The sequence below is a fragment of the Onychostruthus taczanowskii genome, unplaced genomic scaffold (assembly GCF_017590055.1).
Source record: "Onychostruthus taczanowskii isolate IOZ18803 unplaced genomic scaffold, ASM1759005v1 scaffold4, whole genome shotgun sequence".
NCBI classification, from domain to species: Eukaryota; Metazoa; Chordata; class Aves; order Passeriformes; family Passeridae; genus Onychostruthus; species Onychostruthus taczanowskii.
Window position 1 is genome coordinate 7925552 of NW_024501459.1, and position 60948 is coordinate 7986499.

General features: G+C 43.8%; 1 protein-coding gene and 12 non-coding genes across 13 annotated transcripts; 3 read left to right on the forward strand and 10 right to left on the reverse strand.

Annotated features, from left to right (window-relative positions):
• Positions 1–6922: 6922 nt before the first annotated feature.
• Positions 6923–42800, forward strand: DNAJC5B (DnaJ heat shock protein family (Hsp40) member C5 beta). Its single transcript, XM_041412906.1, has 4 exons — positions 6923–7029; positions 32468–32681; positions 36969–37143; positions 42706–42800. The coding sequence occupies exons 1-4, from the start codon at positions 6923–6925 to the stop codon at positions 42798–42800; spliced, it is 591 nt and encodes a 196-aa protein (XP_041268840.1).
• Positions 10226–10313, reverse strand: TRNAY-GUA. The gene is given in 2 exon segments: positions 10226–10261; positions 10277–10313. It is a non-coding gene; the product is annotated as a tRNA-Tyr (tRNA).
• Positions 13612–13699, reverse strand: TRNAY-GUA. The gene is given in 2 exon segments: positions 13612–13647; positions 13663–13699. It is a non-coding gene; the product is annotated as a tRNA-Tyr (tRNA).
• TRNAY-GUA lies at positions 20470–20557 on the reverse strand. Its single transcript is given in 2 exon segments — positions 20470–20505; positions 20521–20557. It is a non-coding gene; the product is annotated as a tRNA-Tyr (tRNA).
• On the reverse strand, positions 23749–23821 carry TRNAA-AGC. The gene has a single exon. It is a non-coding gene; the product is annotated as a tRNA-Ala (tRNA).
• On the reverse strand, positions 24141–24228 carry TRNAY-GUA. Its single transcript is given in 2 exon segments — positions 24141–24176; positions 24192–24228. It is a non-coding gene; the product is annotated as a tRNA-Tyr (tRNA).
• Positions 27508–27580, reverse strand: TRNAA-AGC. The gene has a single exon. It is a non-coding gene; the product is annotated as a tRNA-Ala (tRNA).
• Positions 27912–27999, reverse strand: TRNAY-GUA. Its single transcript is given in 2 exon segments — positions 27912–27946; positions 27962–27999. It is a non-coding gene; the product is annotated as a tRNA-Tyr (tRNA).
• TRNAY-GUA lies at positions 29079–29166 on the reverse strand. The gene is given in 2 exon segments: positions 29079–29114; positions 29130–29166. It is a non-coding gene; the product is annotated as a tRNA-Tyr (tRNA).
• Positions 42801–47682: 4882 nt separating the features above from the next.
• On the reverse strand, positions 47683–47773 carry TRNAY-GUA. The gene is given in 2 exon segments: positions 47683–47718; positions 47737–47773. It is a non-coding gene; the product is annotated as a tRNA-Tyr (tRNA).
• Positions 47774–48018: 245 nt separating this feature from the next.
• TRNAR-ACG lies at positions 48019–48091 on the forward strand. The gene has a single exon. It is a non-coding gene; the product is annotated as a tRNA-Arg (tRNA).
• A 1783-nt stretch (positions 48092–49874) lies between these two features.
• TRNAY-GUA lies at positions 49875–49966 on the forward strand. The gene is given in 2 exon segments: positions 49875–49912; positions 49931–49966. It is a non-coding gene; the product is annotated as a tRNA-Tyr (tRNA).
• Positions 49967–53460: 3494 nt separating this feature from the next.
• Positions 53461–53533, reverse strand: TRNAR-ACG. The gene has a single exon. It is a non-coding gene; the product is annotated as a tRNA-Arg (tRNA).
• Between the last annotated feature and the right edge of the window lie 7415 nt (positions 53534–60948).

The following is a 60948-nucleotide window of genomic DNA, read 5'->3' on the forward strand; positions in this document are numbered from 1 at the left end:
CCCAGAGAGTGAAAAACTCTGTACCCCTGTATGCACCCTTTCTGAATTAAAATATTATCAGCCTACCATACTTCACTTATATTCTCATGCTCTACTTGTGTTGGGTCTTCTTTTTCCAGACTGCCATTCATTCACCAGTGAAAAGTCATCAGCTAGCAAGAGTTCTTGTTCCAGTATCCTCACCTGCCTTCTTTCTCTTGGCATGTCTGGTCAGTCACCAATATAAATTCCAGCATCCTTGTGGACCACCTCTTTGTTGAACAAGGCACAGGAATTAGTGATAATAGTAATCACAGCAGAGAGATTTTGGGGAAAGCAAACAGGGACACCCAGAGCCTGTTGCCCAGAACCATGTGCAGATGGCTTTTGAGTATCTCCAAGGATTCAGACTCCCAGTTCTCTGGGCAGCTTGTGGCAGTGCTCAGTCATCCTCACAGTGAACTGTGTCCTGATGTTCAGAGGGAGCTTCCTGTGTTTGGGAATGGAGTCTGGGCCCATTGCCTCTGGTTGTGGTACTGGGCACCACTGAAAAGAGCCTGGCTCTGTCCTCATTGCACTGTGCCTTCAGACATTTGCACACATGGATGAGTTCCCCTCACAGAGTCTTCTCCATCCTGGACAGTCCCAGCTCTCTCAGCCTTTTCTCACACGACGATGCTCCAGTCTCTTCATCATCCTTGTGGCCCTGTTTTGGACTCTATTCAGTATGTCCATGTCTCTTTTGTACTTGGAGGCCCTTATCTGGACACAGCACTCCAGATGTGACCTTACCAGTGCTGAGTAGATGGTAAGGATTATCTCCCTTAACCTGCTGGCTTTGCTGAAGCATGTCAGCAAGACAGTTTATTTCAATCACCGAGTTCTTCAAAGTAAAATCTGAGATTTTCTTTCCCTGCCAACACTGGAAGAAAGAGTTAAAGCTGTAGGTTCTCCATAAAGGTCAGGAGTGCTTTATCTGATCACTTGTATCTCCTACATGCTTTGATGTTGTCAGTATTAACCCTATCAGATTCAACAAACCATGAATATAATTCAGCTTTTTAAAATTGTCTTTCCTTGCCTTGTAAGTTAAAATTCATACCGCTGTTAAGCAATGACGCCAGTACCTTCATGCATGTATATCTCAGCTCCAGGCTTTAAGTTCTTGAACTCGCTATGAGCCTGGAAAAGGAGGGAGTGGTAGGAGGAAGGACTGGAGTGACTCAGAGTCCTTCAGTCCTTAGCTCTGGTTATGTGTAACTGGAGGCTTCTGAAGCAACCCCAGACCTCCTGTTCTGTCTGGGCCATGTTTCAAGTTTTTTATGTCTGATATTCAAGTTTGAATTTCCAGGCATGTTCTGATTTGCCTGTTTTGAAAATACATGCAATGTATACATGAAATGTAAAGTATAAATCAGATTTTTTAGATAGAAGAGCCTTTGAGACTAGAAATGTGTTTTAGTTTTGCATTGCCTGCCACAGTGGTCTTGTGGTGCACTACCAGGTGTTACAATACAAAAACCATAAAAATTAATGAGAAGAGTGAACCGGTAATAAATTATCTGGTGGTTATTCTTCTAAACTGCATAGCTGATCTGACAAAAAGATTCATGACAATTCAGCAAATTTTGAATCTTTTAAAGATTCTTTAGACTGTGTTAAGGACACAGAACACCAAAAGGGACAAAACTCCGTAGATTTACTGGGATTGTGTTCGTTTCCTTCAAAGAAATAAGGAGCGCTTGCAGGAAAAGCAAGGCAGGTTGCAGAGCGGTGCCAGCTCTGCACGCCAGAGGGAACTGTATCCACACGGAACTGCAAATCCCGCTGCGTGCCGGGAATGCCGAGCAGGGATCTCCTACTTGGAATAGGATGAATATAAATACAAGGGATTTGGATAACCTGGAAGTGATTTTATTTTCTGCCTGTTTTTATTTTTTTCCCTAAATTTCTTCTTACCGTTATAAAGAGTACATTTTATTTTGGTTTGTATTTCAAGAATGATAAAGTCATTTCGAAGATAGCGATCAAGCATGCTGATTGAATAATCTGGTTTATTGTGTTCATGCAATGTAATAGAATTAAATATACCTACTCTGTTGTTATTGTCCTGGGAAAGATACTTTGACTATGCTATTTTGACTTCTCATAACTATGAAAAACACTCACATTTTAGATTGAAATGTCCTTTGCTTTGTCCCATACAAAGATGAAATTTGAGGAAAAGATTGAAATTAACAATATACCTGAGAACTAGAGAAATGTTAAAATCATATGCTTCACACTAAAAAGCATCCATTTTTTTTTTATCAGCTATCCTATTGTTTTGGTTTTATATGGTCATAATTATGTAATAATAAATATACTGTATATATATGTGATCATAACATACTTTATTATGTATTTAGCCATAACTGTATCATATATGTGATATATATATATATTATATATATTCTCATAAATATACTTTATAGATATATACTTCATATGATCTTAACTATATAACCCACAAGTCCTGCTCTCCTGCCTCTGCTCATGAATGGTGGGAGATAGATGTGAATGAAGGAGCAAATTCGTGCCTGGAAACAGGGTGGCAAGGGGAAGGTGTTTTAATTTTTGTCTTGGTTTCTTACCATCCAAATCTCTTTTAATTATTTATAAATTAAATTCATTTTCCCAAGTTACGTCTGTTTTGTCCATGACAGTAATGGGTAAGGGATCACCCTATCTTTATCTTGATCTTTGAGCTTTTCACTTTATCCTCTCTTCCCGTTCTGTTGAAGGGGGAATGGTGGATGGTGTGAGGTGGGTAGAGGTCCGGCAGCCAGCCAAAGTCAGCATAGTACAAAGGATATGGTTTGGAATCAGGCGATCTAGGAAATTTTTGGGTGCAAAGGATGAGCTATTTGTTTCCAAGGATGATATACCAAGAAAAACTGAGGTTTTTAAGTCTCTAGCATTTATAGTCTTCTCTGTTTCAAATGGAAAGGAATGACTCTCTAGGTTTTCTTGTGTAAGAGGAGAAACCCCATCAGAATAAAAGACAGGGTCCTACATCCTCTGTTTTGATATAAAAATTTACAAGAACTCAGGACTAAGTCCTAAAGGGACTTCTTCAATTAATGCTGTTTTGGAAGAAATTATATAGTAAACCTAAGTCATGGCTGGTCTTAAAGAAGTGAAATTTAGAGCAAGAGACTGTTTTATATTTAAAACAATTTAATATATTTTCATGGAAAAAAACAAAAACAAATTCAATACCTTATCAGGAGTAAAGCACAGAAGAAGAACTAACTCAACTCACAGTTGTCCCAAATTTTTTTGGTGTCATTAACTCTTGGATATATCAGCTTTTAGACTCATGAATGTTTTATTTGCTCTTTCATAGATCTTCCCGAGAGATAACCAATTGGATACTGGACAACAAAAGACGTAATCAGACTCCGCTGACCTGTTTAACCCTGATTGTGAAGGATGGAAAGCAGCAGCTGCTTTCTGTGAACAGCACTTCTGTGGCACTTGCTTCTTTCCTTTGGGATGATATTGGCATAAGGACATCAAGGTATTGAACTCATAATGTTGTGAGTTTATACATGCCAGACTGTGTGCCACCACTTTCTGCAGCAGGTATGTTCTTTGAATAACTTTGCCTTATTTTTCAGCACGAATCCAAATGAACTGTGGGTATTGTAAGAAAAAAAGGCATATTATTACAACCTCTGTCTAAAATGCTTAATGCTGGGTAGTGTAAAATCAGACAGAGGGAGCTGAAGTTAACTGGGGTCCCATCTTCTTAGGAGATGTGAAATTGTTACCAGAATTTGGACTGTGTTTTAATAGTTTTATTGTCATTCAAGGAAGAAAACAACATATTCTTGACTTTGTTCTACTGGAACAAAAATAAGTAGCTCAAAAATAGGATTCTAATGCAATTTCAGCCATGAGGAATGTATCTAGTACTAAAATTGTGACTGTTACAACTTTTTTAATAAGGAGAGTTTAACTTTTTCTGGAAAAGTATTGTCTCATTGCAATTCTAGTATTTTTATAGGACTACTTTAAATAAGTAAGAAATAATTTTGAATAGCTAAAGTTAAAGCTTCAAGTTGATTAATCACTAGAAGACTGAATAGGCTATTGAGTCTAAATTTCCATAGATTACTAGGTTATTAAAATTATTTTATGAGAAAGTAGAAATTACATGACCTTGCAGTTCTTCAAAATTAAATCCACCATAACTTTAATTTTGGCTTAGGTTCAGGGCTGCCAGGTAGCTGATCGCATTGTGTCACAGATTTTTAACTAATGCTGTATATCTGTGACTTCACGTGATTACTGCCATTACCTTGTGTATTAACAGGCTTCATGTGCTTTGCATGATTCCAGTGCCAGGATAGATCCCAGGATTGTGCTAAATATGCTCTAGGCATGCCATCATGAACAAAAGACATGGTAACTACTGCAGGTGGTAAAGTAATATCTAGATACTCACATGCAATTTCATTTTCTAATTGTTAACTTAAAACCAAAAGTTCAGTACATTTAATTGAGGGATTGTTTACCACACTTAAAAGTAGAGAGGTATTTTTTTCAGCAGGTCAAAGGACCCTTAATTGTGAGTTGGTTGGTCAGAAAAAACCCATCAAAGTAAATACTATGTGCCAGAATGACTACGTGGATTATGTTTCTCTGTGTACTTACATGATATTTGATTTTCTTTTTCATATTGAATAATACCAAAGAACTTAAAAGTGTTACATGATTGGTTCTGAACCAAAATGTGGCTTAGTAAATAATATATGAATAATGTCATGCTAGTGTTTCTAGCTCAGCAATGAGAAGGGTGTAATAAAAGAGGGGGTAGTCTTACCTAACAAAGCTGGTTTACAGAAATTTTTCTTATGACTGGGGTTACAGCTCACTTTTAGGCTTTTTCTGTGATCACTTTTCAACATTTGGAGAGGGGTCCAACATTCAAAGAAAGAAAGTTGTGGTGAGAGTTTTGCTGTGGCAAGTCTGCCATCAATGAGCTGTAGCTTTCTCTAATGAATCATAGGTATCTATACCTTGTGGTTTAAATTATGGTTTATGTAGAATCCTGGAATGGTTTGAGTTGGAAGGGACCTTAAAGGTCATCTAGTTCCAGCCCCCTACTCTGAGCAGGGACACCTTCCACTAGATCAGGTTGCTCAGAGCCTCATCCAGCCTGGCCTTGAAAACTTCCAGGGATGGGACAGCCTGTTCCAGTGATTCACCATGCTCACAGTAAGAATTTATTCCTAATATCTAATCTAAATTTAGCCTCTTTCAGCTTAAAGCCATTCCCACTTGTCCTATTACTGCATGTACTTGTAAAAGGTGCGTCTCCGGGTCTCTTAGAGGCCCTAGCTAAATATTGGAAAGCTGCTAGAAGGAGTTTCTGCTCTTTGAGTTTCTTTGTGTCATTGCCTAACATTAGCTAGGTCTAGTTTAAAAATGTTTCATTCTTCAAATTCAAAAGGATGAACCGCACACTGTAAACAGATAGTCAAACCACTCAGTGAAGAATCACTGGTTTGTCTCCTTCTCTTCTGTGATAAAGGAAGGAAAAAATGTTAGATCTGAAGTGGACTAAATAAGTATCTCAAATAAGATAGGACCCTGACAGATGTCAGTATTTCCCATGAATAATTTTTTGATAAAGTTACTTTTATCATACCAGGGTCAATTCTTGGTATCTACTTTCATCTTGTAGGTCCAGATTCACTCCACTGGTTCTTAGGGTCATGGCTGGGAGTCACAGAATCAATCAGGTTGGAAAATATCATCAAGTCCAATCTATGACTAAACACCACCATGTCAACTAAACCATGGCACAAAGTGCCACATCCAGTCTTTCCTTAAACACCTCCAGGGACAGTGGCTCCAGCATCTCCCTGGCAGCCCATTCCAATATCTAATCACTCTTTCTGTGAATAAACTCTTCTTATGTCTGACTTAGACCTCCCCTAGTGTACCTTAAGACTGTGTCCTCTTTTCCTGTTGCTGTTTGCCTGGGAGAAGAAACCAACCCCCACCTGGCTACAATCTTCTTTCACTCACGGAGTTGTAGGGAGTGGTAAGGTCACCCTTGAGCCTCCTTTTCTCCAGGCCAAACACCCTCAGCTGCCTCAGCTGCTCCTCATCAGACTTGCGCTCCAGACCCTTCACCAGCTCCATTGCTCTTTTCTGAACTTGCTTCAGCACCTCAGTGTTCTCCCTAAATTGAGGGGCCTGGAACTGGACACAATACTCAAGTCATCCTGAGCACACTATGGAGATAATAGGAAGAAAGTGCTTGGCCAGTTGTTCTCGGAGTCCGTATGTCTGTTGACAAAATAAGGAGTCTAGTTTGATTCAGAGTCAAATCTAATCACAATTTAAGCACCTAAGATTGATTAGGCTGACCTGAACCCTTGTGTTGAGCAGGCAAAAATTCTCCACTTCATTAAGTAACACTCAGAGGTACAAAGCTCTTACCCCTCTGTAAGAAGTCAATGGCCTCAACAAATACTAGAATAATTCTCCTAAGACTTAGTAAAGAAAAATGTAAAGAAACACAAATAAAACTAGACGGAAATATAATGTTTGGGTATTAATGCTATAGCAAATTTATCTATTCATTTCAGTGACAGCAACATTAAGTCTTTAATATGAACAGTTCTACCCAACACAAAAGCTTCTGTTCTTTGGTTTTTGCTTTTCCATTTTCTTTTTTTTTTTCCTAATTGTAAAATATATTGAAGGACAGAGGATAATATAGAGGAGATTTTATTCTAGATTCACTTTCATGTATTTTTAACCTTTTGCTGCCTGATAAAAATATATTAAAATGAGCAATAAGAAATACTATCTATATATACTTGCAGTCCCTGGTATTTTAAATTATGTTCTACATTAGCAGCTTTGGTAATGCACTGCAATAATGGCTGAACAAAGGCAACGTGCTTTGTCAACATCAGGTGAAGCATTATATGAAATCCTGGCACTAGAGAAGGGAGCAACACATGATGAGATTAAGAAGTCCTACAGGTATGTAAAATGTGCTTTGCAACAGTCTAAAAATGCTTATTTGTCTGGCATGATTATGATGGTAAAACCTTTTGAGTTACCTGCACAGTAGACATTCATTGTCACAATCCTTTCTTCTTTTTAAATTTGTGAGCCTGAAAAGGATCAGAGATGATGCAATGCGAATCTACTGATTTCATCCCACAAGAAGTCTGTGAATAATGTGAAATATTTTAATCTAAGTGAATGAGAGGCCAGACTGTTGGGATAAACTAACCTGGGCTATTTGATTACTGCACCCAGTTCTTGTGTTAGTATTTTTCCTGAAGTTTGTTGAAAAATAAAGCTAATGCAAGTGATGTAATGACAATTTGAGAGCTAGAGACATAAGGAGTTCAATCAGTTTATATTGTCAGAAAAGAAAAAGAGGATTATTTAGAAGAAAAGAAAAAGATAGATTATTTGATTAGAGTGTATAATGTCTTTGAAGGGTAAGAGGATTATTTAGAAGAAAAGATAGATTTAGAAGAAAAGAAAAAGATAGATTATTTGATTAGAGTGTATAATGTCTTTGAAGGGGAAATTGCTAGATGTGAGATAGTTGTTCACTTTATGAAGGCAGGCATAATCAAAAGCAGAGCTTGGGTTGCTTGAAAATTATTTGAACTGAAAAAGATGTACATGGTTTTAACTGTGAGTATAACCAACTACTGAAAAATACTGGCACAGGAATGGTAGTTTCTCTACTGAAGAAGAGAGAACATTAAGAATAGTTTGAGTCAAACACAAGTTATCAGAATGGTGGCAAATACTTTATTGTTGAAATGTAACAAGACCTAGAAGTAAGACCAGAATATTTTATGGGTAATTTTGTCCTTAAATTTGCTCAGCTGTTGTTGAAAGAGAAAAAAAATTCAGTGTCATGTGTGAAGTAGATGTCTTGACACTGAAATATGTCAGACAAGTACTTGCAGGTTTAATAAATATTATAAAACTTTTATTACAGCATAATTCTGGGTATTGTTGGTTGCACTGTATTACCAGGCAAACTTAACACAGCTTACTTTTCCTATCAAATGTAAGAATATATATGAACTCAAAAAGGTTTACGAAACAGATCTACTTGCATCATTTAGCTTGAATTTTGGCAAGATTCTGTCCTCCGTGTTTTTGAACAAATTGCATTTCTCCTGCTTTCTGTTCCTAAAGACACATACTCAATGAAGGCAAAAGTAGTGAATGTCCAAACTCTTCACACAATGGAAGGAGAACTGTTAAGATCCCATGGTTCTTCTGTCTTGCATAATTATACCACTGGGAGAAAAGCATACTATGGTATCAAATTCACTTATGACTTGCACCTTCTGTGTCCCTGTAGTACAGCCTGGCTATAGAAATCATATTCTGTCTCAAACTTCATGTTTTCTCGTTGCTTTTACATTTAATTTTCTGGAAATCCCCAAAGGAGAAAGTTGTCATGGAAGAATGTAGAATGCAATTAACTTTATTTAATGCTGAGCATGAATATGGATGATTTACACAGTCATCTATGGCAAAACTGACAGTGGTGCTTCCTCCATCTTTATTAGTAATTAAAGAAAAAAAGGCTGCTAATGACTGAAGTGGAAATGTCAGAGGGATTCACTTTTAATAGAGTAGCTGTAAATATTTGCAAGATAAAATGATGAGTCAGTCTCATAGATTTGCTTTAATTATAATTTAATTTATGTTAATCCAAAAATCTGCTGCTGAAATGGTATTCTCTAGTACAAGGTATAAAACCAGCCATACCTGATTCTGAGTTTCCAGCCATTATTAATTAAGTCACTGTTAATTATACCACCACAGCCCAGGGCAAAATTTGCTTTTTAATAAACATGACAGACATGACTCTGTGATTTTATTTGGAGTTTGGCACAATCTAATTTATCAGGGAGTAAAGCTAATGGGCTTTTAATCAACAGAATTTCAAAGGAGATCTGTTTATCTTCAGTATAATCCAAAAATAATTGTAGAACCATTTTTTTTTGGCATAAAAAATGAAACTGTACTTTGACTTACGCTTTCTTGTCTGACAGTGAAGTAATATGCATAGAGATAGATAATGGAGTTCTTCAGAAGTTTCAAAAGATCCTGTTTGATAGACCACTTACACTAAAATTATAGAATAATGTTTGGAAGGGACCTTAAAGATTGTCTAGTTCCAATCCTCTGCCCAGGGTTGCTCAGGCTAGACCAAGTTCCTCAAAGCCTCATCCAATCTGGCGTTGAGCACTTCCAGGGATAAGTCATCCACAGCTTCTCTGAGTAACCAATTCCAATGCATCACCAAGCTAACAGTGAAGAATTTCTTTGTAATATCTAATCTAAACTTTGCCTCTTGACCTATCACTACACCCCCATGTCAAAAGCCCTGCTCCACCTTTCTTGTAGACCCTGCCTAAGTACTGAGAAGCTCCAATTATGTCACACTAAAGATTTCTCTTTTCCAGTCTGCATAGTCCAAATTCTTCTGGCCTTTGCTCCTAGGAAAGCAGTACCATCCTTCTAATCATCATGGTGTGCCTCCTCTGGAGTTGCTCCAAAAAGTCAACACCTCTGTGATGCTATATTGGTGATTAAGAAATTTATTAGAAAATGCGTACAGCACTTTTAATGCCATTTAATGAATACAAAGCAAGAAGGGTTAATGGCTTAATCATGCCTATGCCAATGGCCTGTTCTACTCCTGATACAGCCTCTGGGTCCACCATAGGCTCCTCACAGCCACAAGAGGACACAGCACCTATGGTCCAGGAAAGGGAATGAAAAGTACTGGAGAATGCAGGCATCGATCCTGCTACCTCTCACATGCTAAGCGAGCGCTCTACCACTTGAGCTAATTCCCCACCCTGCAGCCTCTGACCCAGGTCCTCTCCCCTCCCAGGCACCCAGCCCTGACCCAGGGAGCCCTACACCCAAAGCCTGGGCCTTCCATTCATATCGTGCTCATACCACCAACCCACCCACTCACACTCCTGCTGGAAGTGACTGCGGACAGCACCCATGGTCAGAATCACCATCCCCTGCCCAAGGGTTCACCAAAAACTGCCGGGGCAGTATCTCCAAACTCAGACAAGAGCTCATGGCTGGGCACTCATTCTGGGGAGTCCCCTGGGCAGGACCACAAGGCAGTGCCAGTGCCAGTTCTGGATGAGTGCCAGAGGCAAAAGGTGACTCCTTCGAGCCGGAGTTGAACCAGCGACCTAAGGATGGCCGTGCAAGGAGCCTACAGTCCTCCGCTCTACCAGCTGAGCTATCGAAGGAAGCATGGGACATGCCCAGGACCTCACCCAGCACACACTCACCCAGCACTTTTGCCAAGCCACAGTGCATCACCATGCCTCTATTACCGCACCTTGCTTCAAACAGCCTCAGCTCCTACATCACAGCACCTTGCTCAATACTTTTGCCTATCAGTCATGCAAACCACAAACAGAAAGGCTCCATAAGCTCCTTGGGCATCATTTTCTTCATGAGTAGATGGACTTTCTTCACGGTCACACACATCTTACTTATATCCTGCTTCATTTTCCCTTGATTTGTTTTCACTGTGCTGTCTTTTGCTCTCTGCTCAAGTGTAAGACAAAACAAAACTGCAGCCATCCTTCTGTTCTATAACCTATGCCTAAGCACTGCAACAAGTCCTCCAAACATCTCTTTCTGCAAACGGAACATGCCCGCTCTCCTCAGCTGATCCTTAAAGAGAAATCCACCAGTTCCTTGAGATTCATAGCAGCCCTCAACTGAGGTGAACAACATTGCATTGGTGTCCTTTTCCATACTTGGTTTGATATTTGAGAACTTTCAAGCAAAGAGAGAGAACATAATTTCTTCTGTTTAACTGCCCAAAGTTATCTTGATACAACCCGAGATGTGTGCCTCCTCTGTAAATCCAGGACACACCATAAATCTCCACAGGGGACAGATGGATCCCTGGCAAAGGGCCATGTATCCACTCAAGGAGGTATGAAAAGCACTGGAGAATGCAGGCATCGATCCTGCTACCTCTCACATGCTAAGCGAGCGCTCTACCACTTGAGCTAATTCCCCACCCTGCAGCCTCTGACCCAGGTCCTCTCCCCTCCCAGGCACCCAGCCCTGACGCAGGATGCCCTGCACCCAAAGCCTGGGCCCTCCATTCATATCGTGCCCATACCACCAACCCACCTACTCACACTCCTGCTGGAAGTGACTGCGGACAGCACCCATGGTCAGAACCACCATCCCCTGCCCAAGGAATGGTTCACCAAAAACTGCCTTGGCTGGTTATCTCCCACAGCTCAGACAAGAGCTCATGGCTGGGCACTCATTCTGAGGAGTCCCTGGGCAGGAGCAGAAAAAGGCAGCAGTGCCAGTTCTGGATGTGTGCCAGAGGCAAAAGGTGACTCCTTCGAGCCAGAGTTGAACCAGTAACCTAAGGATGGCAATGCAAGGAGCCTACAGTCCTCCGCTCTGCCAGCTGAGCTATCGAAGGAAGCATGGGACATGCCCAGGGGGACCTCACCCTGTTCACACCCAGCACTTTTGCCAAGCCACAGTGCATCATCATGTCTCTGTTACCACACCTTGCTTCAAACGGCCTCAGCTGAGATATCACAGAACCTTGCTCAACACTTTAGCCCATCATTCATGCAAACCACAGAAATGTCCATGAGTTCCTCAGAAGTCATCTTCTACACATGGACTCTCCTTAGGGCCATACAGATCTTACCTATATCCTGCTGCATTTTCCCTTGTTCCCTTTCACTGTGCTATCTTTTGATCTCTGCTCAAGCATAAGAAAAAAACAAAATTATAGCCATTTCTCAATTCTGTGACTTACACTGAAGTACCACAAGGTCATCTGCAAGTCCTCAACACCTCTCTTTCTTTATACTGAACATGGCCACTCTCCTCAGCCCATCCCTAAAGAGAAATCCAGTGATTCCTTGTGATTCTTGGTAGCCCAGCCCTTAGGCTGTCCCATTTCATTAACGTCCTTTTCCGTACTGGGCTTGATATTTGAGAACTGCCAAACTGTGTGAGTTTCAGTCAAGCTAAGGGCGTAGACACTTTAAAACTAGTTACCTCCCATTTATTTTTAGCCAATTCCCATCCACCAATAAGTAGAGGGGAACATGAGTAGATATAAATGAAAAATAAGTTTACCAAAAATGTGAAATAGCAACAAGAAAAATAACAATAATCACTAGTTACAAAGTTTCTACATCTCACAGACTCCCTGACAAAAAGGAGAAATTAAAAGTGGCAGAGAAAACCCTCTGCCCAAGATGGCACCCTCCGTGAAGAATTGCTTGTGGAGAGACAAAGATGGTGGCACCCTCCATGAAGGATTGTATGTGGAGAGACAAAGAGGGTGGCACCCTCCATGAAGGATTGTATGTGGAGAGACAAAGATGGTGGCAGCCCTCTCCCTCTTTCAACTGCATGTGGACAGAGAGAGCAAAAAGAGAGAAAAAACTCCCAAAACAACACAGATACTAAACCTCCTTGATTACAAAAACTCCCCCTAAACAACAAGCAACAGGGAACAAGGGCAAAACAAAAAGAAAACCTAGAGTCCAAAACCAGAAAAATGCCCTTCCTATCTCTCTGGTGGCAGCAGCTCTGTCAAAAAAGGCACTACAGCAGCTGAAACTCAATTCCGCTGGAACTCATATAGGGGCTTTACCTTTTCATGAGGAGAAATGGCAGGCAGTTGGCAGGGGCAACTCAGACTTCATGCCTTCCCACTTCCACTGGGCACTGCTGGCAGGTTGGACAGCCATGTAGAGTGGGGCTGTCGCGCTTTTCTTGGTGCGATGTTGCGACTGTAGACAGGTGAAATTTGCTTTGAAGCAGCCCAGGACCACAAAATGCGGCTCCTTGGAAGTCTGAAGCAATCCCCTCAGGAAAGAAAATAAAAGAAAAACAAGGGGAGCTTTTACCCACACTGCCTCAGAACTCTTCCTGCGAGAAAGAAAAGGAAAGAGCAAAAACCAAGAGCAAGAGAGAGCTATGCCTCAGGCATCCTGTCTTTTAAAAGACCTGGCAATGCCACAGCCCTGCAGTTCCATTTCCAGCCACAAGGTTTTCAAGAGAGAGTAACAATTCTGAGCACAGATGGGAGAGGTCAGATGGATCCCTGACAAAGGGCTCTGTGTCCAGGCAAGGGGAATGAAAAGCATTGGAGAATGTGGGCATCGATCCCGCTACCTCTCACATGCTAAGCGAGCGCTCTACCACTTGAGCTAATTCCCCACCCTACAGCCTCTGGCCCAGGTCCTCTCCCCTCCCAGGCACCCAGCCCTGACCCAAGGTGTCCTGTACCCAAAGCCTGGGCCCTCCATTCATATCGTGCTCATACCACCAACCCACCCACTCACACTCCTGCAGACAAGCCCCATGGTCAGAACCACCATCCCCTGCCCTAGGTTTTTATCAAAAACTGCCTTGGCTGGTTATCTTCCACAGCTCAGACAAGAGCTCATGGCTGGGCACTCATTCTGGGGAGTCCCCTGGGCAGGACCACAAGGCAGTGCCAGTGCCAGTTCTGGATGAGTGCCAGAGGCAAAAGGTGACTCCTTCGAGCCGGAGTTGAACCAGCGACCTAAGGATGGCCGTGCAAGGAGCCTACAGTCCTCCGCTCTACCAGCTGAGCTATCGAAGGAAGCATGGGATATGCCCAGGACCTCACCCAGCATTTTTTCCAAGCCACAGTGCACCATCATGCCTCTATTACCACACCTTGCTTCAAACAGCCTCAGCTGAGACATCACAGCACCTTGCCCAACACTTCAGCCCATCAGTCATGCAAACCACAAACAGAACTGCTCTGTAAGCTCTTTGGATGTCATCTTCTACAGATATACTCTCCTTAGGGCCATACATATCCTGCTGCATTTTCCCTTAATTCCCTTTCACTGTGTTGTCTTCAGCCCTCTGCTCAATTATCAGATAAAGGATAGAATTTCCTCTACTCTGTAATCTCCTACAAGCATCAAGGTCATGCCTAAGCCCTTTGATTCTCTCCTTCGACAGTCTGAACATCCTCACTGTTCTTGCTCATCCATGTAGAGCAGTCCCTCTACTCTGTGAGGTTCTTGGTGGCCCCACTGAGATTCCTCCATTCCACTGATGTCCTTTTCTGTGTGTGGGATCACCTGCTCCCAAGGTGATGGTCTTTTTCTGAGATCACTGCATATGGTCCACATGTGTCCTCTACACAGAGGCACAAAGTTGGGCATTGTCATGGCTTTATTCTGCAGGCCAATAAACATCACACAGCTGATCACTCACACCCTTCCCCACAGTGGGAGTAAAATTCACAAGGTGAGAAAAAGATGGTTTATTAGGGCAGAAAAGAAATGGAAAGTGAAATAACAACAACAACAATAATAACAACTCTAATATTAATAGAACTAAATCATGTGATGCACAACACAGTTTCACTCAGTGAATGATGCCCAGTGAGTTCTTGAGTAGCACCTCCCAGCCGTCTTTTCCCCTAATTTATATACTGAGCATGACACCATATGGTATGGTATATTCCTCTGGCTGGTTGGGGTCAGCTGTCCTGGCTGTCTCCTCCCAATTCCTTTTGCCCACCGGCCTCCTTGGTGGGGTGGTGTGAGAAGCTGAAAAGTCCTTGACTTACGATGAGCACTGCTCAGCAAAAACTCAATCATCAGAACATTATCAATATTATTCTCCTCCTTGATCTAAAACATAGCACTGTACCAACTACTAGTAAGAAAATTAACTCAATCCCATCTGAACCAGGTCAATATTTATCCTTTATTTTATACCATTTAGGTCATGCCAAAGTCCCACATGTTCCAATGCCTCTTTTCTGGTCTTTTTATATATATATATATATATATATATATATATACATGCAGATATATATATAGCTCTGAACCGTTCCTGTAAAATGTGAGTTAATTTAGTCCATGACTTTGGGCTCCTCTTTAATAGTAGACCTTTGGGGCAGAGATGATGTGTGATGTTGGACTGGTGCATTCTGAAGACAGTTCTGGTTCTGTCACTGCTCCACTTAACCTTGTCTAATCAAAATTCATTTTTCATTGATTAATAAAGCTAAATATTTATTGTAATAATTTTGATATGGCATATAGCAACCATAGCAAAGATGTTACACATGATTACATAGCAATTAATATAATACAATTCGAATAATTGCCTGTTCTCACACAGAATCAAATCCTCTTGAGGTGCACATCATACTTCTCTATCCTTCTGCATTACTCACCAAGTGCACCCAGACTCTTGATCAAAAGCAGTATCATGGATGGGTTTGCCTTTGCCTGAAGCAGGAATAACCCCGCCTGACTTTCACAGCATAATTTCTATGTGCACTGCAGAGCCTTTTCCCTTTTGTAAAAATACATCAAAGTTTTCATTGGGCAGGGCCAGTTTGATTAGAAGATGCTCTAGTGTTGGCTAACCGTGTGACTTTTGCTAAATATGTATTCCAATGTTACAATATCCCAGCACCCATTGCTCTCAGTGTAGTCTTTAGCAGTTCATCTGTCCTATTTTCTGGAGGCTGGTGCATGGTAGGAGGTGTGATATACCCATTCAGTGCCATGCTGTTTAAGCCAAAAGCCTAAGAGGTTGCTTCTGAAATAGGTACCATTGTCTGACCCAGGTGTTCTTTCTGGGGTTCATTTTTACCTCATTTCTCAAGGCCCAAGATAGTATTCCAGCCACTGGCATGAGGAACAGGATATGTTTTCAGCCATCTGGTTGTAGCTTCCACCATAGATAGCAGTAAAAATTTCTTTAAGCAAAGAGTAGTCAAGCACTGGAACAGGCTGCTCAGGAAGAGGGTTGAGTCACCATCTCTGGAGGTATTTAAAAGATGTGTAGATGTGCATTTAGGGACATGGTTTGGTAGTGGACTTAACAGTGCTGGATAATGCTTGGATCTGATGATCTTCAAGGTCTTTTTCAACCTAAATTATTCTACAGTTCTGTGAGTGTAAGCACCTGGCGCTTGCATTGGCACATTTCTGGGAATGTGATATCAATCTGCCAGACTTCCCCATGTTTATATTTCAGCCACTGTCCTCCATTATAGAGAGGCTTTCACTGTCTGGCTTGCTTTATTTCAGACCATGTTTCATATTCATGGATAATCATGGATAGTGTCTGTGGTGAAGTCCACCCCTCAGTCAGGAGGTGATGTATCTGTTGTATTTCTTCCTTGATGGCCTGAGATATCATGGGCCCATTAAGTTATAAATGGTTCACACTTATGTTACCAGTCCAGATCCACCTGATCCACTTCAATGTTAGCATCCCAGGATGCTAACATTGAAGTGGATCAGGTGGATCTGGACTGGTAACATAAGTGTTACAGCTGGGATTTTTTATGTTAGTCAATGATCTGAGTCTTGGGTAAATGACCACATGATGTACTTTAACAACAAAGTTCTCTATCTAACAGAAATATCCTGCCATAACCCAGCAGTCCAGGTGGGTTTATCTCTTCTCTGCCAGTTGACCTACTTCAGTTTCAATGTCCCCCACCCTGCCCCAACCAAAGCATTTGCCTCCATCTATGACTCTGCATAGAGATAATGTATTGGCCATTTTCCCTTTCAGCAATGTCTAAAGCCAGCTGGATAGCTTTCACCAGCAGCTTTCACCTGTGAAAACTGACTAGATTTACTTTGTCATTCAGCAGTTTCTGCAATGTGTATGGGACTCCACACAGCAGCTTTCCACCTTTGATATTTTCCCAAAATATGACAGGACTCACCACGGCATATTGTTTTTCGTCTTCTGGTATTTAATTTACAATGGGGTTTTGTCAGCACACATCGCCTCCTTTTCAGACAATATTCCAAAATCTTTGCCTTCTGGCCAGTCAGTGATCACTTCCAAAATTCCTGGGCCACTGGGGTTTCCTATTCAAGCACATTGTATCATTGGTGCACCCCACTTACTCCACGGAGCATCAGTGGCATGATGTGTAGAACGGACTCTCCCTTTGAATATTCTGCTGAGCACTGGCAGTCAGGGTGCCAAGAGGAGCTGTGCTTCAATACAAATAATGTCTAAAGCAGCTCAAACTCCTTCATATGATGCCAATTTTTATTTTTCAGTTGGAATATAGCCAGCCTTGAATCTTCAGTGTCCCTGATGCCAAAACTCTAAGAGTCAACCTTGAGCCTTCCCTGGATTCTTTTTGCCAATGGCTTCAAGTAGGACCATTCTCCCCAGCTGCAGCACATTTTCAACACCTTGTGCTGTCCAGAGCAGCCTGAGGGCCGCCGTATGTACTATTTCCTTTTTAATTTGTTCAAAGAGCTGTCATTGTTCAGGGCCCAAATGAAATAATGATTCTTCCAGATAAGTTGATAGAATGGGCTTTGTATCAGGCTATAATTTGGAATAAATGTTCTCCAAAAACCTCAAATGCCTAATACAGCTTGTATTTCCCTTTTGCTAATTGGTGGAGACCTAGCTGTTATTTTGTTGATCACATTCACTGGGATAAAATTGCATCTATCTTGCCACTTTATTCCTAATAATTGGATCTCCTGTGTAAGTCACTTGATCTTACTTTGATTTATGGCAAAATTGACTTTCAGAAGATTTAGACAATTTTCTTCCCCTTCTCAAAAACTGTGTCTGCTGTGTTTCCCCATAGGATGAAGCCATCAATGTATTACAGGAGTTCCTGTTCTAGTGCACTCTGGTTAAGTCCATGGAAAATGATAGGGCTGGATTTCTCTAGGGCAGATGTACTGGATGCCCCTCCAAGTGAAAGCAAATTGTGACCTGCACTCTGCTGTCAAAGGGATTGAGAAAAACATGCCAGCAATATTGATTGTGGCAGGCCACTTGGCTGCCTTTGATACAAACTGCCTCCAGCTCAAATTGAAGTTCTAGCCTGTCTGGCATGGCAGCACTTAGCAGCAGCAGGGCTTCGTTCAAGGTACTATAATTTAGTGTTGGTTTCCACTCTCAATCAGATTTTTACAGTGGCCGTGTGAAACTGCTACAGGGTGAGTGAGTCCTGCTGATCCCTCCAGGGCTTTCCAGCTGTGCAATCAGCTTATACATGGGAATCAGCGGGTCTTGGTTGGTGTGATATAGGGATGAGATGGTTAACACCTCATTTACGACTTCTTCCTCTTCTTCCTCCTCAGTTTGCAGCCACCTCTCTTCCTCCTCTTGTTCTCATAATGGCTCTGCTTTGGAGCAGCCTTCTTCCTGCTGCTGACTCTTAGAAGAGGTTCCTTCATCCCTTACTAAAGCAGCTGACTTATAATTCCAGTATTTCTTCTGAAGATGGTATCAGTACTGGTGGGCCCTTTGGTTCAGATGCAGTGTCTGTCACTGGGACTGGGGTAGCCAAAGTGCCTGACATTTTGTCATCATATCCAAAGATCTTATCCCCTTGAGGATACTGAATAGTGTTGAACAGGACTCGCTAGGCATGGGCCAGGCCCCAGCATGTTGCAGTGATTTGTTTCTCTCTGGAATTACCAGGTTGGCAGCATACTTCTTCAAATATTTCACTAGTTTTTCAGGATTCTGTTTGGGGGTGAAATTCCAAAATATTCAAGATGCCCATTGTCATACATACTTGCCTGTACTATCCCACACATCCTGCCACTACATATGCTCAGGCTCAGGGCAGTTATCTGGGTGGTATCTTAAATAGTTAAGTCTAAACAAGATCTGAAATACAATCAGGAGACATAGCAATAAGAACATACTGGTTTGAACATCCTGACTATATTCAGAATTCTCAAGAGCTATTGTAATTACTCTGGAGGAGAAGGGGAAGATGTGGGAACTATATGCCCCACAGATTGGCTCTAGGAGGAAAGATGAAGGATGTAATTAGGAATAGTTTCCAATAGATGGCTCTAGAAGTATGGAGAAGGCAACAATACTTGATTACAAATAAATTAGTCTCATGACCATCAGTTTTATCATAATAAACCAGTGCTACAAAGTATGACAAAATGATAACCTTAGCCCAGCCCCCAGAGGTGATAAACAGCACAACAGGAAACATTTAGAGCAAGTCAGATGTTACGTAACCCAAACCTGAGAACAGTAATTTATTTACTCTCAACTCTGAGAGTAAATAAATCAATATCAGGATTAGCTATTATTACACTAATATAATGAATGCTTAAAAGAAATTTGTTTTAATGTACTCTAGTCAGATTTGTCATTATCTCAACCCTTCAAGCCTCATCTTAGGCACCAAAAGGGGCTGTTGTGGTTTAACCCAGCAGGCAGTTAAACCCTGCAAAACTGCTCACACACCTCACCACCAAGAGGGTTTTTGGAGAGAACTGGTAGAAAAAAAAGCAAAATTTTTGGATTGAGAAAAAGACAGTTCAAAAGCACAGAAAAGGAAGGTGGAAATATCAATAATAACAACAACTGAATTAGATTACACAAAATAAGTGACAGGCAACACAATTGCTCAACACCTGCAGAACAATGCCCAGACAGACAGTTTGTAAGCAGTGGCCTCCAGCCGTCTTTCTCCCTAGTATATACTGAGCCTGATGTCATGTGGTACGGAACATTCCTTTGGTCAGCTGGGGTCACCTGTCCCAGCTCTGTCTCTTCCCAGTTTCTTGTGCCCCCAGTCTCCTTGCTGATGGGATGTGGTGCAAGAAGCTGAGAAGTCCTTGGCTTTGCATAAACTCCACTTACCAAGAACTATAACAGCAGTGTGTAACCACCATTATTCACACTCTGAATCCAAAGCACACATATTAGGAAGGAAATTAGTTCTATTATAGCAAAAAATTATATAAACCTATATATAACAGGCACACAATTCTAAATGGCATCTATCCAATGAAGAGGAAAGTCAGATAATACCTTCCCTCAATCCAGAGGCCTTGCCCTTGGAGAAGTCCTGGATGCTGTCCTCTACTTTGCTTCCTAGGTTTCCTTACCCTTCAGAGGACAGGAGGACCCTCCCCAAAGGGCTCTGTGTCCAGGGATGGGGGAATGAAAAGCACTGGAGAATGCGGGCATCGATCCCGCTACCTCTCACATGCTAAGCGAACGCTCTACCACTTGAGCAATTCCCCACCCTACAGCCTCTGACCCAGGTCCTCTCCCCTCCCAGGCACCCAGCCCTGACCCAGGATGCCCTGCACCCAAAGGCTGGGCCTTCCATTCATATCGTTCTCATACCACCAACCCACTCACTCACACTCCTGCTGGAAGTGACTGCGGACAGCACCCATGGTCAGAACCACCATCCCCTGCCCAAGGAATGGTTCACCAAAAACTGCCTTGGCTGGTTATCTCCCGCAGCTCAGACAAGAGCTCATGGCTGGGCACTCATTCTGGGGAGTCCCCTGGGCAGGACCACAAGGCAGTGCCAGTGCCAGTTCTGGATGAGTGCCAGAGGCAAAAGGTGACTCCTTCGAGCCGGAGTTGAACCAGCGACCTAAGGATGGCCGTGCAAGGAGCCTACAGTCCTCCGCTCTACCAGCTGAGCTATCGAAGGAAGCATGGGACATGCCCTGGGGGACCTCACCCTGTTCACACCCAGCACTTTTGCCAAGCACAGTGCATCATCATGTCTCTGTTACCACACCTTGCTTCAAACGGCTTCAGCTGAGACATCACAGCTCCTTGCTCAAGACTTCAGCCCATCAGTCATGCAAACCACAAACAGAAAGGCTCCATAAGCTCCTTGGGCATCATTTTCTTCATGAGTAGATGGACTTTCTTCACGGTCACACACATCTTACTTATATCCTGCTTCATTTTCCCTTGATTTGTTTTCACTGTACTGTCTTTTGCTGTCTGCTCAAGGAGATGACACATTATAGGCATTCTATTCTGAAACCTCCTCTAAGTCAAAAGGTCATGTGTAAGTCCTCTGAACCCCTCTTTCTCTAGGCTGATCATACCCACTCTCCTCATCCCATCCACACATGGAAACCTTTCCATTCCTTGAGATTCTTGGTGGCCCTCCAGAGATTGCTCTTTGACTGTTTTTCTGCATAGAAGATCTCAAAATGGGACACAATACTTTAGATTACATTTGATGTTTATCAAGCAAAGAGGGAGAAACCTCTGTTAAATTGCCCATGCTGACCTGGATGTCATCTTATTCTTTGCATTCTGAATATACTCTGAGTACCCACAGGTCCTGGCAAAGGGCCCTGTGTCCAAGCAAGGGGAATGAAAAGCATTGGAGAATGCGGGCATCGATCCCACTACCTCTCACATGCTAAGCGAGCGCTCTACCACTTGAGCTAATTCCCCACCCTGCAGCCTCTGACCCAGGTCCTCTCCCCTCCCAGGCACCCAGCCCTGACCCAGGGAGCCCTGCACCCAAAGCCTGCGCCTCCCATTCATATCGTGCTCATACCACCAACCCACCCACTCACAGTCCTGCTGGAGGTGACTGCGGGCAAGCCCAGTGGTCAGAATCAACTTTCTATGGCCAGGGTTCATCTAAAAATGCCTTGGTCACTTATCTTCCCAACCTCAGGCAAGAGCTCATGACTGAGCAGCTCAGTATGGGGAACCCTCTGGGCAGGACCAAAAGGCAGCAGTGCCAGTGCAGGATGTGTGCCAGAGGCAAAAGGTGACTCTTTCGAGCTGGTGTTGAACCAGCAACAAGGGAGCCTACAGTCCTCCGCTCTACCAGCTGAGCTATCGAAGGAAGCATGAAATTTAGACACCTAGACATTCATCACACACTCATCCAATCATTCTAGTCTAATACCACTCCCTTGTATTTGCATTACCATCCTCTGCAGGAAATAAGAAAGACTTGACTTATTTCACATTGCTTCTCAAGCCTACAACCCCTGGCCAGGATAGACACAGCCACTGTGGGTCACCTGAAGCAATCATCTGGAACAGAAGGCACTATCACCATGACAAAGCAGGGACAACTGCAAGCATGGAAGTCACTGCAGAGGTTGGAGTGATGATCATGTCCAGTGTCTGACAGGCAGGTCGAGACTGACAAGCCAGGGCTTAGGTCAATGCAGGGCATTCGTCTGCTCATCAGGTTTGGATTCAAGGTCTCTGTGCCTTGATAGTGCTATGGCTCTGGCCATTAGTGAGCTAGAGACCAGGACTCCTGCTTTTTAACACAGAAAAAACATGAAGGCCCAGATGTGAACAAAAAGAGTGCTGATGGTTGGAGGTGCAAACCCCATGTGAGGCTGGTGAGGGCCATTCAGGCCTATTCAGGCACTTACTGCCCACACAAGATGTAATAGTCACCATGTGAGAGAACCAGAAACACCCCAGTACACCAGCAGATACCAAGAGAGTATCAGGGTCCTCTCTCTGCCCTGCCTCCATGATTGTGTTCTCAAAGCAATCAGTTTGAATGAGTCCTCAGGGAATCCCTAAGTCTACCTTCTCCTTCAAGCAGCCCTAGATGAGGAATCTCATCCTCTTGTTCAAGACTTCAGCCAGTCAGATCATGCCAGCCTCCAAGCATGGAGACTGCACCGTACTCCAGGGCAACATTCTTCTCCCACCATGCTGACCTGAGGACGTGTCAGGTCCTGAGAGGGTGGTCCTAGACCATTTTTTCTGGGATAGCCATAAAACATCAGGTCCCTAGAAGGCAGTCCTGGAGACAACTAACACTCAGGATAACTTTGGGCTAAATTAAGGCAAAACAATGCCAAACGATCAATTAGAAAATATCATTTATTGCAGCAGCAATTCAAACTTTATTGTAAATTGAATAAGTTTAAACCTTATTATAAGTTGAATTGCCCATGGCAGCAATGATCTAATTTTTTCTGAACAGCCCATGGGAGCAGCAATTCAAACTTTTAAGAAGAGGAAGAGAAGAAGAAAGAAAGAGAAGGAGATAGACAGATGATAAACCTGAGGAAAAGATCTGGATCACCAGCCAGGGTTCCAGTCCTGCCTGTGGTTCAGTTCCTTGGTGTGGTGGTTGCACACCCCACCCATCTCAGTTGTGCTATTTATAGACTAGCTCTTATGCATGCACATTTTGTTATTCTCAAACTTTTCAGAAGGGGGTTGGCGGCTTCATGGTTTTGATTCCCTTCACAGATGTCAGAGAGACAAGTGCAGTGCTGTCTCATACCTGGTTTTGGAGATAGTTACACAAGATAAGGAAGCTGATCCAAGGACAACGTTATCCTGCATTGAAAGATGCTGTTTTCTAACTGCACCTTATCTCATCAGCATGGAAACAGTCCTTTCGTCTGCTATCCAGTGTTGGAGATATTAACTCTTTTTAGGTTTTCATTCTCTCATAGATGAGAAAAAATTGGAACTTCTGCTGCTTCAGTTGTGGCCTGTTATTTTTCTTTCCTCCATTAATCACTACAGCAAAAGGCTTAAATGTTGAATCGATAACCTCCTGATAGGCATTTTGATAAGTGCTTGCTTATCTCCCACACAGCCCTTTCTTCTTCAAGATCTGCACAAGGCCACATTCAACAGCTCTCCTCAAAGGGCAAGTGCACCGGCTTCCAGGAGTCCTGCAGGCCTTATTCTGAGCTCTTTGTACTTGGTCAAAGTCGGTTTGATACATGGAGGCCCAAGGATGGGCACAATATTCTGGATCCTTTCCATCATTCTCAGAACTTCCTTCAATTCACAGCTCATGTTGCCATGGACATAGTCCTAGATGCTATTCTCTTCTTTGCAGCACAGGTCTAGGCAAGGGGTATAGAAAAGCACTGGAGAATGTGGGCATCGATCCCACTACCTCTCACATGCTAAGCGAGCGCTCTACCACTTGAGCTAATTCCCCACCCTGCAGCCTCTGACCCAGGTCCTCTCCCTTCCCAGGCACCCAGCCCTGACCCAAGGTGTCCTGTACCCAAAGCCTGAGGCCCCCTAATCAACTTTACTTTCACACTACCACCCACCCACTCACTTTCCTGTTCGGGGTGACTGCAGAGAACTCCCGGGCTCAGAACCACTGCCTGTCACCAAGTGTTCACCCAAAAATGCCTTGGCTCGTCATCTTCCCAAGATCAGACAATGGCTCATGGCTGAGCAGCTCGTTCTAGGGCTGCCCAGCAATGAGCAGTGCAAGTTCCGGATGTGTGCCAGAGGCAAAAGGTGACTCCTTCAAGCTGGAGTTGAACCAGCAACCTAAGGATGGCCATGCAAGGAGCCTACAGTCCTGCACTCTACCAGCTGAGCTATCAAAGGAATTGCAGGAACATGCCTGGGGCCTCACCCAGCACACACTCAGACAGCCATTCAGCTTCCACACCACATCACATATACCTGCATGACACTGTCCAGGAGGAAAAAAGAAACACTTGCCTTAGACCCACATTGCCCAGAAAATCTCATGTCCGCAACACCAAACCAGGGCAGACCCAGCTGTGGTGGCTCATCCCAGATAAGAGACCAGAGCAGAAGTCACCACCGGGCACTGCAAGTACAGAAGTCAGTGCAGAGGTCAGAAAGATGATCATGTGTCCAGTGAGTGCCAGGCAGGTCCAGACTGACAAGAGAGGGTTGAGGTCAAGCAGTAACTTCCATCTGCACATCAGTGTATGCATCAAGAGTCTTTGTGGCTGGACGCATCCAAAGTTATGGCTCTACCTTAGCTAGTGATCAAGATTCCCATGGTGTAGCATGGAAAGAGAGATTAATGTAAATAGAGCTCCTAGACCCATGGGTGGAGATGGAGGTCCCACATGAGGTCAGTTCAGGGCCTTTCATATGTATTAGGGCAGGCAGCACCCCAACAGATGTGATGTGTATCCATGGAAGGGAGCCTACAGCCCTTCACTCCACCAGCAGAGCTGTGGAGGGACCCAAACAAGCTCTTCCTCTGTTGTTGTAGCGTGTTTCGTATGCTTTAGCACAGTTATGTTGTAAATTGGTTCGTTCCATGTACCCCTTTGTTTGTAGTGGTTCTGCCCTGGTTCTCTCTTCTCACTCGCCCTGTCAGTCCAGTTTTCTCCTCCCTGTTCCCCTTGGCAACCTATGTATCTGTCCCTTAGTTCCACCCTGGTGCCCTGTCCATCACTTGGCGACCCATCCTTTTCCTCTAGAACCTTCCAGCCAGGGCATCGAGGGATTGGTTCAGGGGCCAGGGCTCTTCCCCAGGCTTTTTCCTATTGGTTATTCTGCTATATCAGTCACCCTCTCCCTACTCCCACCCTCTCACTGATGAATTGAAGACCAGACTCCACCTCTGTATCCTCCCCTCTTTAAAAGTTGGTCAGGATGCAGGTTGGTTTCTTTGGCTGTTAGTTTCCCTGCAGCTAGTATATGTGGATTGCAGTACAGCTGGAGTCTGTCTCTTTGTCTCCTGTTGGGTAGCAGCCCTCTCATTGCGGATCCTCGTCCCTCAAGGCGAAAGCCTTAGGCGCTCTCCTGACCAGAGCAAGGAACGGGAGAGTGCCCCAGAGCTGCTGGCCACAGCTAGCAGGGACATCCCAAAGGGGCAGTCACTTTCCCCTTCGAGGCCAGCTGCCGCTGCACTCTGTGACAGAGCAGTCAAAGCAATCAGCTTGGATGAGGCCTCAGGGCATCTCTTTTCCAATCTCCCACAGCAGCCCAAGCTCAAGGATCACTGCAGCTGACTCAAGGGTTCAGCCATTTATATTACATGAACCTTTAAGCATGGAGTGCACAGCACTCCAGGACACCCTTCTTCTCCTGCTTGTCTGACCTGAGGAGGGAAAAAATGGAATCTCTCCTGCTTCAGTTGTGGCTCACTGTCTTATTTTTCTTTCCATCAGTACAGTAAAAGGTCTAACAGTTGAATCAATAACCTCCTGAGAGGCATGTGAAACCTTCTGCTTAGCCCACCCAAAGCCTGCAGTTTGTGACCATCTGTCTTTTCTGTATTATAATAGGATATTTTGTGTTGAAAAGAACCTTTAAAGTTCATGTTGTTCAGCTTTCCTGCTGTGGGCAAGAGCCTCTTCCACTAGATCAGGTAGCTTAAAAGCCCATCCAACCAGACATGAACTTTTGCAGGGATAGGGTATCTTCAAGTTCTCTGGGCAACCTTTTCCAGTGCCTCACCACTGTCATCATAAAGAATTTCTTCTAACATTATCTAAATTTACCCTGTTTTGTTTAAAACCATTTCTGCTTGTTCTCTCACCATAAGGTCTGCTAAAAAGTGTCTTTGTATTTCTTACAACCCTTCTTCATCAATTGAAGGGTTGCTATTAGGTCTTCCTGGAGCCTTCTCTTCTCCAGGCTGAACAGTCCCAACTCTCTTAGTCTGTCTTAACAGGAAAGGTATTTCATCCTCGATCAGTCTTGTGTCCCTACTCCAGACCAGCTCTAACCATGTTTGTCTTACGCTGGAGAATGCATGGCTGGACACGGCACTCCAGGTGTGGGCTCACAAGAGGGTGATAGAGGGGCAGAACAGCTTCCCTCCACCTGCTGGCCATGCTATTTTTGATGTAGCCTACCATGTGACTGATTTTCTGGGCTACAAAGGTACATTGCCAGCTCATGTCAAGTTTTTGATCCACCATCACCCCCAGCTCCTTCTCCACACAGTTGCTCTCAATCCATTCCTCTCTCAGCACGTACTGATACTGGTGATTGCCCTGACCCAGGTGCCAGAGCTTGCACCAGGCTTGTTTAACCTAATGAAATTCACATGGACCCACTCCTCGAGCTTTTTGAGGTCTCTCTGGATGGAATATCTTCTCTAAAGCGTATAAACTGCACTGCTCCCTTTGTCATCTGTAGAGTTGCTGAGGGCGCATTCAATGCCACTCACAATGGTATCATTAATGAAGATATTAAATAGTATTTTTCCCAATACAGACCATGAGGGACACCACTTGATACTTGTTTCCACTTGGATATTGAGCTGTTGACTACAGTTCTTTGGATGTGGCCATCTAACCCATTCCTTATTCACTGAACAGTCCATCCACCCAAACCCTGTGCCCCTAGTGTGACAAGGATGTTGTGTGGGATGATGTCAAAGGCTTTAGCAAAGTCTAGGTAGATGACATCCAGCTCATTCCTTGTCCACTGAAGCAATCAGTCTAATGTAGGAGGCCACCAGATTAGTCAGTCATGATTTGTGCTCAGTGAAGCCATGTTGGCTGTCTCTAAACACCTCCCTGTCTTGATAGGTCTAGACGTGTATTCCAGGAGGATCTGTTCTGTGATCTTAGCAGGGTGACTCTCACTGCTTGGTGGTTCCCCGAGTCATCCTTTTTACCATACTTAAAAATTAGTTTGATATTTTGCTCCTCTCAATAACAGCAGACTTCACTTGAGTTGGCATAAAGGTGGGCAAGGATACTGATCTAATCCCAAGTAAATAGGAAGGTGCAGATACCCCAGTCTACAGCCCTTGCTCCTGCTGGTAAAGCTCCAGTTCCTGTAGTTGTCTGTGCAGCCACCTACAAATAGCTCCTAATAACACCAGTAGGCAGAGGGATCCCTGGCGAAGGGCCATGTATCCACTCAAGGAGGAATGAAAAGCACTGGAGAATGTGGGCATCGATCCCACTCCCTCTCACATGCTAAGCGAGCGCTCTACCACTTGAGCTAATTCCCCACCCTGCAGCCTCTGACCCAGGTCCTCTCCCCTCCCAGGCACCCAGCCCTGACCCAGGGAGCCCTGCACCCAAAGCCTGGGCCCTCCATATCACTGTCACACCATCAACAACTTAACTGATCATGTTCCTACTGGTTGTGATTCCAGACAACGCCAGTACTCAAAATCACAATTTCGTGACCAGTGTTCACCCAAAAATGCTTTGGCTGGTCAACTTCTCAAGATCAGACAAGAGCTCAAGGCTGGACAGACCTTTGAAGAGGACCCCCTTGGCAGGACCAAAAGGCAGTAGTGCCAGTTCTGGACGTGTGCCAGAGGCAAAAGGTGACTCCTCCTTCGCCGGAGTTGAACCAGCGACCTAAGGATGGCCGTGCAAGGAGCCTACAGTCCTCCGCTCTACCAGCTGAGCTATCGAAGGAAGCATGGGATATGCCCTGGGGGACCTCACCCCGTTCACACCCAGCACTTTTGCCAAGCACAGTACACCATCATGCTTCTATTACTAAATCTTGCTTCAAACAGCCTCAGCTGAGACATCACAGAATCTTGTTCAACCCATCAGTCATGCAAACCACAGAGATGCTCCATAACTTCTTTGGACATCATCTTCTTCAGATGAACTTCCTCACAGCCACACAGAACTTACCTTTATCCTGCTCTATTTTCCTTTGATTCCCTTTCACAGTGCTGTCTTTTGCTCTCTGCTCAAGCATAAGACAAAACAAAATGACAGCCATCCTTCTGTTCTGTAACAGCGTTGGAACATCATGTGTAAGTCCTCTGAACATCTCTTTCTGTAAACTGGAAGAACCTACTCTCTTCAGTTTGTCTTTAAAGAGAATTTCTTGAGTCCCTTGGTGGCTCTCCACTGAGGTTTCTCTATTCCGTAGATGTCCTTTTCTATACTTTGCTTGATACTTGAGAACTGTCAAGCAAAGAGGGAGAAGATCAATTCTTCTGCCAAACTGCCCGTGGTAGTCTTGATACAAAACCCTCCTCTGTACATCCAGGGCACACCTTGTATCTTCCCACAGCCCCCAGTGAATATATGGATCTGTGGCAAAGGGCTCTATGTCCAGGAATGGGGGAATGAAAAGTACTGGAGAATGCGGGCATCGATCCCACTCCCTCTCACATGCTAAGCGAGCGCTCTACCACTTGAGCTAATTCCCCACCCTGCAGCCTCTGGCCCAGGTCCTCTTCCCTCCCAGCCCTGACCCAGGATGCCCTGCACCCAAAGCCTGGGCCCTCCATTCATATCGTGCTCATACCACCAACCCACCCACTCACAGTCCTGCTGGAAGTGACTGCAGACAGCACCCATGGTCAGAACCACCATCCCCTGCCCAAGGAATGGTTCACCCAAAAATATACCTTGCCAAACTCAGGCAAGAGCTCATGGCTAGACAGGCCTTCGAAGGAAAGCCTCCTGGGCAGGAGCAGAAGAAGGCAGCAGTGCCAGTTCTGGACGTGTGTGCCAGAGGCAAAAGGTGACTCCTCCTTCGAGCCGGAGTTGAACCAGCGACCTAAGGATGGCCATGCAAGGAGCCTACAGTCCTCCGCTCTACCAGCTGAGCTATCGAAGGAAGCATAGGAATACTTTTCTCACATCCTCTGATACTTCACCATGTTGTCATATCTGGCCCTATAAAGCATATTTCCCTGTCTTCAAAATAATCCTATCTTCATTCAAAAGCATCCATCCTCATCAGACCCACCCCTGTGTCAGAGTCTGGCCTGATCTCGCTTTTCAACCCTAGCCTCCAGCTGACAGAGGTCTTTAGTGACTTTATTTCCCTAAGTGTCTTATCCATCCAAGACACACTTATCCATCTTGTGGAATTGCTGTTTCCCTGTTTGACTTTTCTCTCTCAAACTTGCTTGCTGCTGTGGAGGAGTGCAGTGGGCAGTGATCCTGAGGCGGTGAAGGAGAAAGCCATTCTCCATGAGAAAAGTATGAATGGACATAAACCCCTGGTTTTGGTAGCCTACAAACCCTTTGTTCATTTCGCTCTCTACTTTTTTTGTCTTCTTCTTTGTCATAGTGAGCCCTACCTATTACGTAACTGCAAATGACACTTTTCCAGGAGCCCACAGGTACCCACAGTACCATATAGCTAGTACTTCGTGTTATGTCACATAGCTTTTGTCCTTATTTTTATTGTTCCTTGGGTTGGACCTAACAGAGTCTTTTGTCTCACTCATATGAATTGCACTGCTAATATCTAGATCTTTTTCCCATTGCTAAATCATCTTCAGTTAGTATATGTCATCTCAGTGAGCAGAGAGTTGTTTTGGTAATGTACTCTTTTTAGTGAGAACATTTGTCCCAAAATCAAAATAAAACCACATATTATCTTTTGTTAATTGCTGAAAGTAATCCTGTTAATAGTCTAAAATAATACTAGGTAAAGTGCAGCTCATGTGCTTCATCTTTTTAAAACTGCATTCTGTTCAAATTCTTATTTTCTATAATATTGTTGGGGATGTAGGTAAGCTAGAAGATGTCTTTGGGTCTTTGGGAAAAGAAAGAAAGGCTGGAAATTGATTGTGTGATGCCTGCAAACATACATGGGTTTTTGAAAGTAATACTTCTCCTTTTTTTTTTTTTTTCCTTTTTTCTTTTTTTTCCCTAATTGTTTGGGCTTGTTTTCAGGTAAGAAAAGGCATGGATTGCATAATTTACTTAAATACTTGGATGACACATAATATCATTAATCATGCAAGACTTAGCTTGTTTTTTTCAGTTCTTATATTTAATATTTTATTGTGTTTAGGGCACATGTTAAACATGACCAAAACTTTGTGTTTAAGGTGCAATATGCACGGTGTATTAAACATGACTGAACACGAATGTATTCATGCTATTAGACACATGTTTAAGGAGTTGTTTATGACCTATGATTCTGTGACTTAAGTGCAGGAGAATTGAAGAGATCGTTGGTGAAGCTGTTCCTAGGCTGATATCAGTCTTGATATTGGCAGAATGTCTTCCAGGTAGGAACTGTCATCAGGAACCAACCAGTTACTCTTTACTGAAGGAGTAACCTATACTTGGACTTCAGAAGGAAATCAAGTAGGACTCTACTCGGAGGTTAAATTTGTTAGAGGAAGTGTAGGCACACTGGCTTCACGCCATAAATACTATTTTTGGTCATAGCAGTTATGGCTAACTCTCAAAATATTTTGAGAGAACATTTACAAAAAGAAGCATAGCTTGGCTGGGATTGAAACAGTTTAAAACACTCCTAAGTCACTTTTCATGCCACTAGAGGTCAGCACTAGTCATTAAATGTCTTGGAGACTTTGCAAGCTCTTTACCGGGAGTGGCGATTTTTGAAAATACATACTTCTGTCTGCTCTTGTTTTGCAAGTGTGGGTGAGTTCACACTAGCAGTGCTTCACGATGGTTGGAAGCAGACCCCTTCTTCTCGATCCTGTGCTTCCTCAGGGCTGTGAGCCAAGAGTCACACACTGTACTTTTCAAGCTGTACCTCTCCTCAAATGCCACAGTGCTGATTATGGTCCAGGGCAAAAAGCAGTGTCAAACCCTGACCTAGTAAAGGCTTCCAATGGCACAAGCAGCCCAAACTAGTTGGCACTGCTCCACTCTCACACCACACAGGGATTACTGCATTTGGTTCTGGGACCCCAAAATAAGGACAGGGACCTGCTGGAGCAAGTCCAGAGAAAGGACATGAGGATGACCAGAGAGATGGAGAAAGGCTGAGAGAATTGGTGTTGTTTGGCCTGGACAAGAGAAGACTCCAAGGAGACCTTAGAGCACCTTCCAGTACTTAAGCAGTCCTGCAAGAGAGCTGGAGAGGAACTTTTTACCAGGACATGAAGTGATAGGACAAGGGGCAACGGCTTTAAACTAAAAAGGAGTATGTTTACATTAGATATCAGGAAGAAATTCTTTACTGTGAGGGTCATGAGGCACTGAAACAGCTTGCTCAGGAAAGCTGTGGATGCTCCATCCCTGGAAACCTTCAAGGCCAAGCTGGATGAGGTTTTGAACAACCTGGCCTACTGGAAGCTGTCCAAGCCCATGGTGGGGGGCCAGACCTAGATGATCTTTAAGGTTCCTTCCAACCCTAACCACTCCATGATCCTGTGAAAATAACCATTCTGTGATGGTTCCTATGATGATCCTATGACAATCCCCTTTTACTGCTTTAAGGATTGTCTCAGAAGGGCAGTAGTGGGGAATTAGGCCAAAATATAGGCACTTGAAATCGGGATTAACTCATTATACTTTTCTACCTTGGGCTTAAAAAAGATGCTTCCCTTTTTATTGTAATTCCTAACTGTGCTCTCCTCATCACTGTCTGGGCTTCTGCAAACACAGACATTGTTTAAAACGTTTTAATGTAGCTTCTATTGATAGGCAATCAAACACAGAATTTCCTTTGCTATAAAGAAAATAATGTTGCCTGGATAAGAAGTGTGATCATCATGTTTTTAAACACCTTTAAAAAATCTTTATCTTTGCTAAAACCTGCTAAATGATGCAAATGAGTTGGCAATCATAATGCAACAAATGCCTGTGATTTATTATCGTGTTGCAATCTGTGCTTTCATCATATATCACTGTCTCCTTTAACACAGTAGCTGACTAGGTATCAATACACAAAGTTCATTCTCAGTGTAATAGGCACACCTCTTTCATCAAAACTTTAATGTTTGGTTCCTTTGTATCACTTTTCTTCCACTGAGTACCTCAGAGCTGGAAAAAAGAAGGCTGAACACACACTTCAGAAATATTATAACTTTGTGAAAATATTTTTTTGTAATTCAGTGTTTTGTGTCTGTATACATGCACATATACAGATTACTTATTTTCTGTCTGGTTTTTCTTTTGTTTGTTTGTTTCTCACATTTAAGAAAACTGGCTCTGAAATACCATCCTGACAAGAATCCAGACAATCCAGAGGCTGCAGAAAAATTTAAAGAGATCAACAATGCTCATGCAACCCTGACTGACCTGTCCAAGCGAAACATATATGACAAGTATGGATCATTAGGGCTCTACGTGGCGGAACAGTTTGGTGAGGAAAATGTTAACACCTACTTCATGCTCTCAAGCTGGTGGGCAAAGGTAAGCTGTTTTTCTTCTTTGGAAATCAATGTTACAATGCACACTGCCAGTTATATACACAAGGAATCCCAAAAAAACATGATCTCTCTACAGGTTTAAGAAATAGTACCCTGTGACTCTAAACTAAAAACTTACTAAAACAAAGTCATCTGGAAAATTGTCAGTGACTGAATGTAACGTAAGCTCAGACTAGCACTAATATAGAAAGTTTTGTCTTTTTTTAACCTGGTATATAATTATAGTACATGTTTTGTAACACTTTCAGACATTAATTAGATTTGAATCTAGTGCTCCAGGTTAATTTTGACTTTCTTTTCTGTAATGACTAAATAAAAATGACTCATTATGCAAACACAAGAAGTCCCATTTATGTGACAACCAATTATTAAATTACTAAGGTACAAATTTAGCTTTCTTTTTTGCTATATATAGCACACAACATAAGTAAGCAATAATAATACATAACACTGTGATTATGGCATTACATATGTGCCTTGATGATGGAGTGAGAGAAATGAACTTAAAGGTTAGAAGAGTGGAATGGAGGAAGAGAGTGGGACAGGAAGAGAATGACACATCAAAACCCTGCATATTGCTCAAGAAAAAATAATGGTCATGGGTTGTTCCAGTCATGAAGGAGTTGGGTTCATTTGTTCCCTTATGACATTGGTGTCCTATGATGTTTGCATATATCAAATTCAAGTGTTTCTGCAAATACTGAAATGTTACAGATATGCAACAAACAGAATTCCAAATGTGCAAAATCCGCCTGTCTCCAGCCACAGCAGCACAGGAAAGCACTCTGCTGGACTGTGACAGAATACACAGGAAGATGATCTGCACTGTTTGAAGCAAGCATGTGATGACAGTTTTTATCTGAGAACTGTGGAACACAGAATTCTCTGTTCAGCAAGGAACAGGCCAGTGCTGCATTGCCCCACGTTCCCCTTTTAAGCTGGGAAGTCACTTGGGCACTTTGGGCATCTTCGAAGCCATAATTTGATTTCTGAATGGGGATGAGGCAGAAGCTGCTCAAATGCAGAACAGTGCATGAAACCAGTGAATAAAGTACTGGTGTTTAAATTAAACTTGCGAAGGTGCTGCCCCTCAGAGGCTGCTGGAGGCTGCCTGCTTGCAGCTGCTGCAGCTGCCTCCTGCTGCAGGCTGGACACCCACCATAGCTGCTGTCATCTCCTGATGGATCATTCCCCCTTGTCTTTGCTGTCCATCCTCTCCTTCTGCCTCTTTGCCACATTTGGGTGGCCTCAGCACTGGGAGGGCAACAGTGTGGACTTCTTTAACAGTTTTTGGCAAAAAGACTTCTTTTCACGGTTTCTTTTTTGTTTGTTTGTTTGTTTGTTTGGGTTTTTTTGTTTGTTTGTTTGTTCAAAGCATAAGGAGTTCTTTTATTTGGTTATCTTTAATGGAGATTTTATGGAGTATAAAATCCTCTGGGGTCATAAAATCAGGTACAGAAATAACCACTGTGCCTTTGACTCATAAAGAGAGCAGTGGGGAGTACAGAGAGAAGCTCATAAGTCCCTAACAACTAAAGGAGAAATGTGAGGATTGCTTCAAGCAAGCTGTATCCCAGAGGTGAGACAAGACATGCTGAAGAGCAAAGTAATCACTGCTTCCTGGTTTTTAAGAATTTTGTACAAAAAAATCCAAAATATGTATGTAGAGTCATTTGAGGATTATCACAGATGGTCTCTCTATGTCTCCCTCAACCCAAAATCTTGCCACCCCCAAAGCATAAGGAGGCCCCTAAGTGGTTTTGTTAGTTGTTTGGGGTATTTTTTTTTGCAAGATGAGCTCTCACTATTCCTCATTTGTTTCTAAATCATACACAAATGCTGGATCAATTTGAAATTTTTATATTGGTCATCATAATACCAGTTGAGTCTGAGGCATCATCTGCAGATGACCTCTGAACTCCTGATTTCCTCCATTCTGGTGGAGGACAGTAGGGACCACAGCCTTGGCTTGTTATCTCCCTCATTGACTGCACACATTCCTCTTCCCAGCACTCATACTGGGAAAATCTGACAGTTGCAAGGAGTTTTATCATTAGCAGTAAGGAAACTCAAATGAAAGGAGAAATGAAAATGAAAATTACTGTTCTTTTTGAGAGTGCCAGACTTTTTAGCAGGCATATTAAACTGGGAACATACAGACATGGGTAATGGGAACTCAAATTGCTTCTCCACTGGCAGGCACAGAGGTTGTTTGTTTAACTGTTTTAGCAAAAACCAGTTCGCCCTCTACCATGAAGACAGTTCATTGACAACATCAATTAACTGATTTTTGATTTAACAACCATGATCATATAAGCACAAGAAATGTTGAAACATTAAAGGTATCATGAATAAACTCAATGTGTTTTTCCCTCTACACACTTCCATTCTGTTTTATTTTTTCATCCTATACATCATGATATGGCATAAATGATAAACAGTCAGATAACTTATTTTGGAAATTATGGCACTGTTTCAGGTGTCCATTAGAAGGAAAGCATTTTACGACAAAAAGTCTGAGTCCTTCTTTTCATTTAAAAGCACTTTGCTCACTCTAGATACATGCTTATTAGATACATGCTTATTATTTATATTAGGCATATAATTATTGCCTTCAAAGATTTTCCAGCCAGCCCCCACTAATGTTAGCTCAGACATGCACACATAATATTATTTGCATAGCTCCGTTGTCTGAGTTTGACAATATCCTGACATTGTGCTTTACTTTCCCCCTCAAGCAGCATATTGTCTTAGGAACATAACAAATAGTTAGCAAAGACAGATGGGAAAACTGTCATGCTAAAGCCAGGCTGTGCCTCCAATCCATATATACCTGGTGGCCACAAAGCTGTGCTGCTTTTACCCACACATTCAGAGAATCAGAATGGTTTGGTTTGGAAGGGATCTTAAAGATCATCCAGTTCCAAGCTCCCTGCCATGTGCAGAGCGACCTCCCACTAGATCAGGTTGCTCAGAGATCTATTCAACCTGGTCTTCAATACCTCCAGTGATGGGACACTCATAACTTCTAAGGACAACCTGTTCCAGTGCCTCACCACCCTCACAAGAATTCCTCCCAAATATCTAATCTAAATCTACCCTCTTTCAATTTATTTCTACATATCAGTTTTGATTTGCTTTCCAGGAATGTCACTCATTTTCCTTTGCTCTTATACCATTATGTCCATGAAGAGATGTCCATGGAGATTTCTTCTGTGTCACAAACATCTCCATGTAGTCGTGGATCTACCTTGGGTCAGGAGCCAGGCTGCTGTCACATCCCTGTGGAGCACAGACTGGCAATGCCAGCCTAAAGGCTTTCGTTGTACATGTCCATTGCTGTGATGCAGCACACACTTGGACATCTGGGGCTCTGGGCTGTGAAACCAGGCACTGACTTTGTCTGAAGGAAGAAAGCCCTATAAATTTAAATTTTCTGGCTTTTGACTCTTTCTAAGATCTCTGGTCTTGGCCCCAGGCAATTGTGTTGGCTCTCCTGAATACTCTATGCTTTGTGCCATGGGTACAAGAGTGATCAAAGGTGGGAACTTCTTCAAAGCTGAGTCCCCAGACCAAGAAACCATAGTCTGAGGACTATAATTTGGGAGATGTCACCTATGTGGTCCTGCACAGGCTAATGGAGGGAGAGAGAGACACCCACAATGGGCAATTCAAATACTCTTACGGCTGAAACTTCCCCTGGAAGGGCTTTTAACTTCTCTTTGACTCTGTAGGGAGTCCATAGCAGCTACATCCAGTCCTAAACTGGATGCCTTATTTCAGTGCCCAGAATTATGTCGGATGCATCTGGGTATTTGCTTCTTTTTCTGTTAGCTTTGTTATTGACAAGAGCTTGCCAGTAAATAAGTGTTTGCAAAAATGATCTTGGGTAAATGAGTCATTTTAAAGATGGAAATGAGTCATTTTAAGGTGGGTAGGGTTTTTCATACAGCCTGGAGGGTTTTTCTGAGGGCCATCAGCAGAACAACAGACTTTCAAATGTTGAGCATGTGGGGGCCTCTTGTTTGGTGTCTTCTTTGTGGATTTGGTCCTTAGTGACAAATAGGAGGAAATAGGAGGTAGCGGGTGAGGAGGTCTTCAGAGGATCTGGCCCTTGTTCAGGCACTGGGACAGCAGGTGGACTCCTCTGAGTGCCAAGCACTTAGGAACCAGAGTTCCTCTGACATTCTGCCTTCAGCTGTAAGAGACAGCCAGAACTTTGGGGAAGGTCACTGCTAACAGGACTTTCATCCTGCTGTGTTTAACCCAGGGCCTGTTTGCAGTCTGTGGTTTGCTGACTGGCTGCTACCTCTGCTGCTGCCTCTGCTGCTGCTTCAACTGCTGCTGTGGAAAGTGCAAACCGAAGGCACCCGAGGGGGAGCAGCAGGAGTTTTGTGTGTCTCCAGAAGATTTGGAAGAGCAAATTAAGAACGACATGGAAAGAGGTGTGTATTGTAGGGGCTTACTGTGTAGCAAAGCTGTTCAAAACAATCTTTAAAGCCTGTAGTCCAGATGTTCTGCTCACAACACTGAGGCTGCTTCCAGACTTCAGTGGAGAAGGGCCAATTCACTCTAGCTAAGACCACAACCCAGGGAACTTCCCAAATTATGTATTAATGCAAAACCAAACTTATGGCACTTACAACTAAACATCTCCTGTATCTCTTATGACATAAGACACTTATACAATAAAAGTCTTAGGGCTTATTTTAAGAGACAGTGTTCACCTTCTAACCCCCGTGCCCATCATCCTTCATATCTTAGATCCTACATATCTTAGATCCTACACTCATACACGAGGCTCTGCTAGACTGGTTCCTGTCACATCTGATTGGCCTGAATAAGCTGTCATTCAGACTTTAGTTCTGTAAAATGTATCCCTGCTTGTGGTGGATATTGTACCCATTCAAGAGAAAGCTTCAAGAAAAGATGCCAAGTTTCCAACAGTAAGGTTGTGCAGTAACCCAGGAGAGTATGCATGGGAGTTACCAAGGTCCTGTCTCTCTTCCAACCAGCCCCAAGCTTCTCACTCTCTTGGGCACTGGCAGCAGCAATTCTACCTTACTCAGGCCTTGGATAAAATCTAGGTGTAAACTAATCCTCTCAAAAATGTCTGTAGTTCTTGGCCATTTAATTCTCTGGTGTGCTTCATGGTGGAGCAGGCAAATGCTAACTTAGGGGCAAGAGGGACAGGGAAATTAGGAGCCAGGAACATGGGCCTGTGGCAGCAAAATTACCTTTGCAGCAGGTCAACCTCTTTTTTTGGCTTTGCTGAGTTCCCCTAGCTGCATGTTCAGGTTTTGGCTATGCCAAGGGATGCTGGAGGTGATTTCCTAATTTGGCACTAGTATGGGATACATGCTTTGAACAAAGCGTTCTGTCCCAGTGTGCTGAAAAGGGGCAGTTTTGCTTTCATATTCAGGGGAAGTAGAAACATCTCAAACTGGATAGATATGTACAGGGTGAGAGGTGCAGTGATCCTTGCTCCAGCAATAAGAACCAAGGGTACCAGGGAAGGACTGAAGACGCTTTTCAGTTACAAATTTATATAAACTATGATTAAGATTATGGAGGTTTTTTAGGAAGGACCTAAGAAGTCAGCTCACTCTTTTTCTCTTCCATTGTTGTGGAAGATCTTATACTGTTATATTCTTATGTTTATTATGCTTAAAATAGCACTGCCAGATTGCAAATGTCATGTTCCCTTAGCAGTAAGAAATTTTTCCCCCCCAACTTTTCACACAAATTTACCCTTCCATAAATATGTAACAAAACACTTGTAGTAGTTGAAACAAATGCTATTTTTATAACTGTTACGCCAACGTGTGGTGATGTTTTTAAATTGATTTTGCCTAGAGGCATATCAAGGTAAACAGTCAGCTTAAAAAGTGATCATACTTAATCAGTCTCTGCAAAGGCAATAAAAACTACTAGTGAAAAATTTATGATCACAATACCTTGAGACAAATCTAATAAACTTTACAACATTAGTCACCTGAAAAGCGCAAATCTAAAATGGGTCTTGCTCTTCATGAGTCTATGATACCAAAGCCAAGTCTAAAGTAGAAGGATGGAACTTTGAAGAATCCAAATGTTTAATTTCTGCCCATTTTCTTCATTTGTTTATCTTTAATTTTGTTTATATTTATTTTAATTCTTCCTCAAAATCCAGAACAAAATTCCCCAGCAGCAGAAAAATAATCGCTCTTTCCTTCTGGCACAGGGAGCAGAAGGTATTGGTATTCTTTGATTTTAGGCCCCCTTGACATCCCTTTATTCTCACCATGTCCCACTGAAACTAATTTCAAAAATTAATTTTAAATGTTTAGCAAAGTACCAGTCTGAAAAATTAACATAATATGGAATTTAATGTTTTAAGTATTTGGAAGACAATATTAAATACATAGGTAGGGTCTGAAGAAAACTAGATCTTTATATTTTTTCTTACCCTCCTTTTCAGCCTTGCTACATTCTCGTAATCAAAACCAGCAAGTCTCTGTAAAGCAGAATTTTCTTCATTTTAAAAGACAGTAATGTATAAGGAATATAAATAAAAGCATTATGACAAAGGGTAACATGAGCATCTTTTCTGCAGCTGAAAGGAAAACAAACAATGCATTTAAGAAAAAAAAAAAAAGAATGACAACCAGATCAAAGTATGCTTCCTCCCTTCCTTCTTCCCTTGTCGTCCCAACTTCAGGCATGCTGGCCAGAAAGACATAGCTGACATTTGGAATAGAAAAGACTGTGCATTTTTGAATGTTGAGCCATAGAAATTAATACTCATGCCTTCCTTTGGGTAAATAATAGAAATGTTCCTCTATGTAATTCAGAAACAAACTGTGTAATTCAGAATCACTTGTGCAGCAGATTTAATTTTGGAAGAGGAGATTCTATTAGGATCCAAGTTCTTTGCATGCCCTCTGAGCACAGACTGAGCATTCCAGCCAGTAATTAATTTCTTTGCTTCCTGCTGTCCCCACAGTACTGCTAACCAGAACTTCTCGCTGAGGTCAAAATGTACATTTTTCAAGCTAAGACCACACTAAAAACTGTCCAAATATTTTTTAATCAGTCATTGCTTTTCTGAGGAATGCATCATCAATAAAGCATCGAAATTCCTGATGCTACAGTCCTCTGTGACTGAGCCCTTAACAGTTGTGCTCAGTGGCAGCTGCCTGCTGCTGGCTGTGCTGCCCAAAGGAGTTGAGATTTAGACTTCAACTACCAAACTGACACGACTATAATAATTTTTCAGTTCCTCACATTTATCATTAACAAAATTATGGTTTTGCAGAGTTGATTTAATTCCTCAAACTAACATACCATAAAACTTAGTGAAAAAGAAATAGTTGTGAGACCAAAGATTTAGTGATCCATTTCCTAAAATGTAAGAGCAACGTGAATTGCCACTGAAATCAACACAATTCTGTTGATTTGCTATTTCTCCAGAAAAAGAGAATTTCTAGGTGAATTTATATTCCTCTAGAAGAAGGGTTTAGTCAAATAAATGTTACTAGTTCTAGTGCTCAGCTAGTTCAATGTCTCCCTTTAGAGCCTCGTTTTACAGCATGTACTTCCAGGGGTGAGATGACCATCAGAACTAAAGGAAATTAGGGGTGTGCAAGCCCTGGCACATACTTAGCTTAAAAGGATTTCTCCTCATACCTATTGATTTGTACCAGAAGACTCTGACCTAATATAGAGCAGAAGGCCAAAAATTAAATGCTATGTTTGGGTTATTACATTTCAAACATGGCATTTTTTAGTGTTTCAGATCAAACATGACATTAGAAAGGTGCAAGGTAATCTGTGGTATCATGTTACAGGTAACCTGTCAAAATGCACTGGCAGAGGGAAGTGTCACTTGCTTGTCTGCAGCACAGACACGTGCAACACTTCATCACTTTCCCACACACGTGGGGCAGGTTGACAGATTTTGCTTCCACTGAAGTTGATGGCAAAATTTTTGTTAACTTTTGTGTTCCCGGAGGAGGTGGCATTGGAATTTGGATTGTCTTTGTACTTCAGGCTGTAATGATGCACTCAAAGCAGTTTGGCAGGTCTGCTCTCTCCTGTTCAGTTATCATTGTAAGAACAAAGCAAGGCATTTCTAGACCAACTTTTATTTCACAGAAAATTAATTCTGGGAGAGAAAAAAAAAGGGCAAGAATAAAAGAACCTGAGTAGAAAAATACTTTCCCAACTCAAGAGCAAAAAGTTTTTATCACTTCATTGTCTCCTCCACACTCCATATGATACAAATGTAGGCGAACAGTGAGCAGGAGCTATCTATAGAAAGCAGTTTAAACTGTGAATTCTGCCTCACCTCCATTCTGCAGCTTGCCACTAGCAGACTATATTTGTACAGTTTATTATGCCATGGGTCCCTGTTCTGCTAAAAAACCCTATCATAAATCTTAGAAGGGTGTAAGCAGCAAAATGCTTGGTGAGGGTGTCAGCTAAGAGCTGTCTGCAGATCAGCTGGAGGCAACGCGACAGATTTGCAGTGGGTCCTGTTCTCCTGTTGCACACCTGGGTATCACAGCAAAATGAACTGCTAATCTCTGCCCTCCATCTTCCAGAAAATGAACAACTTGGAGGCAGAAGTGGGTGGGAAGGAATGCTGCTCAGAAATCTAGAAAACACACAGCAACTTAAAAATGGATTGGAACTGCCAAACTAATATGAGCCTGTGCTGAGCTCAAAGCATTAATTACTCATATACTTTTAGAAGTTATGAAACATGTCTGTCTTTGACCTTGTGTCTAAATATGGAATTGCCCATACAGAGAAGCTGCTTGGCATTTAATCATTCTTGCCTTTCACCTTGACAGAGTCAAAGTTGTTCTGCCCCCACTGAGTGGAAGCCGTATGGCATGCAATTAGATTCCTGCTCTGGGTTAAGTTACTCCTGTACATTACATCTTTTGCCCATGATTCATCCCATCAACTGTCAGGTAAACAGAAGGAAATGTCAGATGAGATTTTTTTCCTGAACATTTGGTCATTTGGCAAAAAAGTCATAATTTGTATTCAATTACTGTGAAGGCTGTGTTAGTATCAAGATATAGACAGTCCAAAGTTTTTCATACAAAACACTTCACTAAGATGGCTGAACTTGTAAAAGTCAGTCTCTGAGATCTGAGTACTTTCCTCCCTCCAAAAAATATTCCAGCTGGAAAGAGGCCCAGGAGAAGGGCAACAAAACCTTGTTCTTTATCAGATGGAACACAGTAGCCATCAAGGAACTCTGTAAAGACTTCATTTCTACTTCCCTCCACTCTACAACAAATGATTTTTTATGGATATATTGGAAAAGCAAACACAAAATTGCACAGAGTGAGAAAGTACACAGCAGTAAGGATTTATATAGTGATAATATGAAGTTTTGGCAGTTCCAAATTCATTAAAATAGTAATTCCCAGAGTCCTACTGCATATACATTACATAAGACTTCAAATTCAATTTAACATTTTTATTTAACTAGCTGGCTTTCAGGATACATATGATTTCTCTCTTCTCAAGCGTATTACTATTACTGCTCACGCATTTTTTTCTTTTAACTCTCCTCTTTCTTTACTGTTAACTCTGCCCTCTTCAAGACTCATTTCTGTCCCATTCTTACAAACACTGTCTAGGTTAGTGCTTGCTGACTCACAACAGCACTGATTATATTCAGCCATTTGTAGGAACAAGCACTTGCTATTAGAACAGACAGGAACCTTTAGCCTGCAAGCTCTGCAAAGCACCAGGCACAGCAAATGTCCAGTCTAACAGCAGCAGCAACACCCAGAGATCTGCCATTGTATGAGAACTAGGAGGAAGAGCATTTGTAGGCTTGGAGTGGGCAATGTCACCTTGTTGGTACCCACACAGCTGTCTGTGAAACCAAATTAAGCTGTAACCAGAACAGCAAATGGAGTGTTGTGGTGCTAACAAGAAATCTGACTTTGGTAGCAAGTGAAGGGTTCTTAAAGTAATCTTTGTTGTCCTCTCCAATTTAGATGGAGAAACTCCTATTACGCTTCAGCCGACCAACGTCTCCGAGAAGACACAACTGATTGGGGACAGCCATCGGAGCTATCGCACAGAGTCCTAGGGCAGGCCAGGGACCTGCTGGGCTTCTCACTGACTCTCACTGTGAGAAAAACATGAGATAAGTTCTGCAGCCTGTGTTCATAGTTGTCTTTAAGCTAATCAAGAGTAACCTGAGAGTAATTTCCTACCGAGGCAGAATCTCACTCTATGCTAGTACCAATAGTTTGATACCTGCACTGTCTGTGGAGGTACCTATGGCCTGTATAGAGCATGCTGGCCTCTCACAGCTTCAAACTATCTTTCCCTCTAATAATGTTCCCTTTGACATACCTGGTCTTCTCCCTGCCTGCACCTGTAGTTTCACCTCCCAGACACAGTCCTGAGTCCCTTTATGGACACACTGGCTGTCTCTCCCCGCCCCAGGAACCTTCCCTGCATGCAGCAGTTTTGCTGGATGTGAAACATTCCTATGAGGGAGCCCCAGAAGTCTCAGAGAGACTTAGCAGGTCTCAGAGAGAAAGTTGTTAGCAAGACAGATGGGGCTCTCCTTCCCAGAGAAGCGCTCTTTGGAGGACAGCTAGTGGCTTGCTCGGACCCAGCTCTGGCAAGTATAAATCCTGAGCCAAGACAAAGTGCTAGGAGATTTTTCTGACGGTTGTTACAGTGCAGGTCACTCCAAATCCAGGAGCCTCATTCAGAAGCACATGTAAGCTCTGCATCTTCCCCAGCAAAAGCTGCAAACTCATGAGACAAACCCTGGGCTGTCCCAGAGCCTGTCTCCTCCTCCCACAGGCCTGTGGCAAAGCTCCTCCTTTTGGTTCCCAGCCAACAGCTTTCTGCCAGCTGGCTTATTGCACCATGCCCTTGGCTTGTGGCCCTGCTGCCCTGCTGGCACTGGGCTGGGAGCCATCACACCAGCACAGGCACTGGGGCTGTGGGAGCAGCAAGGACTTGGCAGGAAAAGCAAGCAGCAAAGGAGTGACCGTCCTCCTCACCAGCTCTTTGGGGTAAGACTGAAACCTCCCTTCTGGCACAGGGGCTTTAAGAGGACATGGCATGATTTTAAATGAAGAGGCAGGAATGAGGAGTACGTTCAGGTGTACCACTGCACAAATCAGTGGAGATACATGTGGGTATGGCTAAAGGAACCATGAAGAACTTGGGCCACTAATTTGTAAGAGCTAAAGGAATACCTCTTAAATCTTAAGCTTAGTACTTCACTGATTTGACATAGTAGTTTAAGCCTGAGGCAGCAGAGTTTCTCCTTATTGATAATTTTACATCAATCATTGTCAGTTCTATGTATTTGCTATTTTTGCTTGCTGTGGTCTAAAGGGGGGTCACAATGTTCCACTGAATTATACAGACTTGTGAATATATAACTAGCCAAAATTGTTGTTCCCTTGCTTAAAATTGGATCCTGCAGTTGTGAAACATTATTATCTTCCTTCTGTTCTCACCTTTGACATCAAATGTCGTTCAACTAAATATATTGGGAAAAGAATGTGTTTTATAGAACCAGCTGTAATTCCAAAGTCAATACTACTTTCAATGTTTCTTTAGAAGTCCCACAACACAAGGATATTTTCAAGACCATTACTTCCTGTTCAAGTTATATATCTGTTCTCTGGATGCAGGCACTGGGGACAGCCAACACATCGCCCTCAGAAATGGCCCTGGTTTTCTGCTTCAGAAAAGAGGGAAGATGCTGGCATGGCCAGAATGCACAGGCATTCTCTTCCCTCCTACCCAGAGGCTCCTCTCTGTCCTCAGTTGCAATGATTTTGGAAACCACTCGTATGTACATAATTCCAGACCACCATCCTCCCTGCCCGCTGGGGATGTACCCATCCAGCCCAGTGGTGCCAGGAGAGGGGCTGGTGCCGCCATCCTGCCACTGAGGAGACATGACCCCAGAGGCACGTCTTTCCAGTGGTAGCCGAGTGCTGCACATCTTCCCGTCAGGGGGATGGATCAGACAGCACTGGGGTGGGCTGAGATGGGTAGAGCCCAGAGACCGGGTGTGTGCTGTGGACACCAGCACACACTCCTCTTTTGGCTTTCTCCACTATTCCCCTTTTCAGGGTGTTTGTTCTGGCATAGGATGCTATCCCCAATGAAGGAGAAAGGACAGCACATAGTGCATAACAAATCTGCAGGTGAAGTAATTCCTAGGTTTCACTGGCTGGTAGAGAAATTTAGTGTGAAAATGTCCAAATGTTACCTGGTGACTATTTCCAGCAGAGAGCTGAAAAAGGCACTGGGAGAAAAGTCTGGTGTAAAGCTATGTTTTATGCATGGAATCCTTTCCCATGTGAAATCCATCCTACTTTTCCCATGGAAGTCACTGGGAATCGCACCCTTGATTTCAACAACAGCTGCAGAGCAGGCCTAAAGCCAGGGAGAAAGAAGTAAATCCCATAACAGCAAAAGCAATTGGGGAATTTTTTCACATGCAACACCTCTGATAGGTCTAGAGGGCCAGAACCAAAGTTCACCAAAATCAAGGAAATTTTTTCCATGGGCTTGAGATGTACCACAAGTCATGTGGTTCTTATTTACACTTTCTAAATTAGAGCCTTTTCTTGGGAAAGATTTATGGCTGGATCTCACAGCGTGAAGCAAAGATGGACAAGCTGCTGCATGTTTTACAGACACGGGGTTCTGTACAGAAGAGCCACAACGCATTAGTTAGCACGTCAGTTAGCAAAAAAATCTCAGAAGAAACCAGTGACCTGAGGGGCCTGTCCAGGACTTGAAGCTTAAAGACCTGAGTGTCTGAACTCATGGTGTAATTTCAAATGTGTAACTTAGTTTTTAAAGCATTTGTGTCTCTCATTGATGTGAAGATCAGCTGTTCTGAGGACATAGGGAAATAGAATGATAAAGGATTTCAGGATTTAGCTCCTCAATGTGATTTTACTCCCTTGTTTGCTTTTCAGAAAAGTTCCTAACTTGAACACATGCTAACATCTGCTTTTGTGTACAGTTGAGTTTCACACCCAGAAATCTTCTCAAAATGTACAGATTCTATTTTTTTTTCTGTGTTTTGCTACATTTATTTATATGTAAACTTTCATATATTCAAATCTACCTTGGCTGTCAATCACTCTGACTAATAAAGTTTGTATGTATGAATTGTAGCACTCCCTTTACCTTGCCACACTATCAACAACTTAATTCCAGTAACGGCTAGAGAAGCTGTTGAGACAGCTGGCCCAAATTACGGCTTTGCTCCCTGGCAAGTGTCAAATGACAACTCAGGGTTTCCCCGAAGAGGAACTAGCTCTTGGATTGCAGCAGATGTGCCTGCCCCTGCAAAGCAGCCAGAGCCATGGCCTCACATTTTAAGTCCTTTACTTAATGCAGAATGTTTGCAAAAAAGAAAAAAATCATCAGTGTGACGAAATGGTGTAACACAGTAGTTTTCACTGGAATCAGCGTCTGTATGGAACAATTTCCCCCAGCAAAAGGTGTGTGCAGAGAGGGGAACCATGGTGCTGCTGAGGACAGCAGCAGATATCCTGAGACACCCAGCACCTCACTCTGGGATTTTGTATCTGTTCAAGAGCCAGCACAGAGTGCCAGATAATCTGGGCACGGTACAAGACAGGAATATTTGTCACTGGGTTGGTATCCAGTCTCTGTGACCACAAAAGCCCAAGCATTTGAAAAATGGACAAGGGGCAGCTGTTTTGGCTTTATGTATCCTCAAAGATCTGTTCCTTTGTGTGCTTAGACATTAACACATACCCAGATTCACTCAAAACACCAAACAGAAGAGGCAGTATAGACAATTTAAGTGTACCATCATGTAACTAGTTATTTAGGTAGTTTGTGCACTTTTACTCCCCACAACAAGTTTGTGGGATAAGCCACAATGCTTAATACAAAAAACTTCAAACATAATTGTATGCTACTTAATTTGGTTGCCTACCTTGTATAAGAATGAATACTGATATGATTTCAGTCAAAAAGAATTACATCTCTGCCTCTTTGTAGAGTAAAATCATTAACAAGAATTGAAGAAGCATGCTAAACTGAGCACAGTTAAAATTATTGATTTCTTTTTCTATGTTATCATTTCCTGTAGAAGAGAAAAGAGCGTGTTGTTACGAACCAGGAAGAAAGACCAGAGATGATCACAACCCCCTTCCTTCCCTCCACAAACAGAAGTCAGGTCACTCATCACATCTGGCTTCTCCTTTCTCTTTGGGAGATGAATGGGTACAGAGTTTTGTACAAGAGGACTCAGTCATTTGTGCCAGGTTTACCCATCCCAGGGTTGGGAAGGCAGTAAGACAGGACAGCTGTGTGGGAGCTGACACCTATCATAGATGGACCCTGGTAAAGACACTCAATTTTTCACTAAGGGAGAGAGTCAATACATGCTAATCTTAGAATGAGTTGGGTAGGAAGGGACCTTAAATATCATTCCATTCCAACCCCCAGCCACAGGCAGGGATGTGTCCTGTCCAGCCTGGACTTGAACACTTCAGTTGGCTGGATAAGAAAATGTGTTCCTTTTGTGGCAGTATGTACAGATACAGCCTTGTGCTGTAAAAACAGTGTCTAGACATTTGGAAGAGAGGAGAGGAGACTTGGAAAAATGACCCTCAGAATTTCAACATCCTAATTAACTGCGATGAGACAAAGGGATCTCAGTCGGTATTCTCCTGCACTGACTTGCTTTGTGGCACATCGGAGTATGAACACACATGTTGTTTTCCTTTAGAAATTCAGGAGGTGTTGGCAGTCCTGCATCAGGCCCAGCATTCCCTGCTCCTGCGGGAGCAGTTGCTCCTGAGGGTGAGACACAGAGCACAGGCTCGGTTTGCGATGCGGCCGGAACTCTTCTAGTAAAGCAACCGTATCTGCAAAAGGCTAAAGAGACAATTGTTAAAAAGCATCTCTGCACAGAGGGGAGGAAAAAATAGAACGTCTCCTTCGAGCCGGAATCGAACCAGCGACCTAAGGATTCCCGTGGGGCGTAACCGCTACAGTCCTCCGCTCTACCAGCTGAGCTATCAAAGGGGACCTGCCGCTCAGCGCGCCGCCGCGCACCAAGACTGCGGCCGGCTCGCTGCGCGCATGCGCAGCACTAGTCCCTCGGGGCAGGCCCTATGGCTGCTTGCGGAGCAGGGCGGGAACTCCGGGAGCGCTCCCTGCTGGAAGGGCGGGGCGGGACCCGGGCCGTGAGGGGCGCCCGGGGCTGCAGGGACACGCGGTGCCCTCCCTCTCCGCCATAGAGGACAGCGGGGAAAAATACTGTACGTGCGGGGCCAGTGGCGCAATGGATAACGCGTCTGACTACGGATCAGAAGATTGTAGGTTCGACTCCTGCCTGGCTCGCATATGTTTTTCATGTTCTCTGCCGTGATCGCGCATTGAAATGGTCATGGTTTTCCTTCTGATCTCACCGTCCTGGCTTCTTAAATTTCTCTTTTCTTTTTCGCATCTGAACTCATCATCCTGACTTTGTCAGGAACTGGGTGAAGGACAATGAGTAACAGGTACAAAATGAGAGGAGAAATTGAGATTAGAGATTAGGAAGAAATTCTTTGCTGTCAGGCTGGTGAGTCACTGCAGCAGGTTTCCCAGGGAGGTTGTGAGGGTCCCAGCTCTGGCAGTGTTCAGGACCAGGCAGGATTAGGCCTTGAGCAAGGCCTGATAAAGCCTGAACAAGGCAGCGTGTCTTGGTGGGAGGTGTCCCTGACAGGCAGGTTAGCGCCAAATCATCTGTGAGGTTCTTTCCTACCCCTTAAAATTCTGCCATTTAACCCCATTTGTCTGCCTCGTAGTGCTGTGTTTTTCAAAGCAAAACACCACTGTAGGCTTAAATTTTTCTTTTTATTTTTTTTTTCCCCAAAACCCAACTATTACATTACATGGAAAAAAACCTTCTGGCCCTGGGAGAGGAGCAGTGTACTCCACATTGGTCTGACATTCTGTCGTTACTCCCACAGACAACGTCAAAGAGAACAACCAGGAGGTCTCTGAAGGCAGCAAGCAACCCTGCTGTGATTAGGAATGTTGTTTACATTCTAATTATCCCTTAGTCTTCAGAAGTGCAAGAACATCCGGGTAGTGCAGTTGCATGAAAAGTGTGTGATTTTGCAACAAAACCCAAACATTTTTCGTTTACATAAAGGCTGTGGAGTGTATGGAGAAGAGCTTGCAAGCAGGAGAGGCGAGGAGGGCATTCCCAATGTTTAGATTTGAGAGTGCACCATAGCTTCAGAGTAGCCAGTTATCAAATCATAGAATGGTTTGGGTTGAAAGGGACCTTTAAAGGTCACCTACTTCCAGCCTTCCTGCAATGAGCAGGGACACTGGATGTCTTCAACTCAGTCAGGTTGCTCAGGGGCCCAGACCTTGGATGTTTTCAGGGCGGGGGCATTCACCACCTCTCTGGGCAACTTCTTCCAGTGTTTTCATTAAACCCGCTGTAAAAAATTTCTTCCTTATATCCAGTCTGAATCCACACTCTTTCAGTTCAAAGCCATTACTCCTCATCCTGTTACTACCTGCCCATGGAAAAATTCCCTCTCCAGCTCTGTTGGAACTCCTTTAGGTACTGGAAAATGCTCTGAGGTCTCTGGAGAGCCATCTCTAGGCTGAACAACCAAAATTCTCCCAGCCTGACTTCACAGGCGAGTTGCTTCTACCCTCTGATCACTTTGTGTCCCCCCTCTGGATTCACTCCATGTGTTTCCTGTGCTGAGGCCCGCGGAACTGGACTCAGCAGTGTGTGGATTCAGATGTCCCAAAATAAGTGGTTCCCAGCAGTATGAATAAATAACTGCAGTAGCTCATGAGTGCTGCTAACACTTGGAAGCGATGTGTGCGTGTTGCTGTGAAGGGCCCTGCTTTTGCTTCTCGATGCATGGCTGCACAAAAATATACAGGGCCCAGGCACAGTCAAACCTCCACTCTCCGCATTCGTAGTTAGAGGCACTGGCCATTACGCCACTAGCTGACTCCTTGACCCGGCCCGGCCGCTGCCCGGCCACCCAAGCCTCTTCCCGCCTCTCGCCTCCGTGAGGGCCGAGGCGGCCAGGAGCATGCGCAGAACGGCGCGCGGGGCGGGGCTGGGCGGTGCCTTGTGCGACCGCTGGGGGGCGGTGGCTGTGTCCCTTCGATAGCTCAGCTGGTAGAGCGGGAGGACTGTAGAGGCCGCGCCCCGCGGGAATCCTTAGGTCGCTGGTTCGATTCCGGCTCGAAGGAGACGCTGTATTTTTTTTTTCTGGGATCGGAGCGCGATTTCGCTGCCGCTCAGGAAGACGCTCCTAGAACCGTTTACAAACCCGTGTGATACACAAGCAATTCACCTTTTTTTTTTTTTTTTCTCCTGAGAGGAAACAAAAGAAAAGAAAACACCTCAAAGAGGTGGCAGCCCTGCAGTAAATACTGATATGCATCTTGCAGCGATGCTTTTGGAAGTGCTTTGTTGTTTTCCATAATAATATTAGTTATTATTATGTTTAATAAAACTATTATTAATTATTTAATGAGATTTAATAAATAAGATATTATCGTAATCACAGAATTGTTAGGATTGGATGGGACCTCTGGAGACCCCCCTGCGAGGTAGAGTCACCTAGAGCAGTTTGCACAGGAATGCATCCAGGTGGATTTTGAATGCCTCCAGAGAAGGAGATTTCATTAGCTCCTTCAGCAGTCTGTTCCAGTGCTCTGCCACTCTCAATGTAAGGAAGTTCTTCCTCATGTTGAGCTGGAATTTTTGGCACTTTAGGTTATGTTCATTGCTCCTTGTCCTGTCACTGGGCTGCTGAAAAGAGCCTGGCACCATCCTCATGGCACCCACCTCTGAGATACTTATATGACTTAATGAGATCGCCTCTCAGTTAATAATATATATTTGTCATTCTCCTATGTGAAGCCAAAAATAATTAATAAAATAATTTAGTTCAGTCTTAGCTAGTTTTGTTAGGTCTTCTTTCCCATGGTGAGCCTTTGTGTTCCACTCTGGACAGTCTCTCCTCATTTTGCATGTTGCTTTATGTGATGCCAGACAATCTGTACTGATTGGGCTTTCTGTGATGTCAGATAATCCTTACAAAGGAGGGCTGTGAGCACCCTGGCTTCTGACAGGAGTGGATAAAAGTCCTCCACTGTCTCTTGACTTAAGGTGACAGATGTGATGTTTGGTCCTTTGGATGTGCCAAAAAGGGTGACATGGGATGCTCTAGCAGAATATGAAGCAGAGGGAGAGGGATCATAGGGGTCAGGCAGGTGTGGGCTTGCTTAGGACATAGTTAATAAGAGAGCCAGCACTCATACTCTGCTTTTTTCTCTCCTGTGTTCTATTGTTCCTTTTTCCTTCAAATCTTCTTTTCCAATACTGGTGCTACGTGGGGTGCAGAAAAACATGCTTGGCAGCAGCTCCTGGCTTGGAGAGAGTAAACGTGTCTGAAAGTGTCCAAATCTGTCTGCATAGCAGGAGGAGAATGGAGGTGAAGTTTTCTCCTTCAACAGAACCCCGTGTGAGTCTTCTCTCTGAGTGGGAGTTTTTCTCTGGGATAGATTTCAGATATGAGAGCAAGGAAGACCCACTCTCTGTGGGAATATAGTGCAAGCAAGATTATCAGCAGGGAAACAGATTTATGAAGCTCAGGAGGAGTCAGACCTGCACACTGCTTCTCTTTGTGCATTGCATCTCTGGCCCCAGATACCCCTTCATTAATTAGTGTGTTTTTGTGCATGTGTACGGACACGCACACAGACACCACCAACAACCTTTGCTCCCTTCTCCTCCTAGCATGGTGCAGTGTATTCCTTTCAGGAACTGTCCCACAAGGAACCCAGGCATGAAAACCTGCCTTTTAGAGAACAGAGGCATCTCAGTGAGGACAAATTGAGGAAAGGCATCCATTTCCTTAGCTGTCTGTTATCCACAAAACTTCATGCTCACTGGCAGTCAAATCTGAATCCACAGTCCAAAAGCATATCCCTGTGCCATTCCCTGGTGTGGGACAGGGCACAGACTCTATTTAGGGCCAAAGATTTATTTTATTCTCAAGATTCACCGCTTCCTATATAAACGTCTCTAAACTCCTTTGTTCCTTTTCACTGCTTCAGTGGCAACTCTTTTCACTTCTCCTAAAGGATAGCTTCCAAAATAAAAGCACACACAGACTTTCTTCAAGAGAAGGGATCATCTCCTTTCTCCCTCTCTCTCCACCTCTAAGATATTTTTTCTCTCCCACCCACTCAGAAAGAATTGGCATGCATTTCTGTGTAAGAGTGTAATACTCCTGAGGGATAATGAAAGCCAGGAAAGAAAAGAAAAACAAAACCAAAAACCCTCACAAAATGTCCTGGTCTCAGGACTTACTTTATGCTGAGCAACTATTCTTCCTCTTGAGCTGCAGCTGTTACGTTCGTGTGGCTGTTTGGCTCAGCTTCCCATTCTTGTAGGTCATGCTTATGGATCTGAAGGTACTAATTGTTTTTCACTACAGTAGCAAACTATTCAGTGCTTGCTTAGTAGTGTAACTTGTGAAATACTTATTTAGGTGCAAGTTAATAGTGGCAGTCACCTGCAAGTGTATAATTATTTTCGTATCTGGTCTCCAGCAAGGGCCAATAATGAGCTGTGTGTGCACAGTCTATTCAATCATTTGTATCACTTAATAATGGAAGATGCCAGAGATTATAAGAACCCCAATCATACAACATTTCACTCTGATATACTGGGTTGGTTACCAGAGTAGGGCACTTCAGGCAAACATGGGATGAGGGGATTTTAAATAGCCTGATGGGTGCAGGGGGGACACCTGCAACAGAAAGGACATTTTCAGGTCCTGTCTTGTAAGAAAAGGTTTGTTGGTATTTCAAACAAAAGTTGTCCCTTTTGCTGGAGAAAGGGAAAACAGAATAAATCTCATGGGAGTAGGAGGGTAAAAAGTTTCAGTCTGCCTGAAGGATTTCAAAGGAGAGATGGTGAAAATGTTCCTGCACAACAAGGTGCTTCCTGATGGATGCAGTTTGAGATATGTGGCACATGCATAGGCAGGATGTTCTGCTGATTGCAAAGGTGGGAAACCACTGGACACAAGAGAGCACTTCCCTGATTTTGTTAGTACCTGAAACTGTATTATTCCTTCACTGGGGTACTCTTTGTCAGTGTATCTATTTTGAATATTGCATGCTTCTTTTTGTACCTACTCTTCACCTGACCTAAGTGGGATTTCAGGGTTGCCCATTCATTCAGCTATCAGCAGCTCTCCCAGCTCACATCCTGGGCACTTAGACATGATTTTTGTCTCCTTGGCACATTCCCCTGCCCCGTTTCAGCAGGAGGAGTTGGATAAATGAGCATCCTCCAGGGTCAGCCAAGCTGGAGTGTGACAGTGGAAAACTGGAAGATGCTGGAAATAGATGTGAATATTGGAAGTTCCCGATGGGGTTGAGAAAGGTCCATGTAATAAAATATTTTCAAAAATAAGTCTGTTTGGAGGTGGAGTTGACCCAATTGAAAATTACCAAGCAGAATGAGCAGGATGGGTGGGTATCAAAATGAAGAAATGCAAAATCAAATCTCCAGCTTTCGAACTGATGGGTTGTTGAGGTGTTTTGTTTCGTTGTTAGTTACCCAAACTCGCAGTTTTCTCTTCACCTATGCACAGGAGGGTGGGTGGGCGCCTAGAGGAAGACCAGGGTTAGGAAGGCGAGAAAGAGTGTAAAACTGAAAACAACGAGCCAGGTAGGAGTCGAACCTACAATCTTCTGATCCGTAGTCAGACGCGTTATCCATTGCGCCACTGGCCCCCAGCTGTTAGTGGCCCTCAATGAGGGTGGTGCTGTATCCTCCCCTAGGGAACCCGGGGGACACTCCTGATGGTCAGCACCCCCAAAACACAGAGGTTGCACAGTGGAAATCCCAATACCCGTGTCCAAGCTCTATATCTGATACTGCTCCCCTGTGAGGAGAAGCTTTGCAAGTGCAAGCTGAGAATAAGTCCCATTGTGTCACCCGCTGCAATACCTATGATGAAAGGAAAACAGGAAAAACATCATCATATTATCATCCAGTTCCCAAATTCTGGCAGATGTGTCATGCCCCTTCACTCATAAACTCTCTTGTCTCCCTGCCCCTAGCAGCCGTTTGGGCCAGCAGAGCCTGCCTGTTCCCCTGGTGTCTGGAGGAGGAATCTGCTGCTTCCATAGTTCCGTAGCAGACGAGCCTTCACTACACGCCCGGTCCTGCCTCCGGGAAGGATCCCAGGTCAGACAGACAGGGCCTGGATGGCTGGGACTGACACAGAGCTGAGCACCTCATCTTCCAAGCAGCCCTCACGCCACTGTCACATCAATACCTCTCCTGTTACAACACCCCTGACTCACATCTGCACATTGGTTCCTGCCCTGACTGCTGAATTACTCTTGGTCTTGCTCCGAGGGATAAGGGCATCTCTGAAGGCAGTCAGCTCAGCACCTCATCTTCCAAGCAGCCCTCATGCCACTGTCACATCAATACCTCTCCTGTTACAACACCCCTGACTCACATCTGCACATTGGTTCCTGCCCTGACTGCTGAATTGCTCTTGGTCTCTACCCCATAATTTTTTCCTGCAGCTCAGCTGCCAGAGATGATGCTCTTTGAACTGTCTGAACAGGCTTTGCCTCTGAATTCCTACAGAGCATCACATTGGTGCTTCACAAGGGTGGCTGTGTCTCAGTGACTGTGGTCTTGGTCACTTGATATGCTCCACAAAGGCCACAAGGTCACAGAACTTGTTTTCCAGATTTTACTCATCAATCACATGCAAAATAGATTTTGCTTTTCCAAGAAGAGATGGCGATTTATGACATTTTGGATTCAGCTTTGGGACCTCTTGCTGACACTTGCTGCCTGCTTTTCTGAGCCCTTTGCTTACCTTGTGGCAGTCAAATGTATTGATCCACCACTGATAATAACTTGATGTCAGTGAGCTGCAAGCTTCTTTCCCATGGTAGCCTTTGTTTGATGTTTGAGTTCTGGCATGACAGTTGTCCATTCAGGCTTTTATAAACAGCTCTGTACCAGAGAGAGACAGGATACTGGAAAAAAACTCTGCATATTCAGCCCTAGTTTCATTAGGCCAATGAAAACCAAACCAAAACAGTTAACCAGTGTTGTACATTAGGGAGCTTGGGAAAGAACATGAATGGCACTTTTTTCCATTCCTTAGAAGCAGGATGGGATTCATGCAACCTGCTGCCACAGAAAATGCTGGGAGCTGTTGGAGTCAGACATTAATTACCACAACCCTATTTGAACATGCATTGCTACTGTACCTTCCTGGCAGCAGTGATTTTGCATGACTACTGTGATAAGTGATGGCTTTTGGCTTGACTTGCTTGTGAGTGCTCCTTCAAGTAATGGATTCTATCTTCTGGGGTACTGAAGATATTAATTATGTTCTGGATAACAGTAAGGAAGTTGAGGATGAAGATTGAAAGGAGGATGAGCCAGTTTGGCAGCCCTTTAGCCCAGAGTAAAGAGGTCCCACTTTTCCTCCCCTCTTCTCCACTGCTCTGAAGTATAGAACTTGCCTCATCCTGGCTATAGTTTTCTGTAGGCACTCCAGGCACCTGAGTCACCTTGATAATCCAACAAGGTGGGTAATTTTCCAATGGTCAGTGAAATGAATCAGCTCAGATGGTGCTAATGAGGGGACCAGACCTTGCGTGAGAAGCCCAGGCTGCTCTGTCCGCTGGCCAGGACAGCTCAGCCTCTTGCAGGTGCTTGCCAAACTGCAGCCTGGAGGAGGAGTGTTGTGCTGAGGTAATGAAGAAAAAGGCATGGAGTGGGAGCAAGGAATGAGAAGTGGGGAATGTGTTCAGTAGGTGAGAGGCAGAGCCACTGTCTTTGTCCACAGACAGCTCCCTTTAGACCTGTTATTCAATCCAGTCTCTCTTCATTGTCGCCCTTGCTCACTTTACTTTTCGAGCTGCAAGTAAGCTGGGTAGTGAAGACAAGGCCAAATTCTTCCTGACTGCCTCAGGCTAGTGCAGGGGGATAAACTGGGAGGAGCAGAACCTTCATTAGCAAAGACTTGCAAATAGCCTCTCTCTTGCAAATGCTTTTTTTATTTTCCCCCAGAAAAACCACAAAGTGAATGAAAGGGGGTGAATGTGTCCAAATGGGTGGTGGGTGTATAACAACAGGAAGGGTGTAATTGCAAACAAGAGTTTGCAGGGGTGGAGGTGTTGCCTTTTTCTACTTGAGCATCTTGGACTCACCCCTATTCCTCCAGTTGGCAGCCAGAGAGATGATCCATTGCATGCCCAGGCCAGGCAGGACAGAGGGCTTCCAAGAGCTCAGAGATCCCAGGAGTGCTACCTCTCCTGCAGTGATGGGATGGAGAATGATGTTAGGGAAGGACAGTCTCTCGGATTTCTGTGTGGTTCCAACAGAATTTCTCTGAGCAAACAAGGCTGCTCCATTTTGCATAATGCAGCATGTACTGCATTCCAAAACAGCTGCAATGTGGTGTCTGGCAATTCAGAAAGCAGGACCCAGTGAGATGGGCCCTGCTTGAGCCATAGAGAGGGCTGCAGCCAAAACTAATAGTTTGAGACAAAGCTTTGGTCATAGCAAGCAATCCAGATGCCTAAAGAAAGCTGAAACCAGAGCTGGGAGTTCAGGCTAGTGGACCAATAAGGGAGTGAATACATGTAAGAGCTAGAAATGAGAAGAGGTAATACATTTCTAGAATGCTTCTGTCCTTTTCCTTGCCTGACTCTTGTCCAGGGGAGAGCATGGGGGCTGCAGCTGAAGGAAGGGACATTGCTTTGGATGTTTGCACACAATGCTGTGGATATCACGGAGAGCAAGCTGGCAACCCAGAGTGCTGGTAAGGTGCCCCAAGCTCTACGTGGAGTTTTACCACATCCTTTGGCAAGGAACAAGTCATTAGTATCCAATTACACTGAAATCATACTTAATGCAAGACAGGTTAAGACAAAAAGAAAATAAAAACATATACTCAGTTGCCAAGACAGATAAACTTATAAAAGAGGTAGGTGGGGAAATGAGAGAAAACTAGGCTTCATTTACTGGCTTTGAAGATTAAATCAGCACGGCTATTCCCTCATCTCCAGGCATTTTGCTGCAGGCCCTTCTGACACAGTAAGGAGCAGACAGCATACCTTCCTCCACACCTTACACCTCAGGCTGAGTTGACCAATAAACTTTTCCTTGTGGGGGAACAAAGCACTTCTCATGTTCTAAAAAAATTTCTGCTAAAACACCAAATTCTTCCAATCCTGAGAATTTCACTAATTTGGTATAGAGCTCTTCTTATTTCTTCCCTATTCAAGAGACAGGATGGCCTTTCTTCTTGGCAAAAATAAGAATGATTTCATTCCTTTAGCATTACCTGGCCAGCTAACAATACCTTGGCTCCAATGCTAAGCCTGAGTGCTGTCATGGGAAAGGCAATGGCTTGATATCTCAATGCCACTATTTTCTTTTCCTCTTTTTTTAACCTTCTGTAATAATGTAAACATCTCTTCTTTGCCCTGCCTCCTGTCATTATTCTGGTGGGCAAAACCAGAATACAGCAAAGTGTGTGAGCCAAGTCAGCCTTGGTTTGGAGGGGATGTGTTGCTTCAAGCTAGTGCTGGGAATAGAAGCAAGGGGAGCAGTCCTTTCCTGCTCAAGCAGAGGCTGCTCCCTGGTTGATGGGACTTGTGTTTTCAGGGATGGGGCCAGACAGTTCACCCCTTCATGGAAGAGGATGAAGGAGATGAAGGGAAGAATGAGAAGTCAGTTGTTGTGGGAAGAATGAGAAGTCCGTTGCTGTGGTGCTGCAAAGTAGAAGAGGAGGTGGAGGCATTTTGCTGGGCTTGAGAAATCACTTTTAAAGGACCTGTTCAATGCAGACAACAACCTGGGACTCACTGCTGTGCATGCACACACAGTCTCCTTCCTTATCTTCTCGTGTCTTTTTCCCTTTGCATCTCCCACTTCCTTCAAATATTCTCCTGCCAGTCTTAGAAAAATGGCCTCACAGAGGGACCACACAAAGATACCCATTAGCCAGCTGGCAGCAGAGTTTCCTCCCTAAACTGGAAAGAAATGGTTCAGCACTTTTCTGCCCTCCTGCATGGTTCCTACAGCATTTGGGATGGAGGGAGGAGTGGGGACAAAACCGGGCTTGGGTCAGAGACAAGAAGCTCTCTCTGCCTCCCACATGCTGGACATGCTTCCCTAAGAAAGCTGTAAAGTGAGGGAAGGGCTGAAAATGAGAACACCAAGATGAAGAAAGGTGGAGTTTCCTGCTCACTCCATTGGCTCCTTGAGAAGCTCTGTTTTTCAGTTTCCATCTCCATGTACCTTGTGATGTCAGGTATAAAAAACATTTCACATGGGAACATGTTAACAAGTCACCAGAGAAAGGATGAGAGAGTTGTAACCTTCTTCCTGCCTGACTGTATGACACCTGGCTTGTTAAAGAGACATACTTCTCTGAAAGGGAACGATGCACCCTGTCTGGACACATTTCAGGAGCCCAAGGGACTAGTGATGAGACCTGACATATCAGGAGCACCCCACTGAATGCAACCTGAGATGTTACACGCAGAGAAGGCTTCTAAGGAAGCATCGCCCCTTCTCAGGAAAATCACCTGAACACCTGATGATGGGTGAGAGGTCTTGCCAATTAAGATCAGCAAAGAGTGGAGCTGTATAGTTTTTTAAGGGTTCCATAAATATAATCTATTTTGGATGGATATTAATGGATTTGTCATGGATGAATTATTTGATTTCCATTCTTAATTAATCTCTTCTGGATTAAGTGGGATTTCAGTGTTACTGATTACCTGCTGACATTACCAGCTGAAGGGGAGAGTGAGCTGTTACTCTGTGGCCACCAAGCTCATGTCAGGCTCCTTGCCATATTCTCTGGAATGCTAAAGGTTAGCAGTAGCCATGCCTGCCCCATTTTGGCTGCAGAAATGAGGTCCCTGGTGAATATCTCTGGTGAAGGTCATGGATGGCAGAGGCATCCTCTGTTGGCAAAGGCAGCTGTGGACACTGATGTGGAATGGGACAAAGGCTCTGGGCATGACTCATGAGGTTCCTCAATGTGTCTCTCAGGGGTACAATAAGAAGTTTAGTGATAAGTAAAAATCTTCCTCCCCTGCCTAAATCCCCTCTCCTTTGAGCTGTAATTAGAGTCAGTGACTTAAGGATTCCTCTGAAAGCTCTACGCGGGGAGCTGAGCTATCAAAAGATGAGAGATGCAGTCCTGAGAGAAACTCCCAGCAGGATCTCACAGCAGCCCCAGTCTCAGCAGCATGATGGCAAGTAGCAGCTGTATCACTGTGGGATATGGGGAACCAAGGCCCAAAAGGTGCCTTGAATACAAATTTGTGCACAAAACAATGCTGCTGCAAAGCTGTCAGCTTGTTGTGAAGTGCTTCATAGCGCTGTTTAGGGATGGAAATAGCATCAAGGCCATACTACGTGGGTAACTGGAAGAGATGTGATTTGTAGTCTACTCTTACATAAATCTATTATCACCCGTCTCATGTTTGCATTACAGGCTTTGGAATTATCAGAAGCATCAGAACAATGCTCCAGCTTGCCACCTCTTACCTAAGGATTATCTGAAGTAAGATTTTCTGCACATCTACAACGGGACAGGGATGAAGGGAGCTGACCCCACAGCATTATAAAAAGAGCAACACAAGCGACATGAGGAAGCAAAACTTGCAATAAGCAGATCCATGTGTCTTTACACTACCTCTCCTTGTTTGCAGGCTCCATTAGCAGTGCAGCGCTTAATGCTGTGACAATGGAAATGCACAGCAGTTCTGGCACTGATCCTATGCTCTGCTTTGCCACAACAGCCCAGCCCTCCCTGTGTCCTGCATATGCCTGTTCTCTCCCATGCTTGTCTTCTGATCCAAAGGGTGCAGTGACAGGGTGCAGTGGGGTCAGTGGTGCCCTGTTTTCCCAGCTTCTTCTTTCTTTTCCCACCACAGTGGTGGACAAAGGAGCACGTTCAGCTCACAGCAGCACACCTTTCCTTGCATTCAATGCTGGGGCAGCCTCCCTCAGTGCTGATGGCCGGGGTCACAGGGGGGTCATCCTCCAGGCTGATGACAAGCTCTGTTGGCTGCATCAGGGGGAGAATTTTGGAAGGAGAGGAAGACAGCCAGCCCCAACTCTTTGTTTTCCACCCAGATCATCGTATCAGACTATTATGGTGCTGTCGGTTGCCATGAACTATTGGTTCATATTGCCCAATCCTGACAAGGGTAGAACTGTGTAGTGAGAGATGTGCATCCTCAGTCAGCACAGGCAAAGCACAAATCTTACTGCAAAGCTGCCCCCTCTGTGGCAAGGTCAAGGCCTTTTAGAAGACACACAAAATCTGAGTTATGCTATGGTGAAAGTACTTGCTATGCACCCTTTCTTCCCTTGCATTCCCTAAACTCTGCCAGAATCAGAAGGGCTGACTCCCAGGGAACAGCCTGATGTGGGGAAAGGGTGATGCAACACCACATGTGTGGACATGGGCCGGCGTGCTTGAGATGCTTCCTGAAGTGATAATTCAAAAGGACATTAATGCAATAAACTGCTGCTTGGTACAATGAACACAATGTCACAGTGGATGGCATTTCTGATCGTAGCTAAAAGTGCCTGGCTTGAAGGCTTTTCCTGTTGTTTTCCTTGCAAATGCCTGCATCTCTCTCTCAACTGCTGTGCTCCCCTATGCTCACAAAAATCTCATGTAAAGGAGTGGGTGAAAGAACCTGACTGGAAAATGGCCAAAAGGAAAAATTTCTCTTCTAATCTAACTTTCAAAAGGGGAAAAAAAAGGTATTGGTACTCAGGAATTAAGAGTCATGCTGGATTTGCTATATGCCTTGATAGCATTTGCAGGGCACATAGCAAAAGGAAATAAAAGGAAAACAGAAGAATTAAAAAAACCAAACACCCTAAGAACATTTGATACCTCTGACACCAGCCAATTGATAAACAGACATCTTCCTGGTTCTGGTTGCAACTTACTGTGTGAAAACCTTTCTGTCCCCCCACACAGTATTTTTCTTTAGCTGTAATACGGAAATATTTGACCCTTTATCTTCAAGCACTGAATCTTTTTTTTGTCCTGAAAGAATGACTCTCAAGATGGGGGTGGATGAGAACATAACCTAGACCATCCTGGGGAGCTGGGACAGAGTTT

What these genes read in the sequence shown, in the direction of transcription:
- DNAJC5B (XM_041412906.1), top strand. Translation starts at nt 6,923, where the DNA reads ATGGCTGAACAAAGGCAACGTGCTTTGTCAACATCAGGTGAAGCATTA. An exon ending in TCTCAAGCTGGTGGGCAAAG is followed by an intron (nt 32,682 to 36,968) that starts GTAAGCTGTTTT and finishes TGTTTAACCCAG; the next exon opens with GGCCTGTTTGCAGTCTGTGG. An exon ending in TAAGAACGACATGGAAAGAG is followed by an intron (nt 37,144 to 42,705) that starts GTGTGTATTGTA and finishes TCTCCAATTTAG; the next exon opens with ATGGAGAAACTCCTATTACG.